Genomic DNA, 72089 nt, shown 5'->3' on the forward strand with positions numbered 1-72089 from the left:
TCATCTTTAAGTTGTTATTTTCATTTATTATTATAGTTGCTTTTAATTAGAGTTGAAATAATGGGAAAGGTGTTTGTTTTATTTTGACAGATAATTCACCCCCCTTTTGTCGGCCGCCAAGGGTCCTAACAAGTGGTATCAGAGCCAGGATGCCTCAGAATGACTAACCGCCGACTGAAGCAACGAGACGATGGTCGGTGCAAGCATTCACCCACCAAAATTCGAGAGAGACTTCGTACAATGGAAACGCGGGATTGAGGTATTCTTTAAAATGGATTTTAAAATTCTGTTAATTATGAAATATGAGTTTGTAGTTCCAAAAGAAGAAGAAGAATAATAGTGGACAAAGAAGGAGCAAGTCGACTTCGTAGCGAATGGTAAAGCAAAGTTTCATCTGCTCAGCGTCCTTCCGCCCTAGGAAGTAAATTGAATCGGCAGCTACGACTCCACCAAAGAGCTCTAGGAGAAGTTCCTAGAATTCCACGAAGGTACTTCGGAAGCAAAGTTAGCAAGGCGAAACATCCTTCGAACCCAGTTGATAAACTTGCGAATGAACAATGGAGAAAAGGTAGTGCAACTCCAAGCATAGATCAAAGAACTCATCGCTTAGCTCAATACTCTCATAGAAATGGTAATGAATCGAGACTCAATCTGGAACATGCTCAACGCCTTACCGAGAACCCCAGAATGGTCATCCTTAGTAGATGCATACTACATCTCTAAGGAATTCGAAATAAGTACTCTAAAGAATTTGTTTTCTACTTTTGACTTCACGAAACTCGATGTGCAGATTCTAAAGAAATTGAAAAGTCGAACAAAAATATTGTCTTGAAAGCCAATGAGGAAGATCCTGACTTCGACGCATCGATCAACAAAGATGAAGTGGCCCTACTAGTAAGAAAATTTAATAAATTTTTTAAATCTAATAAATTTAAATCGTAGACGAGAAAGCATTATCATAACAAAAGGAAGGTCCAATGCTACAACTGCAATGAAGAGGGGCACATCAAGGATGACTGCCCAAAATTGAAAAACAAAGACAAAGAAAAGAACAAGAAGCCAGCTCGGCCCAAGCATAGTCTAAAAGCCACATGGGATGAATCGTCGTCCTCCGAATATGAAATCGAAGCCTACGTCAGACTAGCCCTAATGGTAGACCATCAAAAGAAAAACGAAACCAGCTCAAAAATGAGTATCGACGAAGGGGGGGGGGGTTCATCAGAGGAAAGCTACGATGAAGGGAGAGCATCAAAATACAAGGTAAGTTAGGTACGTGTCTTATCTCTTGAAAAGTCATTTAAATTTATTAAGAGTCTTTCCAATGACTTAGTAAAATTAGAAAAAATAAAATATAGACTTGAAAAGATAATTAGCCAATACTTGCCCCGTAGAGTTGTTTGATAATTTGAAATTAGAAAATGACAAATTGGAAACTGAAATAGAATACTTAAAAAATTGTGCATACTCAAATAATCAAAATATTAGAAGATATAATAATTTAAACTGGTATTTTAAATACCATAAGGGTCAAATTAGAAAGATATCACATAAATATGTACCTAAGAAATTTCTGATTAACCCAGTTGGAAGGAACCTATATTGGGTTCCAAAATTTTACATAAATTAAAATGGGAAGTAGGACTTTTAGAAAGAAAATTAAATCTTTAATTTCTTTAAGAGGTTTTGTCTATAAAATGGTTGTTGCTCCAATAACCAAGAAGGTCTAATGTCTTACCGCAGCATGGAAGTCAATTACATAAATAAATGTTTAATTGACTAATTGTTAAGCATTGAATTATCATACTTTCAATGTTTATCAAATTCTTTTTAAATTAATTAGAATTTTTTTTCAAATTTTTTTGGGGCCAACTTTCATATTATTAAAACATCAGTGTTTGTTTTTAACTTAAAGTTTTTTTGTGAAACTTAAACTATCGTATTTTTTTCTTTAGACTTTTTGTCATTGTTAAGTAGAATTTACCCCATTTTTAATGTTATCAAAAGGAGAAGAAGTAAGATTCAGTCTAGGGGAGGTAGTACAATTTTAAAATTTTAATATTTGTACTTTTCATTCTTGCAAATTTTTTTATTGCTATTTTGTTTATGGTTTACCCTAACTTAATTTGAGTTTGATCACATCAAAATGGGGGAAATTGTTGATACCCCAAAATAGTTTTAATGTGATTAATCAAGTCAGGTTAGGTCCTGTTGGTGTTTGATCCTTATGTCTAAGTGTGCAGGAGCTTAGGAACATAAGAAGTCGAGCAGAAGACGTAGCTAGCGAGATGGATAGCACGGGAAGGGAGTCGATGGGCTCGGTGCATTCGAGCGGGGAGGTGCCACGGAAGAGTACACCGGTGGATGAGAAGAACGTGGGTGACATTCGAGGGACGAGAAGCCAGGGAGGAAACCTGCTCGAGGAGAAGGCCGGAAAATGGGTTAAAGTGAGCCTTATTCTGGTTGACCGAAATCACCCAGGCGATCGGAACAGCAGAAGAGCAAAAGATGGCTAGAAGTGCTCCTGGAGACACCTTCAAAGGGAGTTAAAGGCGCCTCCCGCGCCTCACTGTGGAAGGTGCCTTCCATGGTTGGAAGGCGTCTTCGATGAATAGTACGAAGGCACCTTCCAGCCCTATGGAAGGCACCTTCGACCAGAAAAATATTGTCGTTGTCAAAGAATAAAGCTTTATTCTTTGGCGCCTCGCTGGAGGTGTCTTCCAGCCTGTTGAAGGCGACTTCCACCCATGGATAAAGTTTTCCAGAAGCTATAAAAAGACCCCTGAAGCTAGGAAATAAAGAACAACTTCAGTAACAATTCTGGTTTTAATTTCCTAGCAACTTTCTAAGCTTTCAACGAGTGTAAAAAGTTTCTCCGCCTTCAACAAAGGAGATTTTCTTTTAGTGCTTTCATTGGTCTTGGATTAACAACCACCTAAGTTGTAACCAAGTAAATCTGGTGCCTCGTCTTTAAATTGTTATTTTCATTTATTATTATAGTTGCTTTTAATTAGAGTTGAAAGAACGGGAAAGGTGTTTGTTTTATTTTGACAAGCAATTCACCCCCCTTTTGTCGGCCGCCAAAGATTGTAACAAATACCTCGTGCTGGCTCAAGGCATAAGGCTTATGCCCAAGGCCAATAAAATTAGGGCCCTTAATGTTTTTTATTTTAATATTCTTTATATTCATTTTTTAACATAATATTCACTCTCAATTGTAAATTAACTTTTAAAAATAAAATTTATTTTATTTATTGTTAATTTTTAAAATTATATATCTTATTTTTAAAAACCTAATCGATTCTTCTTTTTAGCATTAATCTCTAAAAATTGTGCACCCTTACAATCGTAAGTGATCTTTGATGTGTGTAGATATTATGATCGTTTATGCATGTTTTAACACACATTCACTTACTTTATTTGTATATATTCTTCGCACGATCATCTCTCCTATTGTTTATTCAGTATTAATTACTCTTTTGTCGTAGATCTGCTCTTTGTTTGATTTTGTGTTGACATGGATAACTTTTGGAGCAAAAACGATGATTGTCGACGCATCGAAGCAAAAGCAGAAAATCACTTGACACCGGCTGTGCAACCCTGCACAACCGTGTGGCCATTCCCGAGAGAGAGCAGCACATGGTCGTACGACCTTGCACGGTCATGCCTCACAACCAGAGTCGAAGGAAGACATGGTCATGCGGATCTCGCACGGCCGTGCCACTCTACCCGAAGAAGGAGAGGAGCTGGCGCACGATCTCGCACGGTCGTGGCACGGGTTGTGCGACGCCCGTGCCCTAGCCTATAAAAGGGCTCTTAAACCTTCCCCTTGAGGGGGGGGGGAGCCGAAAAAGAGAGATACACTTTAGTGTCGTTCCACACCGTCCCGGACCTCTGTTCGACGATCCGAGATCACCGCATGAACTTCAGAAGCAAAGGATTGGATCCGAAGATCACTCGACGTCATTGAATAAGCATCTCTATTCCCTCTCTCTTCTTGTCTGTGGATTGAATGTTTAATTATACTATGTCTTTGAATTTTTCCCCTACGTCTATGGAGTAGAGTCTTTGTTCTAGGATCAAGGAGTAGTTGTGAATATGTTATGATGTAAGATTCATGCTTATGCTTTCACTCATTGAATGATTTCGCTTGTCTTGTTTCAATTTGATATGCATGAAACTTGTTTGTCATGTCGTATTAATTGATTGTGTTAGTATTGCTAATTTCGTAAAGAGAGGATCTTAGATCGTATACCCGAGGGGCCCTAGTGATAGGGCTAATCCGTTCACGGACATCTAGGATACTCCCTCGAAAGGAGAGGTAATTCCTCCACAAGGAAGTAAGAAACCAAACCAAACCCCTATCTCTATTCTTAATGATACCGATCATGTTTGCATTCTTGTGATCTACCGAGGTGCCCTAGTGACAGGGGTTAACCGTAATAGGATTTCATAGAGATCTTCTCTGTTTAGTGCTTAAGGGTAGTAGTTATAACTTCCGACAAGTACATGTTAACTAACAATGAGAAAAGGATAGAACATGATACATTAGTTACCACCACAACGGAACCAAACTCCTAGAGCTCTTCCCAAACCAAGTAAAACTCTCTCTCTCTCTCTCTCTCTCTCGCCAGTTCTCACATCTACTTCCCAAGTTCTTTTTTTCTCAAGAAATAGTTCACTTACAACCATCGGTAGTTTAGCTAATTCTACGTGAACAATCGCTAGTGCTTATAACCAGTCCTCGTAGGATCGATAATCTTTTATTACTGACGACATATCCGTGCACTTGCGGAAGCGTAACAAGTTTTTGGCGTCGTCGTCGGGGACTGCGCCTATAACATTAGTGATAATCATATTGGATTAGACTAAACCTTGTTTTTCTTTATTTCACTTTACTTTCTATATATATATATATATATATATATATTCTGCACTTGGATTATTCAATATCATTTTTTTTGCATGCGAAGAGCTAATCTTTCAGGAAAACTTCTGTCATTCGATCCAGAAATTGATAGAACTTTCCTGAGGAGAAGAAACTTACAAAAACTCCCAGCATAACAAGAAACTTCATAAATGACTAACAAGCTTTTGAAGGACTACGCAGCACCCTATGCATGAGGGCTTCGGTCTAGCATCACCCGACCACCAATTGAAGCTAACAATTTTGAAATCAAATCTGCAGTAATCCACATAGTTCAGCAAAATGAATTTGGACGAGGACCGCACGATGATCCCAATCATCACTTGGAGCTTTTCTATGAGATCTGTAGTACTATGAAAGTGAACGGGGTCCCTCCAGAAACACTAAGATTACTTCTTTTTAGATTTTCCCTAAAAGACAAAGCCAAACAGTGACATAATTCTTTACCAGCCAACAACATTATATCTTGGGAGCAGTGTGAGCAGAAATTTCTGGATAAATTTTATCCGCCAAGTAAAACTGCACATATGAGGAATTTAATTGCAAGCTTCAAACAGGCAGACTCAGAATCGTTATTCGAAGCATGAGATAGATTCAAGAGTATGTTGAGACAGTGCCCCCATCATGGCCTCGAGAAGTGGTTGGTGCTACACACATTCTACAATGGAATCAATTATCACACGAAGGTGTCCCTCAATTCTGCAGCAGGAGGGGCGTTGATGAACAAGAGTCTTGATGAAGTTGAAGACATAATAAAGAATGTGGCCCAAAACCATCATCAGTGGGCAACCGAAAGATCTGGAGGATCCTTTTGAGAATCCAATAAAGGCATCAGGAAAATTTGACATGGATGCAGTCACGCTCATGTCCGCAAGGTTGGATGCTCTGACCAAGAAGCTTGAGACCATGGGGAACAGCACAGCCAATGCAATAGTGTGTGTGCGAAACTTGTGGAAGTTCGGATCATGCTCAAGATACTTGCCCCCTAGGGCCAATACAAGCACAAATACATCAACTTGAACAATGTGATGCGATAGTCGGTTATAACCAAAGGCAAAACAATCCATACTCCAACACATACAACCCTGGGTGGAGGAACCACCCCAATTTTTCTTACTAGGGAAATCAAGATCAAGAACCAGCAAAGCCAAGCTACCAACTTGGGCAACAAAACCACCCATCTGGACCACAGACTTATCAACAATAGCAACCTTCATAACTGTCCAGAATTGAAAAGATGCTTGAAGAAGCTCTCTTGGAGCAAAAAGTGATAAAGAATGAAATCAAATAATTGAATCAAAGAATGGAGAATTCTGAAAAGCATCAAAAGATTCAAGATAGCCAAATCACTCAGATAGCCTAGTCCTTTTCAAGAGCACCGGGAGCATTTCCGGGAAAGCCCGATATAAATCCGGTGGAACATTGCAACCGCATTGAGTTGAGGAGCGGACAGACTTTGGGAGATCCCCAAATGGGTGCTCAGAAAGGAATTGATTCAGAAGAAGAGTTCTCTCCTCTCATGCCTAATTTAGTCCAGAACAAGGATAGGGAGGAGATTACCAAGAAGGTTAAAGGGACTCTTTCACTTCCCCTACAAAGTCAGACAATTCTTTTCCCTCAAAAGCTAATAACATCCTAAAAAGATGAAGAGTTCCACCGATTCCTTAAGAAGATTAAAAAAATCTGCATTAAAGTACCTCTAATAGACGCACTGCCCCAAATGCTGAAGTTCGCCAAATTTTTAAAAGGTATTCTTTCTAACAGAAGATAGAAGGGTGACTTCAAGACTGTAGCATTGACGGAGAAGTGCAGCACTCTTCTCACGGCAGACACTCCCCCGAAGCTCCAGGATCCAGGAAGTTTTTCTATACCATGGAAGATTGGCTCTGAGCTCATACACAAGGCTTTCTGCGACTTAGGAGTGAGTGTCAGCCTATTTCCATACTTGTTATGCAAGAAACTAGGACTCTAGAATATCAAACTTACTATTATGATACTACAATTGGCTGACCATTCATGTAGATACCTAATGGATATAGTGGAGGATGTGCTAGTAAAGATAGGTGGATGCATCATTCCCATATATTTTGTTGCACTGAATATGGAGGAGGATCTCAATATCCCAATCATCCTAGGGAGATCATTCTTTGCCAGCACTGGAGCCCTCATCGATATGAAACGTCACAAGTTATCCCTGAAAGGTTAGAATTCGATTTATCTGATTCTCCTAATTGCATCTCTTCTTTTCAGGGAAATGTCAGCAAGTCGAATATACACAAAGCTGAAGAATGCAGTTTCCATGGGAGGTCGTCGGACATAATGCATGATTCGGCAAAACTTGAGAGGTCGCTCCCAACAAGTAATAAAAAGCATATTTGTCATGCACGAGTGAAACTAAAGGCGTAAACTGGAGCATTAACCCTAGGAGGAGAGTCGTGCTTCCATGGGTTTAGTCCACATTAATTGATACGGGGTCGAGCTAAAGACCTAAAACAAGCACTTTTTGGGAGGCAACCCAAGAGTTTCATTTTAATTCATTATCCACCTGTCGTTCTATTCTTGGATCTTTGTTTTCAGGATGTGCATTAGCCTTCACGAGCTGGCCGTGATCGTTTCATGGGTGTGGCAGCGTCAGAGGGGTCAAAAAGGAGGAGAGCGAGATACTACGCACGTAAGGGAGTCGACCATGTAAATGTACACGGCTGTGCAAAGCTGACAGAGGAGGAAATGACACAGGCCGTGTGAACCCACACGGTCCTGTGGCCTTTACAGAGAAGGAACAATATGTTGGAACCCCAAGGTTGGTTTGGTGTGATCAACAAGTTAAGTTAGGTCCTGCGTTGTATTTAACCTTGTGTCTAAGTGTGCAGGAGCTTAGGAGCACAGGCACTCGAGCGGAAGACGCAGCTAGCGAGAAGGACGGCACGCGGTGCGTCCGAGGGACGAGGCGCTGCGGAAGAGTACACCGGCGGACGAGAAGGAAGCGCTGAGCGGAAGATGCAGCTAGCGAGAGGGATGACTCGGGAAGAGAGTCGACGGGCTCGGTGCAACCGAGGGACGAGGTCTGCGGATGAGTACGTCGGTGGACGAGAAGGGACACGGCAATTCCGAGGGACGAGAAGCCGGAGGGAAGCATGCTCGAGAAGAACGGAAGATGGGTTCGGGTGAGCCCTATTCCGGATGTCAGAGATCACCCAATCAAGCGGAGCCGGAGCAGAAGACCCGGACCGAGACGGGGACTTAACGGAGAAGTGGTCCCGGACAAAAATTCAACCGCAGTTGACTTTTTGCTCCGAGGCGCCCGGACCCTGATTTTGACCAAGATCGCGATTTACGCGATCTGAACGTTGGGGGATAAAACTTTATCCCCCCCAGGGCGCCCGGAGCCCTTCCAGGCGCCCCGACCAAGGCTATAAATATAGCCTTGGTCCAGAAGCTTTTCATCAGTTCAGAAATTGTAACAACACTTGTGTGCTTCCACTGCTTTGATTAGCTTCTTTCTTTCTGTGCCTACATTGCTGTAAACGAGACTTCTCCGCCTGAAGGAGTTCTTAAGTGCAACCATCTTCCTTGGATTAACAACCTTCCCGGTTGTAACCAAGTCAAATCCGGTGCCTCGTTTTTATGCTTTATTTTCTGCTTAATCTATTATTCAAGTGTTAGCTTAATTGTCCGAGAAAGGGTTGTGTTTTATTCAGGGCTATTCAACCCCCCTTCTAGCCGGCCCAACGATCCTACAAGTGGTATCAGAGCCGAGACGCTTCAGGAGGACTAACCGCCGAACGAAGCAACGAGATGGCCGGATCTAACATCCACCCGCCAAAATTCGAGGGGGACTTTGCAAGCTGGAAGAAGCACATGGAGGTATTTTTCGGTACCGATTTTGATTTATTACTAATAATGGAACTCGGTTTTGAAGCTCCCGAGGGCAAAACAAAAAGTCAATGGACAAAGAAAGAGCAGGCCTAGTACGTGGCAAACAAGAAAGCAGAATTCCATCTGCTAACCGTACTTCCTCCACAAGAAGTCAACCGTGTCGGCACCTACAATTCGGCAAAGGAGCTTTGGGAAAAGTTCCTTGAATTACATGAAGGAACATCCGAAGCCAAGCTTGCGAGACGGGACTTACTTCGCAACCAGCTCACCAACCTCCGTCTTGAAGAAGGTGAAACAATTGCACATCTACACTCGAGGATACAGGAGCTCATCACCGGACTTTCGAATCTCGGAGAAGAGGTAAGTAACCGAGATTCGCTCAGGTACGCTTTAAATTCCTTCCCTAGAAATTCAAAATGGGCATCATTAGTAGATGCCTTTTACATTTCGAAGGACTTAGAAAAAATTTCATTAGAAGAATTTTTTTCAACATTTGAAGTGCATGAGTCAAGATGTGCAGGAATAAGAGAGCCAAAGAACAACGTCGCCCTCAAAGCTTCGAGAGACGAACCTGAATCGGAATCTTCTCTCGACGACGAGGAAATGGTAATGATGGTAAGACGATTTAAGAAGTTATACAATTCTAGAAAAACTAACCATCCACAGGGTAGAAAGAAAAGAACGATCCGCTGCTACCATTGCGACGAAGAAGGGCATGTCAAGGACAACTGCCCCAAGCTGAAGAACAAAGACAAGGAAAAGGGTAAGAAGCCTATCCAAAAACGAAAGGCCCTGAAGGCGACGTGGGACGATACATCGTCCGAATCCGAAGTCGAAGCATTCTCCGGACTCGCACTGATGGCGAGTCATCAAGACGACGACTGCGATTCAAGCTCTTCCGAAATGAGCATCGAGAGCATCGATGAAGGGGGAGACACGTCGGAAGAAAGCAGCAGCTCAGGGGGAGAAACGGACAACGAGATCGACAAGGTAAGTCAGGTACGATCTCTTCCTCCCGATAAAATGTTTAAGTTCGTTAAACTTTTAACAAAAGATTGCTGCAAATTAGAAAGTGAAAATAAAACTTTAAAAGTAATTCTAGCTAAGTCTTGTCCCTGAGGATTTGAAAATTCAAGTAGATAACTTGAAAAACTATGCATATTCATCTAAAACCAAGTTTAGAAAATTTAATAATTTAAATTGGTACTTTAAATATCACCCGGGACAAATTAGGAACATTTCAAGAAAACATGTCCCTAAAAGTTTTTTAATTAATCCAGTAGGGTGGAACTTATATTGGGTTCCTAAATCATGTCTAAACTAAATTGTAAAATTAGCGCTTTAAGTGAAAAAATTAAACAAGTAATTTCTTTATGAGGCTTTGTCTAAGGAAGCGGTTGTTGCTCTAATAACCAAGAAGGCCTAGTGCCTCGCCACGACCTGGAAGCCAAAATATTGAAATAAATTAAGTTACTAATGAAGCATTAATACAAGAATCAATTAATGCTTGAAAAAGGTTATTCAAAATATTTTATTTCAAATTAGAAATTTACTTACTTAGAATTTCTTTATTCTCAAAAATCATTTTTTTTGTTAAGAATCTTTTTAAACAAGAAATCTCAGCTTAAATTACTTAGAAAAACTTTCTAAAATTCTTAAAAACTTAGAAATTTATTGAAATATTTTTTAAGTCTTTAACCCTTAGATTATTTTTCTTGGAACCCCATTTTTATTGTGATCAAAGGGGGAGAAGGGAAAGTATAAGTCTAGGGGGAGGTAGAAAAAATTGCAAATTAAAATTTAAAATTTTTGAAATTTAATTTTTTCTATCATGTTGCATATTATTGCAATAAACTGTTTAATTTCATATTTATTGTTGACCCTAGCTTAACTTGGGTTGATCACACCAAAAAGGGGGAGATTGTTGGAACCCCAAGGTTGGTTTGGTGTGATCAACAAGTTAAGTTAGGTCCTGCGTTGTATTTAACTTTGTGTCTAAGTGTGCAGGAGCTTAGGAGCACAGGCACTCGAGCGGAAGACGCAGCTAGCGAGAAGGACGGCACGCGGTGCGTTCGAGGGACGAGGCGCTGCGGAAGAGTACATCGGCGGACGAGAAGGAAGTGCGCGCGATGGTTCCGAGGTACGAAAGCCGGAGCGAAAGATTGCTCGGGGAGCAAGAGACGCAGCTAGCGCGAAGGTCGGCACGGGGTGCGATTGAGGGACGAAGTCTGCGGATGAGTACGCTGGTGGACGAGAAGGGACACGCGGCAATTCCGAGGGACGAGAAGCCGGAGGGAAGCATGCTCGAGAAGACCGGAAGATGGGTTCGGGTGAGCCCTATTCCGGATGTCAGAGATCACCCAATCAAGCGGAGCCGGAGCAGAAGACCCGGACCGAGACGGGGACTTAACGGAGAAGTGGTCCCGGACAAAAAGTCAACCGCAGTTGACTTTTTGCTCCGGGGCGCCCGGAACCAATCCGGGCGCCCGAAGCTGTCCGGGGCGCCCAGAATGCATCCGGGCACCCGGACCTTGATTTTGACCAAGATCGCGATTTATGCGATCTGAACGTTGGGGGATAAAACTTTATCCCCCCCAGGGCGCCCGGAGCCCTTCCAGGCTCCCCGACCAAGGCTATAAATATAGCCTTGGTCCAGAAGCTTTTCATCAGTTCAGAAATTGTAACAACACTTGTGTGCTTCCACTACTTTGATTAGCTTCTTTCTTTCTGTGCCTACACTGCTGTAAACGAGGCTTCTCCGCCTGAAGGAGTTCTTAAGTGCAACCATCTTCCTTGGATTAACAACCTCCCCGGTTGTAACCAAGTCAAATCCGGTGCCTCGTTTTTATGCTTTATTTTCTGCTTAATCTATTATTCAAGTGTTAGCTTAATTGTCCGAGAAAGGGTTGTGTTTTATTCAGGGCTATTCAACCCCCCTTCTAGCCGGCCCAACGATCCTACACAATACATGACCATGCGGATCTGGCACGGTCGTGTAAAGCTACCCGAGGAGAAGAGTGCATGGGCCATGTCGGTTGACATGGCCGTGCAATCTCGATCGAGAGGAGGAAAGAAGGGGTCATGCCAGCAGGCACGACCGTGCGACTGTTGGATCGAGAAAGCGCTAGAGGGGGGGTGAATAGCGCTCGCGGCTATTTCGTTTTTCGAATCGCAAAACTATTAGAGTTAAAACACAGCGGAATAAAAACAAACACACAAACACCGGGGAATTTACTTCGTTCGGAGCCTAAGGCGACTCCTACTCAAAGGCCCGCGATCCTTGATCGCTTTCCATGGGCAACAACTATAAGTTCAAATAGAGTACAAGTATTGCAAATAAGTACAGTAAAAAGAAACACGGTTATACCGACAACAATATAGAAACCACAAGTAACGGAGCTCCGGGTCGTCGGAATGTTGCAGCAGCACTTCGGAATGATCTTGTTAGCGGCACGTTGAAGGAAGGAAGCCTAGAAGTTGATGATTTAAGGTGCTGCTCGAAACCCCCTTATAAAGGGTGTTCAAGGCGCCTTGAAGGCTATTCAAGGCGCCTCCATGCTGCCGAGTCTCCCGCGTGGATCAAGCTTGAACTAGTCGAAGTTCATCTGCTTAAGGCGCCTTATGCCCCATTCAAGGCGCCTTATGTCTCCTTCAAGGCGCCTCCCAAGGTGCTTCGCAGCCAGCTCCAGCTTTGCACCCGAGGCGCCTCCAAGCTCTATGGAGGCGCCTCGGACACTGTTCATCCGAGGGAAGACTTTATTATTTTGTACCTGCATGACATGTTAGTCCCAAACAATATCCTGCAACACAAAGTTAGCACATAAAGTCATAAATAATGTAACAAAATATTATCGATAGTCATCAGACTATCCGGGTCTGACTTCGGATTTCCGTCCGGAAACCTTAGGTCGTCCCGACGCCTACTGTTCCCTCTACGGGGAACGCGTCCTCACCTACTCCACTCAGGAGATTTACTTGTTGCCAATGCGATCCTCCAGATCGACTGGACTTTTGCTCAGCACTCGACGCTTCCGGACTTTCTGCTGGACATCCGCTTCCCGGCTAGTCCAGTCTTTCACCTGGTTCACGACACCAGGACTTTCCACCTAGGGTTACCACCCCCTGGGACTTTTGCCTGAAGCCATCGACCTGTCAAGACTTTCCGCATAGGGTTACCACCCCCTATGGCCTAGGGTTACCACCCCCTAGGGTTTTCCCTTTGCCTAACCGCAGCTAGGACTTTCCTGAAATACTCAAGCAGACTTGTTAGATCACACAACACCTTAACTTTGAATCATTTGCCATTATCAAAACACGAGTTCGATCGTCGGATGCTTCCCGCATCAACAATCTCCCCCTTTTTGATTATGGCAACTCAAATTCAAAGTTAAGTAAACAGATAAAAAAAATGAATAGATGAACGTATTTAAAGCAAGCTTAGCAAATTTGCTAAAGTACACTCTATGAATTTAAAGTATAGCGCCAAGTAAAGGCTCCCCCTTAACTGTTACTCCCCCTTTAATATTCATTATTTGAATTTTACAATTATTTGAGTATTTGAATTTGCTACTCTCCCCCTTTGCCATATATCAAAAATAAGCAAAAATAGTCATTTGATTTTAAAGAGGGATAACAAGATTTTGAAAACACTTAACAGTTTATAATTTTCAATTCTTACCTTTAGCTAAGTGAAAGGATGATGTTAGCTCTTTGGAAACTTAGTTAAAATTAGAAAACCACTAGAAGGTGGAACCTTTTGATAGTCGTTAACTAAGTTGAAAAAGCTAGTAACACTATATATAGAGGAGTACTTGTTTAGATTTTGTTAGTGAAATATTTGGAGCCTAAGTGATTTTTAGGAAAACATTTTTGTGGGCTAAGTTTTAAAATTTTGAAAATAAAGATTGGACCTTAGCTAAGCTCTTTGCAAGTGTTGTATTTTGAAAATTATAGCTTAGGTTAAAAAAAACTTAGCATAATTTTAAACAATATTAAATTTTAGGACAAGGAGGGAGTGAAGTAGCTAAAAATTTGGTTTAGGTTATTTAGTTGGTTCTTAAGTCCAAGCATGAGTCAAGTTCAATAGATTTCAAATTATCTAATTGGTGTTGATCAGGTATCAGAGTCCTAAAGTACAAGCATGTTTAATCTTAATATTTCCATTTCCTTTAGTTTGAGAGATACTTTTAGCTAAGATAAAGTTATTTTTGTTTTTAACAAGTAACTAAACAAATTTTTGTGATATCACAACACTTTAAATTCTTAGTTTTTAAAGAGGGAGTTTAGAAAAAAATTTGATCAAGACTCAGTTTAGCTAAGATTTTTACTTTTTTTTTAAAATACTTTTATCAAAGACTTAGATAAACTTATAAAGATAGTAGTTTTGTTAAGTATTTAACCTTAAAAAGACTTAGTTTTTCAAAAAAATTTATTTTGATGAAATTTTTCAGAATGCTTTGGAAAATACTTAGCATTTTCAGCAAAACTTAGCATTTGAAAATAATTGATTTGAGAGACACTTAGTTAAATTCCATTTTTGTCTTTAAAAAGTACTTAGCTAATTTTGAAAATACTTAGCTATATATTCAGCTTAAAAATGATTGCCTTGAGAAAACTTCTTGCCAAAGTTTAGAGTATAATCTAACTAAGCTTAGTTAAAGAAGACTTGATTAAGTACTTAGCTTAAAGAGGTTTTACATAAAGGCTTAGCTTTGAAAACATTCTAGAAGAGTTGTAATTTAAAAGCCAGGTCATAAATAATTTTAATTTTAAAGTTAAGTTAAAAATAACCTAAATTTTTGAAGATAAGTAAAAAATAGTTTTTAATTTTGAGGTCAAGTCAAAATTTTATTTTAAAGAAAAACTAATTTTAAAACTAACTCAAAATCACTCTCCCTTAATTAATGTCTTAATAAATTCTTTGAGTTCAGAAGTCCAAGCATGAGAGGTAAAACAAAATTATTTTCCTATCTTTCCATCTCACTCATTCTAGATTAACAAGCATGTTTAGCATATGAGTGAACGTGAGATGGAGTTGACTTTACAGTTGATATAAAACATAAGTTTTTGAATTTCAAATAATTTTGAAATTAAGTTTTAAAGATTTTTAAAATGATTTTTGAAATTTAGTTTTGAAAAGATTTTAAAATAATTTTTGAAATTAAGTTTTGAAAAGATTTTAAAATGATTTTGAAATTAAGTTTTGAAAAGACTTTTGAAATGATTTTGAAATTAAGTTTTGAAAAGATTTTAAAATAATTTTTGAAATTAAGTTTTGAAAAGATTTTTAAAATGATTTTGAAATTAAGTTTTGAAAAGATTTTAAAATGATTTTTGAAATTAAGTTTTGAAAAGATTTTAAAATGATTTTGAAATTAAGTTTTAAAATAATTTTGAAATTAAGTTTTAAAATTAAGTTTTAAAATAATTTTGAAATTAAGTTTTTTGAAATTAAGAAAATAATTTTGAAATTAAGTTTTAAAATATCATTTTGAAATTAATTTTTAAAATAATTTTAATTTAAGTTAATTAATTTTGAAAATAATTTAAGTTAATTTTGAAAAGATTTTAAAGTTAATTAATTTTGAAAATAATTTTAAGTACTTAGTCATCTCACCCGATCTAAATTTTTAATCAGGGAACCCTATAATTGTTGTGAGATGAATTCTTGTTGAATTTTAGTGTAAGGTTTTAACTTTGTGTTAGATTCAGGTTTAGCTTTGGGTTCAACAAGTAAGTATTCTTTGGATAAACTTCTGGGCTATGGTGAGTCACAAGGAACTCATTAAAGTAACCATGCCTTCGAGGTTTCCCAAATAGTCCTACCCATAGAACTTAATACTAAACCTTGGTCTAACTAGTTAGGATCCATTTAAGGGTAGCTTCGGTCAGTTCCACTTGGCCAAATGCACCAGGTCGAAGCCATATCTTCCTAGACATGCGATGCCCAAGCTTCCCTAACGTACTATCATCCAAAAATTTCACCAGTACTGTGGGTCAAGTTAAACCTAGCCCGTTTTAATCTAACCTTAATTACCCTGCTGGGTAATCTACTCTTGTTTTACCCATTTCTGGTAGATTAAGTTCAGTTACCCTGTCGGGTAGTTCAGTTGGGGGTGCCAGCTATTCTGGATCCTCCATCTATATTTTATTTGAATTTTGAATTTAATTTCGAATTTGATTTTGATTTTTAAATTTTGAATTGATATTTTAATTTCGAATTTTTTAATTTGATTTTGATTTTTGAATTTAAAATTTAATTTTTAATTTTTAATTTGATTTTGATTTTTGAATTTTGAATTTAAAATATAATTTCGAATTTTTAATTTGATTTTGAATTTTGAATTTAATTTCGAATTTTTAATTTGATTTTGAATTTTGAATTTAATTTCAAATTTTTAATTTGATTTTGATTTTTGAATTTAAAATTTAATTTCGAATTTTTTAATTTGATTTTGTTTTTTGAATTTTGAATTTAAAATTTAATTTCGAATTTTTAATTTGATTTTGAATTTAGAATTTAAAATTTAATTTAAAATTTAATTTCAAATTTTTAATTTGATTTTATTAAGATCATTTTTCTTTTTGCTCCCCCTGGATCATAGCCTCAATATGGTCTATCGAGATAGTGTATTTGATCCTTCGGGACCCAGTATTAGCCAAGTCCAACTTGATTGACCAACTTGGACTTGGGGACCCATGCTTGGACTGATTTACCATTTGGTTTGTTTATTAAGGATAAATAAGATTTATATTTCTTTTTAGTTTTATATCCTAGCCCAATTCTATTGTAAACGGCTCTTTGTGCCCCAAGAATTAGGTTAAGGTTCTTGGAGCCCAAAGAAAACCGTTCTAAGGTATTTTTTTAAATCTTTGACCTGATTTTTCAAACTCGAATTTTCTTCCTCAAGTTTTTGAACATGAGTAGAATTTTCAGTCTGAACTTGATCAGGTACGGATTTAGAGTTAGTCACTTCTTTAAGGACAGCTACTTCCTTTAGAAGTGATTTTATCTTAAGGTTTGACTTAGTTAATTTGCGAAGTAAATAATTAACTAAGTTATTAAGTCTAGAAACACTTACAGAGGGATCGGGCCCTTCTGAAACGGATACGGATTCGTGGCTTTGCTCGGACTCGGCCTCCGACTCGCTCTCTCTCTCGGACTCGTCGATCTGGTCCCGGGCTATTAGTGCGAGTAAACTCGTCTAATCGAGTTCTTCGTCGTCGTCTTCTGAGGAAGATTCGTCCCACGTTGCCTTTAGGGTCTTCTTCCTTCTTTGCTTCCTTTTGATTGGGGCAGTTGGCCTTGATGTGCCCCTTCTGGTTGCACCCGTAGCAGATCACTTCAAACTTTACCTTAGGACTTGGTTGGGCTTCCTTGGATTGGACTGCCTTCTTTAGGTCTATTTTGTTAAAGCATTTCTTCTTCTTGTAGAGTCTCTTCACAAGGTTCATGAGCTCGGTTGTTAGATCTTCATCTTCATCATCTGAGTCGGGTTCTTCTTCTGATTCCGGTTCAGTTCTTCGTCGTGATCTCGGTTCACGCGTTCTACTGGTACCTGCAAGCAAAGCTACACCTTTCTCGGGTGTGTTGGTTGCTACTCGGAAAACCTAGAGGTTCCACTGTACAAAAATTTTGTACAAAGGTCTGAACCTTTTCCTAGCTACCATGTGTTCTTTTAAATTAAATTTTGGATCGCCTGCGGAACTTAACACGTTTGATCCAAAACTTAATCTATTCGTTCTTTTAGGTTTTGACTTGGGTCTCCTGCGGAACTTAACACGTTCGACCCAAATCACCTTAAGTTATTAATTCCATTAAATATTAATTTCCATAATTGGTTCCCAGTACTGACGTGGCGAGGCACATGGCCTTCTTGGATATGGGAGCAACCACCACCGACTAGACAAAACCTTTTATGGAAAGCTAATATTTAATTTCCTAAAATAACTTTAGGTTAACCAAAAAGAACAATCAAATCACAAGAAAAAAAAATAAAAGAACACAACATCGAAAAACATATTCGAAATACTAGAATCGCATGCCTCTTGTATTTGGTATTATTTCCAAAAATAACTAGTATGATGCGGAAAGAAAAATTATTAGTTATACCTTTTAGAAAGACCTCTTGATCTTCTACCGTATTCCTCTTCTAACCTCGGACGTTGTGTGGGCAACGATCTTCCGAGATGAGAAACCACCAAAGCACCTTCTTTTCCTTTCTTCAAGCACAAAGCTTCCAAAAGATGAAGATCTTTTCCACCAACCAAGCTCCAAGGGATGTAAGCTTTCTCTCCTTCTTCCTCAAGCTAGATCCGGCCACCAATTAAAACTCCATGAGCATGAAGAGGTTCGGCCACAAAGAGAAGAAGAAGAGAAGAAGAAAGGGCCAGCCACACCACCAAGGAAAAGAGGGAGAAAAATAGAATAGAGTCCTTAGCCTTGAAACCTCCTCTACCCCCTCTTTTATAATCCTTGGTCTTGGCAAATAAGGAAAATTTAATAAAAACTTCCTTAATTCTTTTGCCATTGAAAAGGAAAATTTATTTAATTAAAAACAATTTTTCTTTTCAATTTTGCAATGGCCGGCCACACCAAGAAATCTCCAAGCAAATAAAATTTTAAACACCAATTAAAACTTTCTTATTTGCTTCCGGAAATTTATAAAAATTTCTCAATAATTTTTATCCCTTCATGATTGGTTTATAAAAAGAAAATTTAATAAATTAAAATCTTTCTTTTAAACATGTGGATAAAAATAAAGTTATCTCTATAAATTAAAATATCTTTTAATCTACAAATAAGGAAAGATATCAAATCTTTTCTTAATCTTTTGTAGAAACTTATAAAAGAGAATATTTAATTTTAAACTCTCTTTTAAATCATGAACATGATTAAAAAAGAAAGTTTTCTTAAAATTTAAATTCCTCCTTTAATCAACAAATAAGGAAAGATTTCAAATTTTAAACTCTCTTTTAAACATGTAGATGATTTATAAATAAGGAAAGTTTTTACCAAAAATTAAAACCATCCTTTTAAACTACAAATAAGGAAAGAGATTAATCTCTTCTCTTAATCTTTTGTAGAAAGCTATAAAAGGAAATTTTTAATTTTTAAACTCTCTTTTAAAATCATGATATCCACATAAGAAATAATTTTAATAAAAATCCTTTTTAATATTCTAGTGGCCGGCCACCTAAGCTTGGGACCCAAGCTTTGGCGGCCTACATGACTCATCCACTTGATCTTGGCGGCCTAGCTTGGGTTCCAAGCTAGCTTGGCGGCCCCATTAGATGGGTAAGAAGGTGGGTATCGATGGGTATAAATCTCTATATACTAGAGGCGATAGAGACCGAGAGGAGGAATTGGTTTTGGTCTCGATGAAATTAAGCATCTCGTGTTCGCCCAGACACACAACTTAATTTCATCAATAATAATCATTCCACTAAAGAACTATTATTGAACTACGCACCAATCCCAAATTACATTTGGGCTCCTTCTTATTATGAGTGTGTTAGTCTCCACGTGTTTAAGATAACAAATGTCCACTAATTAAGTAAGTTCTTGGCAACTCACTTAATTAATATCTAGCTCAAGAGTAGTACCACTCAACTTCATCGTCATATCGGACTAAGTCCACTGCGAGGGTTTAACATGACAATCCTTATGAGCTCCTCTTGGGGACATTCTCAACCTAGATTACTAGGACACGGTTTCCTTCTATAATCAACAACACACACTATAAGTGATATCATTTCCCAAATTATCGGGCTTATTGATTCATCGAACTAAATCTCACCCATTGATAAATTAAAGAAATAAATATCAAATATATGTGCTTGTTATTATATTAGGATTAAGAGCACACACTTCCATAATAACTGAGGTCTTTGTCCCTTTATAAAGTCAGTATAAAAGAAACGACCTCTAATGGTCCTACTCAATACACTCTTAGTGTACTAGTGCAATTATATAGTTAAGATAAACTAACACCTAATTACACTACGACCTTCCAATGGTTTGTTCCTTTCCATCATGGTCGTGAGCAACTGTTTATAATTTATAAGGTACTGATAACATGATCTTCTGTGTGTGACACCACACACCATGTTATCTACAATATAAATTAATTGAACAACTACATTTATCACAAATGTAGACATTTGACCAATGTGATTCTTATTTCTAGATAAATGTTTATACCAAAAGCTAGGCTTTTAGTATACACTCTAACAGGGTGGTTGTGCATTAGTCTGCTCGTGAAGTTCGAATTCTGAAAATAGTTCTTCTAATTTAATACAAGATAGACCCTTAGAGACTTTGTAGGCATCTACCATTGATGCCCACAATGTGCTCCCAAGAAAGGAGTTGAGTGCATACCTTATTATGTCCCTATTCTCGACCTTCTGCCCAATTCCGTGGAGGGAGTTGAGGATGTCTTGGATTCTTGCGTGTAGTGAACTCGCCGTCTCGCCTTCCTGCATTTTCAGATTATATAATTTATTAAGTAAAAGATCCCTTTTACTCACCTAAGTGTCGGAAGTGCCCTCGTGGAGTTCGATCAGTTTCTCCCACAGCTCCTTTGCGGAAGAGAACGGACCGACTCTGTTGAGCTCCTCCTTGGTAAGACTGCACTGGAGGGTGCAGGTGGCTTTGGCGTCGGCTTCCACCTTTTTTATAAGGGCTAGATCCCAGTTTTCGCAGGATGTAGGCTTGTCGTCTGCATCAGTTTGTAATCACAGTCCCGTCTTGACTATCATCCAGATGTCGAACTGGATCTTCAGATATGTCTCCATTCGCCCCTTCCAATACCCGAAGTCTTCTCCGAAGAATAGTGGGGGACGAACAGTGCTATATCCTTCTTGTTGGGCCATTTAAATCTTGCAAAAACTAAAAACAAGAAGATCTGTTCCAAGACTGAGTCTTGGATTAGTAGTGCGGGAAGAATAGAAAAAAAACGAGCTCAAGTGGTATTGACCAACTTTGAGCAACACCGATTTTGAAAAGAATTAGAATTTTAGCTACTAAGCTAATTTCTAATTGACTCCGAAAAACCAAAAAATACCACGAAAAAATGTTTTGAATGGTGGTTGCACCAATTCAAAACGACCCCGCTCTGATACCAATTGTTGGATCGAGAAAGCGCTAAAGGGGGGTGAATAGCGCTCGCGGCTATTTCATTTTTCGAATCACAAAACTATCGGAGTTAAAACGCAGCGGAATAAAAACAAACACACAAACACCGGGGATTTTACTTCGTTCGGAGCCTAAGGCGACTCCTACTCGAAGGCCCGCGATCCTTGATCGCTTTCCGTGGGCAACAACTATAAGTTCGAATAGAGTACAAGTATTGCAAATAAGTACAGTAAAAAGAAACACGGTTATACCGACAACAGTATAGAAACCACAAGTTACGGAGCTCCGGGTCGTCGGAATGTTGCAGCAGCACTTCGGAATGATCTTGTTAGCGGCACATTGAAGGAAGGAAGCCTGGAAGTTGATGATTCAAGGTGCTGCTCGAAACCCCCTTATAAAGGGTGTTCAAGGCGCCTTGAAGGCTATTCAAGGCACCTCCATGCTGCCGAGTCTCCCACGCGGATCAAGCTTGAACTGGTCGAAGTTCATCTGCCTAAGGCGCCTTATGCCCCATTCAAGGTGCCTTATGTCTCCTTCAAGGCGCCTCCCAAGGTGCTTCGCAGCCAGCTCTAGCTTTGCACCCGAGGCGCCTCGGACACTGTTCATCCGAGGGAAGACTTTATTATTTTGTACCTGCAAGACATGTTAGTCCCAAACAATATCCTGCAACACAAAGTTAGCACATAAAATCATAAATAAGGTAACAAAATATTATCGATAGTCATCAGACTATCCGGGTCTGACTTCGGATTTCCGTCCGGAAACCTTAGGTCGACCCGACGCCTACTGTTCCCTCTACGGGGAACGCGTCCTCACCTACTCCACTCAGGAGATTTACCTATTACCAGTGCGATCCTCCAGATCGACTGGACTTTTGCTCAGCACTCGACACTTCCGGACTTTCTGCTGGACATCCGCTTCCCGGCTAGTCCAGTCTTTCACCTGGTTCGCGACACCAGGACTTTCCACCTAGGGTTACCACCCCCTAGGACTTTTGCCTAAAGACATCGACCTGTCAAGACTTTTCGCATAGGGTTACCACCCCCTATGACCTAGGGTTACCACCCCCTAGGGTTTTCCTTTTGCCTAACCGCAGCTAGGACTTTCCTGAAATACTCAAGCATACTTGTTAGATCACACAACACCTTAACTTTGAATCCTTTGTCATTATCAAAACACGAGTTCGATCGTCGGATGCTTCCCGCATCAACAGCGACGACCCCAACAACCAGGCCGTGTCTTTAAACACGACCGTGCTTTACCTGTGTGCGCCGCCAACCACCCTAAATAACCCTACTTCCCATCTCTTTCTCTCAAAAAAAAAAAACCTTTTCTTCCCCACTACACCTCATCAACCTTCATTACCTACATCTAAGACTCATCTTTACTGAGATCTAGATCTATGTTTTCTTCAAGCCCCAAATGCAAAAAGAGAGGAATAATTCCCCTATCCTTCTTATCTCTCCTCCTCTATCTTCAAGATCCACATCCACCCACAAGAAAGCCCTCAAATTCGCCTTGCATATCATGTCTCAAATCCTGAAGAGACTCCGAAGAGGAAGCAGTGGAGCTGGCGAAGGAGATGCACCGGGAGGAGACAAAGGCAAGGGAAAGACTTCTTCATCCAAAGACAAAGGCAAAAGGGTGGCATGCGACGAAGGTAACGACAATGAATTTAATATTATTTTTAGAAATCAAGAACATAAAGTTATATATGATATTCTTGTTGCTTGGAAAATTGTGTGTACTAGATATATGGATCCAACCACCATGGATATGTTAGGAATTAGGAATGACGTAGATTGGATGATTAGCTCCTTTGATTGGCATGACATGATGTACACACGTCTGCCGACTTACCCCTACGTAGTCCTGAAATTTTTAAATTCAATTGATGTTAAATTTTCTTCTAAGGATGACTACATTGGGGTCATAACTTTTAGGTTGATGAACAAAAAAATTCAGTGGATGTTTAGTGATTTTAATATTTATTTTGGTTTACCTACTGGAGGTACCCGTGGATTTGATGGTATTATAGACTGAAATGGATTTTGGGCTTCAATCATGGGATCAAAGAATCCTTATGAACCCTCTAGAGCAAAGGCATCACACATGCAAAATCCTACTTTTAGATACCTTCACCGTGTGATGAGCAAAACAATCTTTGGTCGAGGTGAGAGTAATGGGGTGGTTAGGAAGGTGGAGCTTTATTCTCTTTGGGCGATGCTAAATAAAGTCAACTTTGATTCTAGGTTTCATTTCTTACAAAACTTGTTGAGAGTAGGTAAAGCATCTTCGGGGATGATAGTGTTTGGCGGTTTAATCACCCAAATAGTAATAAATCTGGGTTGTGAGCTTGATGGGCTGGAGATCGTCCATAGTAATGATAAGATCGACATCAACCCTTGTCTTGCAATGAAGATGATCTGTTGGGATGAAAATAAGTTTGCTTTCCCTAGGAACGATAGTTTCCCATTACCCCTTCCTTGTCCTGAGCGCACTTCAGTTCGCAACTCCGTGAACTGGGTGATCATTGATTCAGAACCCGAGTTTGTTCCTTCCCTTGTAGGAGATACCGAGCACCACCAAGAGCCCTCGTCATCAAGACTCCCGCAACCCTCCGGATATCCAGAACCTACTAGGCACTCTTTTGCCTATAGTACGGGACCTTCAAGATTTGATTTTTCTGATTTTCGTGCCTCCTTAGACTCACTTCATGAGAAGCATGCAACCCAACAACAATTATTGGAGAGTTGCTTCAAGTTGTTTGACGACCAGTATAGGGAGGTACAAGATCATTTTCAGTTTACTAGAGACTTTCATAGCCAGGTGACAGGATTTGTTCAGGATTATGAGGTTGACTCGGAAAGAATGAGGAATTTCATGGATGATATGGATATTACTAGACAACATGTAGACACTCTTTACCAATATCACTAGCACATTGGTCATCTCCCTGGTATGCCTAGATTTCCCTCTGACACACGACGGGGACCCCCTTATTCCCCTCCCCCACCACCGTTTTAATTTCATTAGGACATTGAAAAATCTAAGTCTGAGGGGTGTTGTGTTTACACAACCTGAGTCGAGTCGAGTCTTTTTTCTTGTCCTTCTGCATATTTATTTATTTTGCTTTATCTACTTGCATTTCATTTTATTTTTCAATTTCATATTGCACTTTCTTTTCCCACTTGTAGTTTTTCATCATGTTTATTTTGAATAGTTTTGAGGCATATTTAAGAGCATCGAACCTTCTACTTCTTCTGCTGACTTGTCCAATAGCAAAATGACTAGCACGTGTATTTTCTTAGTTCATGTGTCGTAGAGATAGTGTTAGTATGTTTGGTGTACCTCCTTTCTCTATCTTTAGTAGCATGAAATAAGCTAAGTTACGGAGTTTAGTATAAGTTTTGGTCTAACCTTAAGGATCTTACTTTCACTTCACTTAAGCTTGAATAGTAGAAATATTTTGAAATAGTTATGATTCATCCCATTTATTTAGTACTTGTGTTCCCATGGGGATTCCTTAGTTACATTTTGGTTACTGGATGACCTCGGATCATGGAAGCTCATTCGGAAAAATCTAAATCCCAACATTTGCATCTTGCATTTGTGATTAGTGCTACACTTCTATAGCACCAAAAAAAAAGGATAAAAAGCAGTTGTCGTGAGTGGAAACTAATAATTTACCCTTTTGAGACAGAGTTAGGTTACTAGGGAAATAAATATTATGTTTCTCTTGATTCCGAGTAGTATCCTTTAAGACCTTGTGTAATTTAAGAGAAATGAACCAAGTGTATGGCAGGTAAGTGCCTATCACTGGGAACATTAGGAATTCAATTGTATGATGACTTGACTAGGATAGAAAATTAAAACTTGAAGAGCTTGAGTCACTTATTACACCGAGCACAAAGAACTTATGCTTAGGCCATACTTAGGTTACTCCACAAACATGTTTATCAATGAAACTAGTTGATAGAGTTAGGCAAATGCACTACGAATTATGATACACTATAGGAACTCATGAACATAGATTGCAGTGTTTTGCTTGAGGACAAATAAAAGTTCAAGTCTGGGGGTGTGATGTGCGTAGATATTATGATCGTTTATGCATGTTTTAACGCACATTCACTTACTTTATTAGTATATATTCTTTACACGGTCATCTCTCCTATTGTTTATTCAGTATTAATTACTCTTTTGTCGGAGATCTGCTCTTTACTTGGTTTTGTATTGATAGGGATAACTTTTAGAGCGAAAACGGTGATTGTCGATGCATCGGAGCAAAAGCAGAAAACCACTTGACACCGGCTGTGCAACCCTGCACAACCGTGTGGCCATTCCCGAGAGAGAGCAGCACACGGTCGTGCGACCTTGCACGGTCGTGCCTCACGACCAGAGTCGAAGGAAGACATGGTCGTGCGGATCTCGCACGACCGTGACACTCTACCCGAAGAAGGAGGGGAGCTGGTCGTGCGGATCTCGCACAGTCGTGGCACGGGTCATGCGACGCCCATGCCCTAGCCTATAAAAGGGCTCTTAAACCTTCCCCTTGAGAGGGGGGAAGGGGGGAAGAAAGATACACCTTGGTGTCGTTCCACGCCGTCCCGGACCTCTGTTCGATGATCCGAGATCACCTCCATCTGTTGGGATTTTCGAGTCGCAAAAATCACTTTTTGCATTGCGAAAACCTCGAAATCCCATGTCACCGGATCCGTGCGAAGAAAATAATTTCAAAAACTTAACGTGTATGAGTTTCTAAACCTAGATCTACTCTAGATCTACAAGGTAGAGAGATTACCCTTGATGTGAAGCCCTTCGCTTATCCCGCTCGTCCAAGTTTGCCGGATCTCGAGAGTGTTCAAGTGGACACTCCTCTATATGTATCCACACGAACGATTAGGTGGAGAAAAACCAAACAAAAGGTGTGCTAGCACCATTGAAGGTTCGGACAAGGTGGAGGAGAGGGAGAAGAAGATGAGAAGAGGAAGAAGAAGGAGGTTACCAAAACCAAATGAAACTCACACAAGAGTGTTAAAGTGGCCGGTCACTTCAAGGAAGGCTTTTAAACCTTCATGGGATATCAAGAGTCACAACTCTTGATCTCCCTCATGAGGTGGCACACACATGTGCTAGCCTTGATGATATGGCACATCATAATTAGCCCACTCAATGCCAACTCACAAATGAGGTGGCAATGGTCAAGTCAAACTTGACCTTTCATCTTCCTCTCAAGTCAAGTCAAACTTGACCACTTCTCTCCCATGGTTGATCAAATCTAACCATTGGTTCAAGTCAATTTTAATTTAATGAATCTCTATTCATTGAATTAAATTGACTCAATGAGTCTAAGTCCAAATTAGACTCTTTTAACACATGAACCAAATTGAGTCCAACTCAATTAGTTTACTTTGGATTACTCTTAATCTAATTTGGTTCATCACATGAACCTAATCCTCTTGGTTCATCATATGAACCTAATCTCCATCTAATTGCCCTTTGTGTGTGACCCTATAGGTTCTTGTAACGTTGGCAATGCTCCTAAACTCATTTAGAAGCATAAGTAATGAGCGGTATTTAGCAACACATCATTACTACCCAAGTTACAAATATGTTGAGATCCAACATCACCTTGTGACTACTAATTGTGACTCTTCACAATATGTGACAATGTCCTTCTATCCTAGACATCTAGATTGATCAATGTGAGACATAGACCGTGTCATCCTCTAATCAATCTAAATCTTGAACTCCAAGTAGACTCACTATAATCAAATGAGCTCAATATCTCATATTGACTCACTTGGGCATGGTCATGCACTTAGTGGTCTCATTCTATCAAGAATAACGATGTCACTCCCATTATATAGGAGGGATAGATCACATCTACATCACTCACATCCCTCCGCATAATTTGTTACATACCCAGTAATCGCCTTTATAGTCCACCCAGTTACGGGTGACGTTTGACGAAGCCAAAGTATGTAAATCCTTATATAGGGAACCATGGTGACTTCAGGTCCAAGGACTAATAGTCATACTAATAGCCACATGAGAAAGTATATGACACTCATATAACGATCCATGATACTTTCTCATAGCAGATCATTCAGTATACATTCTCCAATGCATACCCATGTGTCAACTGTTGGAGCAATCCCGATGGTCCGTGGGACAATGTGTTTTGGTGTTTGGGCAAAGGGTTTAAGTTACATTCACCCTTGTATTTGATATGTGTATTTGAGTTGTGCAGGTTTGCAGGATACACATGTGACTCAAGTTGATGGCTTCGGGTCCGGTGAAGGATGGAGCATCTGAGGGACCGTGGACAAGGCAACGAGGACAAGGGTCAAGGGAAGCGACTTCGAGGCATACGCGAAGGATGGCATTGGGGACGAGCCGCGGGCTTGAATGCATCCGAGGGACGAGATCCAATGGAAGTAGGCTTGAAGGCAAGAGGTCAAAGCTGCAAATAAAGCATCAAATGAGTCATAAGGGTGAGGGTACGAGTGCATGAGAGATTGTACTCGGAGTAAAATCCTAGTTTTAGGGTTTTACTGTAGCAGTACTGTAGCAGTCGACTGCATGTTTTAGCAGTCGACTGATGCAGTCGACTGGGGCAGTCGACTAGCAGCGAACAGAATGTCTCTGTTCGCTCGGTTAGTGTGGAATCGAGCCGTTGGGATGCAACGGTCGAATTTCCACAGAGGGCAGTCGACTGCATATTTTAGCAGTCGATTGGTAGGCGGGGTTTTCCAACCGTGGCCTATATAACCAAGCCTTGGAAGCTCGGTTGAGGGTGACGAAATAGAGGTGGTTAACCCCTATTAGTAGTCTACCAGTGCCCTAGCTTCTCAAGAGCCCTTGGTAAGAGTTGTGGTGAGGTTTCTCCACCCACAAGGAGCTAAGTAAGCTAGCCGTAGATCTTCCGGGGAGTAATCCACCGACGGATAGGGATCGTCCACCTTACGGACAGCCGTAGAGTAGGAGCCTTATCTCCGAACCACGTAAATGATCTGTAGCTTGGTTTGCATTCTTTCCTTTAGTATTTAGCTTTCTACTTGCTTTGTTTGCATTTCCGCTTGCGCACTAACGTTGTAGAAAGAAGCGAGTATTTGGGGGTGCCGTCTATCCAACCCCCCTTCAAGCCGGTCGACCGATCCCCAACATCAACTTGATATCTCTATATCCATGACTTGTGAGATTAAGTCATCGAGTTGACCTACATGCTAGTCTCGTCGTATTAACATTGTCCCTGAATGTTAATACTTGACTAGGAATGATTAAGAGTAGTGTTCTCTATATCATCTCACTATCGATTCAACCAATCGATTGATATAGATAGGAACCTTCTACTCAAGGACGCTATTATACTTAGTTATTTGGCACCAATACAAGTAAGTATAATAACCAAAACAAATGTCTTTATATACATAGGAATATGATACAATCGAATCCATACAACAATGATCATATGATTGGCTCTAGGACTCTAACTAACACGATCACCGCATCAACTCCAGAAGTAAAGTATTGGATCCGAAGATCACTTGACGTCATTGAATAAGCATCTCTATTCCCTCTCTCTTCTTGTATGTGGATTGAATGTTTAATTATACTATATCTTTGGGTTTTTCCCCTGCGTCTATGGAGTAGATTCTTTATTCTAGGATCAGGGAGTAGTTGTGGATAGGTTATGATGTAAGATTCATGCTTATGCTTTCACTCATTGAATGATTTTGCTTGTCTTATTTCAATTTGATATGCATGAAACTTGTTTGTCATGTCATATTAATTGATTGTGTTGGGATTGCTAATTTCGTAAAGAGAGGATCTTAGATCGTATACCCGAGGGGCCCTAGTGACAGGGGTAATCCATTCACGGACATCTAGGATACTCCCTCGAAAGGAGAGGTAATTCCTCCACATGGAAGTAAGAAACCAAACCAAACCCCTATCTCTATCCTTAATAATACCGATCAGGTTTGCATTCTTGTGATCTACCGAGGCGCCCTAGTGACAGGGGTTAACCGTAACAGGATTTCACAGGGATCTTCTCTGTTTAGTGCTTAAGGGTAGTAGCTATAACTTTCGACGAGTACATGTTGATTGACAATGAGGAAAGGATAGAACATGATACATTAGTTACCACCACAATGAAACTGAACTCCTAGAGCTCTTCCCAAACCAAGTAAAACTCTCTCTCTCTCGCTAGTTCTCACATCTACTTCCCAAGTTCTTTTCTTCTCAAGAAATAGTTCACTTACAACCATCGGTAGTTTAACTAATTCTACGTGAACAATCGCTAGTGCTTATAACCAGTCCTCGTGAGATCGATAATCTTTTATTACTAGCAACGTATCCGTGCACTTGCGGAAGCGTAATAATCTCTCGTACCCTTTTTCTTTCATCAGTGTTCTTGTGCTATTTTCCTCCCTTATTCATGCTAAACAAAATAATGATTATTCTATAAGGTCATTTCCTTATAGGAGTTTCAGAGAAAGACATAAGAAATCGATAAATATAGAGAAGTCATCTCTAAGTTAAATGAATAGAATGGATTAAAAATAAAAAAAATCTCCTCAACATTAATCAAACAATTATTTAAATAAACTTCAAACTCTAATAATGCAAAAAAAAATATGAAATTAACTCTAAAATAATAATGAAAGTTATTCATGGCTATTGGTATTAGGTGCACAACATGTAACTCAAGATTTTGATATATGACTAAGGTCAAAGTTAGATTAGTTATGATCTAACTAGTTGTGTCAAGTTTGCAGGTACAATGCTTGATAGGTGTTAAAAGTCCTAGTTGTGAACCAAGTAGTGATCAAGTCCTAGTGGATTTAGGCATCTAAGTTCAGGTTGGGAATCAAGCATGAGCAAGTCTTGGTTGAAAACCAAGCAGACAAATTCGTAGCTAGAGACTAGGTGAATCAAGTCCAAGTGATTAAGGTTTAGCAGACAAAATTCCTAACTAGAGGCTAGGTGAATCAAGTCCAAGTGATTAAGGCTTGACAGACAAAGTCCTAACTAGATACTAGGTGAAGCAAGTATAAGTGATTAAAGCTTGACAAACAAATTCCCAGCTGGGTGCTAGATGACTCAAGTCCAACTGTGTGGAATTAGCTGAAGGCTAATTTCTTGGCAAAAGTCCAAGTGTGTGGAATCAGTTAGAGACTGATTTCTTAGCACAAATCTAAGTGTGTAGAATTAGCTGGAGGTTGATTACTTAGCAAAACCGAACTAGATGGGTTAATCTAGTTAAGTAACTACAAGTAACTTTATATTCTATATTATATTCATTAAGTGTAACCACTGCAGGAAAGCATGCTCCACAGTTTCAGACAATCGGATGGTGTCCAAGGGTGATTGACTGATGTTAACCCTCAACAAAGATATTTCAGAGGATTCAAACAATCGTATGGGGTACAAGAGATCGGAGTATACAAGTGACTAGAGTGGTTTTCAAGAAATTGGGAAGATAAAATTATCGGCAACTCGATCAAGTTAGGTCAAGATGAGATTTGACCCCTTTATAAGCGATCGAGAACGGTCCAGTTGATCAAGAAGCTAAAGTTAACGTTAGCTATCAGATAAAAATTATGTAGGACCGGGTAAGCCGGCTGGAGAGGGTTGAGTTGCCTGAAACACTAAAACAAACACCTTCTCTAACTTTCAACTCAGGTTAGCAACAATAGCAAATAAAATTAAACAATTAGAAACTAAGAAAGAGACACCAGAATTTACTTGGTTACAACTTAGATGATTGATAATCCAAAACAAATGAAAGCTCTTAAAAAGTTTCCTTTGGTGAAGGCGGAGAAGCATCTTACACTCGTTAGTAGCTCAGACTATTGCTAGGAAATGAATACAAAAGTTATTGCTTTTTCCCTAGGTCCATGGGTCTTTTTATAGCGCCTAGAAAATCTTATCCATGGGCTGAAGTCGCCTCCCATAGGGCTGGGAGGCGCCTCCAGCGAGGCCAAAGATAAAACTTTATCCTTTTCCGCAATGGCCAGAATTGTCTGATCGAAGGCGCCTTCCATGGCTAGTTGAAGGCGCCTTCAACCATTGAAGGCACCTTCTGCCTGAAGGTCGTGGAGGTACCTTCAACTCCTGTTGAAGGCGCCTCTAGCAGTTCCATAGCTCCACTTTAGCTCTTCTGCTGCTTTTATCGTCTGGGTGATTTCAGTCAACCGAAATAGGGCTCACCCGAACCTAATTTTCGGCATTCTCCTCGAGCAGGCTTCCGCTCTGACTTCTCGTCCCTCGAACGTCATACACGTCCTTCTCGTCCACCGTTGTACTCTTCCGCAGCATCTTGTCCCTCGGACGCACCGAGCCCATCGACTCTCTCTCATGTCTTCCTTCTCGCTAGCTGCATCTTCCGCTCTACTTTCTGTGCTCTTAAGCTCTTGCACACTTAGACACAGAGATCAAAACATAACAGGACATAACCTAAACTTGGTTGATTACACCAAAAATAACCTTGGGGTTTCAATAAATTATAGTTACGTTAGCACCTACACAAGCGACCGAGAGACTCCCAATCGACCAAGAGAATCGTATATAAGGAGCTTCAAGGCAGAGCTTCAACACATCACATCTGCAAACAATTTACTCTTATTCTTGTACTCTAAGTACTCTTTCACCCTATGTGCTGCGACACACTGCAACTTATACTTCATTTCTGATCAAGAACACCTAGAATAATATTTTCATTTATTTTAGTATTGTCTTAATCTATTTTATTATGCATAACTTTTTAGATTCTTTTTCTATCAAGTTTCTCCACCTAGGAAAAATTAGAAATAAGAATTACTTTTTTAAATTACTACGTATCTATACTTCTTGGTTTAGATGGTTAAACTGTTAGATATTATTATTGTCTTTGTCTTACTTAATCGAATTAGTCTAATTTAATTTATTATTTCTATTATACTAAATCTTATTGATTCAGTTATTATCTGCTCATTTATTTTAAAACTTATTAACGCTATTTACCCCCCCCCCCCCCTGTGCGCACGCTATCTAGCGTTCATTTATATCCTATTGGAACCTCCTATATCAGTTGCCCTGGGTTGAAAAGAATTCATCTTTGAGTTTAAATTCATGTCATCAGAATCCACAAAATAAGGCTTAAGTGCTTCACATTAAAGGTGTTGGAGTGTATACTGAAAGCCTAAGCTTTTGTAAACATTTGTTTTGAATAAAGAATCACATTTGGTCAAATTATCTACATTTGTTTGTAGTTGTTCAATTAATTTATATTGTAGATAACATAGTATGTGGTGTCACATGCAGAAGATGATGTTATCAGTACCTTATAAATTATAAACAGTAGCTCACGACCAAAATGGAAAGGAACAAACCATTAGAAGGTCGTAGTGTAATTAGGTATTAGTTTATCTTGACTATATAATTACACTAGTACACTCAGAGTGTATTGAGTAGGACCATTTGAGGTCGTTTCTTTTATACTGACTTTATAAAGGAACAAATACCTCGGTTATTATGGAAGTGTGTGCTCTTAATCCTAATATAATAACAAGCACATATATTTGATATTTATTTCTTTAATTTATCAATGGGTGAGATTTAGTTCGATGAATCAATAAACCCGATAAGTTGGGAAATGGTATCACTTATAGTGTGTGTTGTTGATTATAGAAGGAAACTGTGTCCTAGAGATACTAGGTTGATAATGTCCCCAAGAGGAGCTCATAAGGATTGTCATGTTAAACCCTGCAGGTGGATTTAGTCCGACATGACGATAAGGTTGAGTGGTACTACTCTTGGACTAAGATATTAATTAAATGAGCTGTCAGTAACTCACTTAATTAGTGGACATTCGATATCTTAAACACAGGGAGACTAACACACTCATAATAAGAAGGAGCCCAAAAATATAATTTGGGATTGGTGCGGTAGTTCAATAATAGTTCTCTAGTGGATGAATTATTATTGATAAAATTAAGTTGTGTGTTCGGGGCGAACACGGGATGCTTAATTTTATCGGGAGACCAAAACCAATTCCTCCTCTCGGTCCCTATCGTAGCCTCTTATTTATAGAGTACTATACCCACCTATACCCACCTAAAGGGGGCCTGCCAAGCTAGCTTGGGAACCAAGCTAGGGCCGGCCTAAGCATGGTTTAGGGTGGCCGGCCCTAGCTTGAACCCAAGCTAGAGGGGGCCGGCCACATTAAATTAAAAAAGAATTTTAATTTTAATTTTTATTATGTGAAAGATATAATTTATTACAGAGAATTAAAATTAAAATATCTCTCTTTAAAAGATCTACAAAAGATTAAAAGAAAGAGATTAGATCTCTTTCCTTATTTGTAGATTGGAAAGATATTTTATTTTTCTCTTTGAAAAATTATTCACATGTAGAAAATTAAAATTATAGAAATTTCTTTTTATCAACCATGAAGGGATTATAAAGGGAAATTTTTAAAAAAAAAATTCCAAAGACAAATAAGGAAGTTTTAATTGTTGATTGAAACTCTCCTAATTTTTCTATTTGAGGTGGCCGGCCATGATTAGTTGATTAAGAAATTTTATTAAATTTTTCTTAATTAATTATTGTCAAAGAAAGTTAAGGAAATTTTATTATAAATAAATTTCCTTATTTGCTAAAGCCAAGGAATATAAAAGAAGGGGTAGGGGTGCCTTCATGAGAGACAACCTCTATTATTCTCCCTCTCCTATTCCTTGGTGTGGCCGGCCAACATCCTCTCCCTCTCTTCCTCTTTGTGGTGGCCGAAACATCCCTCTTGCTTGGAGTTCTTGTGGTGGTCGGATACTACTTGGAGAAGAAGAAGAAGAAGGAGAGAAAGCTTGTATCCCTTGGAGCTTGGTTGGTGTTTTTCTTCTTCCTTGATGAAGCTCTCTTGTTTTGGCCGAACCTAGCTAGGAGAAGAAGAAGGTGTGATCCTGTCCGAATCAGAAGTCAAAGGACGCTGGGGACGTGGCGCTCCCTGCTGGATCCTCGAGTGCTCCGGCGAACCTGCAACAAAACCGAGCCGGGAGGGGTGTCCCGGCGACGGCCCTCCGACGCTCAAGTCAGGCGAGGAATAACAAAGAGGTGGCTTCCGAGATTCCAAAACCAGCGTACCTCCGGTGAAGAAATGGAGGCCTTATATAGACCTCTCGAAGGAGCCTGGGCGCGCCAATCAAACCAATCACCTGCTTTCGACCATGCCCAGGTATGGGTTTGTCAGAAGGACATCCATAAGGCCATACCGCTACTGTATCAACCTCTCCATGATGTGACGGCGAGATCCTCCATCGTGCAATCTTGTGTACAGCATAATCATCAGACATGCCTTTGCTGACATCCCCTATCCCGAGCCGAACGAATAGGCCGCTCGGCTAATCTTTGTATCCTCGCCCTTATCTTTGGCGGCGGACCACCGCTTCGGCCCTTGATCGAGGCGGACACCGCTCGGCCATTCGGTCTTCCGCCTTGGCGTTGGAAACCAAGCTCATGGTGGGTTATCTCGCTCGCTCGGACTGCTCAAGCGCTTTCGTGGCCATTACCGCAAGTCGACCCTCCATCATCCTCGGGTTGGGACCCTTGAGTGGGTCCCCATTCTTCTGCGGATCACTTGCCTTCCCTTGAGTCTAGTCGAAGGAGGCGGTGAGTCCGACTGACTACGAGCGGGCGGTCGTCGCCTTACCATCGCTTATAATATCCCTTGCGCCGTTCGGCCCGTATGCCAAATTCAGCCGCTCAGCTCTTCGTTTTGGATGTCTTGTCGCTCAACGTGGATGTTTGCTTGTCTAAATCTTCTCAAAAATCACGCAAATCCTTTTCATTAAGTCGAAGCATGCGCGGTATGTGCGCATTAATTGCGCCTGGTGACAGAGCGCCACGTGGCTCTTCTTGCGTGGCAGTGATGATCCGTACGATGGGACGCCGATTACTTTGAAATGGACGGTTATATGATGACCTCGTCTCTCGTGACCTGCATCCGACGGACGAGGCCGACCAGCCTCGTTCGCATAAAGCCTTCGTCTTCGCCTTTATACTGCATTCTCTGTTTCATTGCGCGTCCTCCGTCGAAGGTGCCCGCGGCTGCATCATTCCGACTGTCCTAGTTCTTGCCTCTTGGTGGTTTTCGGCTTTCTGGTGATCCTCTCCGTTCATCTTCCCTCAGTAAGCTTCTCCCTTCCTTTCATTCGTCCTTTCCCTTTCGCGTGGAACTCTTTTCGTTCCCTTGCTTGCGAACTCTTATCTGTCCTCCGTTTCCGAGTTTCTTTCGGCTTCCTTCTTTCTTTTTCTTGGTACTTTAGTCATGGCGAGCACTTCCGTACCCGCTGTTGATGTTCATGGTCCTTGGTATATGACCATGGAGAGTCGGTTTGATGAAGAGGGCGCTCGGCGTCTTATTCGGACGTACGGGATCCCGGACGACCATGAAATAGTTGTAGCCGACCCGACCGACCGGCCCTATAACCCGCCGATCGGTACCATTTGTTTTTTTCTGGACCAATTCCAGGGCGGCCTTAGATTTCCCACCCATCCTTTTGTTTTGGAAGTTTGTAATTATTTTCGCATCCCGCTCGGCCAACTTGTGCCGAATTCCTTTAGGCTGCTGAGCGGGGTGGTCGTCCTCTTTAGGCTGCACAGTATCCCACTCGACCCCCAAATATTCCACTACTTCTTCTACCCCAAACAATCCGAGTTGGGTACTTTTATTTTCCAAAGTAGAATAGGCTTCAAATTTTTTGAGAATATGCCGACCTCCAACAAGCACTGGAAGGAGTTCTTCTTCTATATACTACTTCCCGAGCGGCCAGCATTCAGAACCAAATGGCAGACCGCTGTGCCGACCCAGCCGGAGCTCGGCAAATTCAGAAGCAATCCAGCCTACCTTCATGCGGCAAACTGGTTGTCCGGTCAGCGGTACAAAATCGACCAGTTGCTTCTCAAGGGGGTGTTGTTCATTTTCGGATTATCTCCCGTTCGGGCCAATCTCCCCTACCGCATGGGTAAAGACTCTTTACTCCCTTCACCTTTTTTATCTAACTGATTTTAATTTTTTCCACTGCAGCTGAAGTCATGTGGCGCTCCAAGGCTACCGATCATCTGAAATTGAAGGCCGTGGAAATTGAGGCGGCTACCAAAAAAGAACTCGCCGAGCGGGGTCTCATCCCCAGCCGCCCGGCGGATGCAGGAGAGGGGGGGCGCAGTCCGCTCCTGAAACAAAGGTTGCCCCGTCCGCTTCAACGGAGGTTGAGGTGGATCCTGTTTCCTCTGCTCCAACCGAGCTGGGAGTCCCCCAGGCCGGGGATTCACCACTGGAAGTTCGGCGGAAACGTCGAAGAGGCTCCAGCCTTCCGCCAACCCAAGAGGGTGAACCACAGGCGTCGATCGAGATCGCTTCTCCAGATCGAACGCCGTCGCAGATCAGGACCCCCGTGGCCTCGCCCACCGCACAGCCCTCTGGCTTTCCTCCACGGACTCATCGTCGCTTACGATGGTTTGGCGAAACTTCAACCATAGGGGAGTCCTCGGGCCAGGAGACTGCGGCTGAAGAAGTGCCGGCCGTCCACCCGACCATCAAGACTACCCTTCGATTCCCATCGGAGGAATATTTATTGTCTGCCGATCGGCCATCGAGCCCCGTTCACGAAATAACCTTGACGGGTCCGCTCGCCATTCGGGTGGCCCTCATGACGCCCAAGCAGCTCGGCGATAATCATATGCAGCAAGCCACTCAGGTAGGTTCGTTTTTCTTCCTGTGTCATGCTACTGTTCAGTTCCTGATTTTGTTATTTCTCTTACAGCATTGGGCGGAGCAAATCGCCACTAGCCATCGGCTGGCCGAGCTGGAGGACCTCATGGAAAAACTCCAAGTCTCGGGGGGTCCATCGGCCGAGCGGGAGAGACAAGCCCGTGAGGCCGAACAGAAGAAGGCTGCCGACCTGGCTACAGAGGTGGCTCGACTTGAAGGCTTGGTGAAGAAGCGCGACGAAGACGTGAAGCGTGCCAGTAGCCGGAAGAAGCGGGCAATCGCTGACATGGACAAGATGAAAGTCGAAGTCCGAGCCCTAGATCAGCAATCTAAGGAGCTGGCAGCCCAACTAATTGCCGAACGGGATGGGCGTTCCGCTGAACGCACTAAAGCGGAGGTGGACCAGAAAGTTCTCCAAGACTCGCTAATTGCCTCCCGGGCGGCGCTCAGAAAATATAAGGAGGGAGAGCCAAGTCGCCTAGCAGCAGCGCGCCAGGAATACCTCCGCTCGGAGAGGTTCGGCGCAAAATTTGGTGGCAACGTCTCCTCAACTTTCGCCGAGGCGGTCAAGGTCACCATGGCGTACCTGAAGAAGGGAAGGCACCTTCCTGCTGACCTGAGCATTCCCTCTTCCGATCTGGCGGCTATGATTGACGATATCCCGGACGCCTTTTTTAATTTTGAGGACCCGAAGTGAGGCGAGTTCTTCCAAGTACTTTCTGTATTTCATCCGCTCTGCGGATGTAAAATTTTTGTACGCGCCGTTCAGCATACTTTCCTTTAATGTAATTATGTCTTTGCTTGCGTCTTCCTGATCATTATCCATCATATTCTTTTGTTTGCTTAACGTTTATGCTTAGAGTTAGTCATGCTCCAAGTGTTCTCCGTCACACGGCCGATCAGCTTAACTCATTAAACAAAGTCCGAGCGAGCCTAAATGTTTTAATACTTTGTGATTTCCGTGGTTTCTTATTCTCTGATACTCGTTCGCCCGCCCGGGGTATTTATAGTCGCCGGACCGACTCTCGATTTTTAACGACGGAGCTCGTCGGTCTTCTGCTCGGGGATTTATAGACGCCGGCTCGTATCTCGATCTTTAACGTCAGAGCTCGACGGTCTTCCGCTCGGATATTTATAGCCGGTCGGCGCGGCTCTTGATCTTTAACGACGGAGCTCGTCGGCGCGGATATTTATAGCCGGTCGGCGCGGCTCTCGATCTTTAACGACGGAGCTCGTCGGCGCGGATATTTATAGCCGGTCGGCGCGGCTCTCGATCTTTAACGACGGAGCTCGTCGGCGCGGATATTTATAGCCGGTCGGCGCGGCTCTCGATCTTTAACGACGGAACTCGTCGGTCTTCCGCTCGGACGTTTATAGACGCCGGACCGTCTCCCGGTTTCCCGGCCGGAGGGTTTATAGACGCCGGACCGTCTCCCGGTTTCCCGGCCGAAGGGTTTATAGACGCCGGACCGTCTCCTTTAACTAAGCTTGCATATATAAACCTCCCGGCTGAGCGGCTCGGGGCCTTCGGATGACCAGACGTTCGGCTATGAACACAGAATGCCTTGGGAATAATTTGTTTCCTGCGACAAAAGGAGTACAGCTATTTTGAATTTACACAAAGTAGAGCAACAGCGCACCTCTCACCCAGCTCTATATGGCTGAAGGTGATTTGCACTCCAGGGCCGGTCCAGCATCCGTTTGAAGTGTTGGCCAAAAATACCCGGCTAGCAAAATCTTCCTGGTTAATGACCGTCCTCCTGGATGTCCACCGCACGAACCTTGGTGCACTTCTCGAAGGATGTACTCGGCATCTTCCCAGCTGATGCATTTTAGGAGCGGACGGGAGAAGGCCTTCTTGTAGAGTTGATCTCCTACGAGGGTGAATCGACTAGCCCTTCTTTTCAGTAAATAAGCTTCTTCCCGGTCGGATGGGGTAGCTCTCGAGCGCAAAAACTCCACAATAGTTGTCCTCCAGTCGCTCGGGTAGGTGATGCCCTCCATCCGATCGACATGTGCTACTAAAGATACTTGCTCGATCGGCTTCTGAGAGCCGACCGGGGATAACGCGCTTGCCAGCTTGGCCAATTCATCCGCGACTTGATTCTCCGCCCGGGGGATCTTCTGAATAATCACCTCCCTAAAGTTGAGCTTAAGTTTTTCAATAGCCTCCACGTAGAGCTTGAGCCTTGTACTATTTATCTAGAAAATCCCTGAGATTTGCTGAGCAGCCAACTGGGAATCTGACCTGTAATCCAGCAATAAGGGCTTCATATTCTGCTTCATTGTTGGTCGCTCGGTAATCTAGCCGGACGGAGAGCTGCATCCGCTCTCCTTGTGGGGACAGCAAAACTATGCCAATTCCTCTCCCGTGTCTAGTGGATGATCCATCCACGAACACTTTCCACACAGCTTCGGGTTCCGGGTCCTGCACCTCTGTCACGAAATCGGCTAGGGCTTGTGCTTTGATAGCCGAACGGGATTGATATTGGATATCAAATTCGCTTAACTCGGTTGTCCATTTGATGAGCCGTCCGGAAGCTTCTGGATTTAAAAGCACTCGTCCCAACGGGCTATTGGTCTTGACGATAATCGTGTGCGCCAGAAAATAAGGACGAAGCCTCCGAGCGGCAAGGATCAAAGCAAAGGCCAACTTCTCGAGTCCGGTGTAGCGGGTTTCAACATCTTTCAAGATATGACTAAGGAAATATACAGGTTGCTCCTGACCTCCCGACCGGACTAACGCCGATCCCACAGCATGCTCGGTTGAGGATAAATAAATGTGCAACGGTTCGCCGACAGTTGGCACAGGTAGGGAATTTAAGTACGTCTTCAGTTCTTCAAAGGACCGATCGCAGTCTTCATTCCATTGGAACTTTGTAGCTTTGTGAAGGATTTTGAAGAACGGAAGGCTCCGGTCGGCAGTCTTGGAGATGAAGCGTGATAGCGCTGTAATCCGACCGGTCAGCCTCTGTACTTCCCTCATGTTTCTGGGCGGTGGCATGTCCTGAAGAGCCTTCACCTTGCTAGGATTAGCTTCAATACCCCGTTCGGTCACAATATAGCCCAAGAAACGTCCTCCTTTGGCGCCGAATAGACACTTATGAGGATTTAGCTTGACCCCATATTTTCTGAGTGTACGGAAGGTTTCTTCCATATCTTTGCATAAAGTGGCTGCTCGGAAGGATTTGATGAGGATGTCATCCACATAGACCTCCAGGTTGTGTCCGATTTGCTCGCGGAAGACCCTATTCATCAATCTTTGATATGTTGCTCCGGCATTCTTCAGCCCGAACGGCATCACTGTATAGCAATACGTCCCGTCCGGTGTAACAAAGCTAACTTTTTCCTGATCCTCCGGGGCGAGCGGCACTTGATGATAGCCTTGGTAGGCGTCCAGCATACATATAAGCTCGCATCTGACTGTAGAATCTACGAGCTGGTCGATTCGGGGCAGAGGGTAGAAATCCTTCGGGCAAGCTTTGTTCAGATCTCTGAAGTCGATGCACACCCTCCATTTGTTGCCCGGCTTGGAGACGAGCACCATATTGGCTAACCAGCTTGGGAATTGAACCTCCCGTATATGTCCGGCCTCTAAGAGCCTTTCTACTTCCGCTCGAATGATAATATTCTGCTCGGCGCTGAAATCTCTTCTCCTTTGTTTTACTGGCCGAGCGTCCGGCCAGACGTGAAGCTTATATTGGGCTATGCTGGGGGAGACACCAGGCAGCTCATGCGTCGACCAGGCGAAGACGTCATGATTCATCCGGAGGCATTTGACCACTTCTTCTTTCTGTTCGTCCTCCAGGTCGGCGGCAATAAAGGTTGTAGCCTCCGATCGGCTTGGATGGATCTGAACCTCCTCCTTTTCATCATAAATTAAAGCAGGAGGTTTCTCGGTTATGGCGTGTACCTCGATCCGTGGAGCCTTCCGCGCGACGCTTGATTCGGCTCGGACCATTTCCACATAGCATTTCCGAGCGGCTAACTGATCTCCTCGTACTTCACCGATTTTGTCCTCGACCGGGAATTTGATCTTCTGATAGAACGTGGACACAACAGCTCGGAATTCGCTTAACGCCGGTCGCCCCAGTATCACGTTGTAGGATGAAGGGGAGTCGGTTCTTCCCCTAAAGAGATAGTCAATCTTACCTGTCCGACCGGAAGAACCTCATTGCCCGTAAACCCGTAGAGGGGGGTTGTCATGGGCAGCAGCTCGGCTTGATCGATTTGTAGTTGATCAAAGGCTTTTCTGAAGATGATGTTGACCGAGCTGCCAGTGTCAATGAAGATACGGTGGATGGTGTAGTTGGCTATCACCGCTTTGATGATAAGGGCATCATCATGCGGCACTTCAACTCCCTCAAGATCCTTGGGTCCGAAACTGATCTCGGGTCTCATGGATTCTGAGCTGCCGGGCGCTGGCCTTCCTCGCCCTGTGTGAATCTCCTCCGGTTGGCCCACCCGCAATAATATTGATTTCTCCCCGGGAGGTGTTGTTTCTGTTCTCCTCTTCCCGAGCGGACTGCCTAGGTCGCTCATTGGACCTTCGAGAGCGATTTTCATGCCTTGGAGGGAAACGCTGCTCGGGAGATCGTCTATATGCTCGCCGCCCGGAATCTTAATGACGCTGCCGGCGATCGAGTGAAGGCGATCGACGGGGGCCACCCCGTCTTACGGGATGGGTAATTGAAGGCAGGCCCCGACAGTCGCGGGTGTTGTGGGAGTCAGTGTTATGGAAAGAGCAAAACATTGGGGTCCATACCCTCTTTTTCTTCATTTTTGGCCGCTCGGCCGCTACCTCTTGGACCACCGGGGACTTCGCATGATGTGCCCGGGATGCCTCAACTCTCGGTCCTCTTGGTGGCTGATGGGCAGCGGGCTGCTTCCGTTCGGCTTGGGCCGGACGTTCGGTCTGAGTTCCCTTCCGTCGGGCAGCCTCCGCCTCTTCCACATTTATATACTCATTCGCCCGGTGTAGCATGTGGTCGTAGTCTCTGGGCGGTTTACGAATGAGCGCGCGGAAGAAGTCCCCTTCCACGAGGCCTTGCGTGAATGCGTTCACCATTGTCTCCGATGTGGCTGTGGGAATGTCCATCGCTACCTGATTAAATCGCTGTATATACGCCCGGAGGGATTCTCTTGGTTCCTGTTTGATGGTAAACAGGCTGACGCTTGTCCTTTGATAATGTCGACTGCTCGCAAAGTGATGAAGAAACGCCGTTCGGAACTCCTGGAAACTAGTGATAGATCCGTCCGGCAGTCTCCGAAACCACCTATGTGCGGATTCCGACAGAGTGGTGAGAAATACCCGGCACTTTACGCCATCGGAGTACTGATGCAAGGTGGCGATGCTGTCGAACTTCCCCAAATGATCGTCGGGGTCGGTCGTCCCATTGTAAGCTCCGATCGGCTGTGGTGTATAGTATTTTGGTAATGGATCCCGATGTATGGCTTCAGAGAATTGTCGGTGAACCTGCTCGGGTGGTACGTCCGCTCGGGGAGCTTTGCCCTTCCTATGATCTCGAATGGGAGGCTCATCGGATGAAGATCCTTGCTCCCCGTGGGCGGGCGCGATTTCTGGGGGAGTACGGAAGAGAGCCCGAGGGAACCCTCCTGTTGAAACATACTCCGGGCGGTCTGCCTGCGCCTGCTGAAGCCGAGGTTGTTTGCTGTTGCGCTCGCTCAGCTTGTGCTTTCTCCTTTTGCTGCGCCACTATCTTGGCTGCCCTCGCCTCGACTATAACGTCCAACTCTTCTTGTGAGAGTGCCACGGTATGTAGTTTTCCAACCTCGTCCATTGCTTCTGCTCGGATGCAGGTGCGTTCCCACAGACGGCGTCAAATTGATCCTGTCCGAATCAGAAGTCAAAGGACGCTGGGGACGTGGCGCTCCCTGCTGGATCCTCAAGTGCTCCGGCGAACCTGCAACAAAACCGAGCCAGGAGGGGTGTCCCGGCGACGGCCCTCCGACGCTCAAGTCAGGCGAGGAATAACAAAGAGGTGGCTTCCGAGATTCCAAAACCAGCGTACCTCCAGTGAAGAAATGGAGGCCTTATATAGACCTCTCGAAGGAGCCTGGGCGCGCCAATCAAAGCAATCACCTGCTTTCGACCACCAGGTATGAGTTTGTCAGAAGGACATCCATAAGGCCATACCGCTACTGTATCAACCTCTCCATGATGTGACAGCGAGATCCTCCATCATGCAATCTTGTGTACGGCATAATCATCAGACATGCCTTTGCTGACATCCCCTATCCCGAGCCGAACGAATAGGTCGCTCGGCTAATCTTTGTATCCTCGCCCTTATGCTGGCCGAGCGGACCACCCGCTCGGCCATTCAGTCTTCCCGCCTTGGCGTCGGAAACCCAAGCTCATGGCTGGGTTATCTCTGGCTCCGCTCGGACCTGCTCAACTACTCGGCGCGACCATTACCCGCTTAGTCAGCCCTCCATCTGTCCTCAGGCTGGGACCCTTCAGGAAGTGGGTCCCCCATTCTTACCGCCGGATCAAGGTGTTTGGTGGTTTCTCATCTTGGAAGATCGTTGCCCACACAACGTCCGAGGTTAGAAGAGGAATACGGTAGAAGATCAAGAGGGTTTTCTAAAAGGTATAACTAGTAATTCTTTTTTCCGTATCATACTAGTTATTTTTGGAAATAATACCAAATACAAGAGGCTTACGATTCTAGTATTTCGAATATGTTTTTCGATGTTGTGTTCTTTTGTTTTATTTTTCCTTGTGATTTGATTGTTCCTTTCGGTTAACCTAAAGTTATTTTAGGAAATTAAATATTAGCTTTCTATAAAAGGTTTTGTCTAGTCGGTGGTGGTTGCTCTCATATCCAAGAAGGTCATGTGTCTCGTCACGTCAGTACTGGGAACCAATTATGGAAATTAATATTTAATGGAATTAATAACTTAAGGTGACTTGGGTCGAACGTGTTAAGTTCCGCAGGAGATCCAAGTCAAAACCTAAAAGAACAAATAGATTAAGTTTTGGATCAAACGTGTTAAGTTCCGCAGGCGATCCAAAATTTAATTTAAAAGAACACATGGTAGCTAGGAAAAGGTTCAGACCTTTGTACAAAATTTTTGTACAGTGGAACCTATAGGTTTTCCGAGTAGCAACCAACAAAAGGCTATTGTGGTTGCTGCTGCACTTTTGATGGTAAATCAACTATAGTGGTAGCTCAGGAGGAAGATCCTCTGACACTTAACAAAATCTAATAACAATTGTTGGGCATTCGCCTCAACACTAGCAAAGACTCTTCACACACGAAGATACACCTAGTGTTGAGAATCAAATAACGTCTAGGTCTTTTGAGTAGGACAAGCCCCAAGCTTGCAACAATTCCACAAGAATGACCGGATGAGTTGCAGCCTCAATGATACCCTCTTTGATCTTCGCCACTGTCATTTCTTTGGTAGCAGCATAATAATCTCTCACCACTTGAAACTTGTTTTTGGTCATGTTGAGGGTTTCCGAGTAGGTCGAGAAAGCCCATAACAGGGATAATCCAGCTGATGCATGGCGGAGAGCATAGACGAGGTGACGATTTTAGTGATCTCATTGGTGGAGTCAATCTCAATCATGGTTTGGATGATTGAGGAGAGAGTTCGCTTCGTCGTATCGCAAGCTATTCTGAGCCACCGAAGAGCTCTAGGGTTGCCGTTAATGTCCCTATTGTGTTTCCTCTTGACTTCCTATACAAAGTGGTTCACCATCGTATTGCCAAAGCCCTCACTGTTGAGATGTGTGTCGCTTGCGGTCGCCTTCATCTCGAAGATGCCCTCTTCAATGGTGAGAAGAGAAACATTGAAGGTCCTGCCTTTGAGATCAACATGTTTTTCTCGTAAGAGTTGCTTCCCTTCTTGTCAAGGTCGAAGGCTATGGCTGCTACCGTGGGCTCGTTGATGATTCAGTGTCCTTGGTGATATGTCGTTGCGAGTCATTGAAGTAGGCAAGGACCTTGACCACGACGCTCTTCACAGTAAAAAAATATGATAATTATAATATTTTGTATAGAGAAATTGTAATTTGTGAAGTTTTAAGATTATGAGTTAAGAAGCCTCATTTTTATTTATTTTTATAAATGTTAAATATTTGTTTTGCCACCGATATTTAGATGTAATAATTATGATTACCATATTTGTGTTGAGGTTAGATTTGTGAGCTTACCATAATTGTGACATTTAATAGCAAAATAGAAATTAAAACTTCCATTGCCGGGATTTGAACCCGCGTTGCCTGGGTGAAAGCCAGATATCCTAACTGGACTAGACGACAATGGAACTGTTGTGAGGTTTCGTCACAAGTTTTATTTAAATGAATTGCATAACTGTTTATTGATATTTATTAAAATCAATGCCTTTTCAACAAAAATAATCCAAAACAATTATTTCTTTGAGTAACATAATGTGAGTTGTGTTATATATTTTTGAAGGGTATAAAAGGATGATTCTCAATTCGTTCATTTTTTTAAAAGTATATATTTTATTCCTCGAAAATTTTCGCTTTTTTTTTAAAAAAAAATTGGTTCTAAACTAGTCTAATGCTCAAATAAATTCTAAGCTTTAAAATTATACTATGTTTATCGATTTAAGTTTGAGTTCTAAAAGTTCATATAATGATTTTACTCACAAGTGCCACACAAGTTTAAACTCGCCCAATTTAATTTTATTTATAAAATTAAAAAACTCCTCAACATTAGCCAAACAATTAAATAAACTCCAAACTCTAATAATAAAAAAAATGAAATTAACTCTAAAATACTAACGAAAGTTATTCATGGCTATTGGTATTGAGTGTACAACATGTAACTCAAAATTTTGATATATGACTACGGTCAAAGTTAAATTAGTTGTGATTTAATTAGTTATGTCAAGTTTGCAGGTACAATGCTTGACAAGTGTTAAAAGTCCTAGTTGTGAACTAAGTAGTGATCAAGTCCTAGTGGATCTAGACATCTAAGTTTAGGTTGAGAATCAAGCATGAGCAAATCTTGGTTGGAAACCAAGCAAACAAATTCGTAGCTAGAGACTAGGTGAATCAAGTCCAAGTGATTAAGGCTTAGCAGATAAAATTCCTAACTAGAGGCTAGGTGAATCAAGTCCAAGTGATTAAGGCTTGACAGAAAAATTCATAACTAGAGACTAGGTGAAGCAAGTCTAAGTGATTAAGACTTAACAAACAAATTCCCAGCTGGGTGCTAGATGACTCAAGTCCAACTGTGTGGAATTAGTTGAAGGTTAATTGTTTGGCAAAAGTCCAAGTGTGTGGAATCAGTTAAAGACTGATTTCTTAGCACAAATCCAAGTATGTAGAATTGGATGGAGGTTAATTGCTTAGCAAAACCGAACTAGACGGGTTAGTCTACTTAAGTAACTACAAGTAACTTTACATTCTATATTATATTTATTAAGTGTAACCACTGTAGGAAAGCATGCTCCACAGTTTCAGACAACCGGATGGTGTCCAAGGGTGATTGACTGATGTTAACTCTCAACAAAGATATTTCAGAGGATTCAGACAATCGTATAGGGTACAAGAGACCGGAGTATACAGGTGACTAGAGTGGTTTTCAGGCAATTGGGAAGATAAAGTTATCGACAACCCGATCAAGTTGGGTCAAGATGAGATTTGACCCCTCTATAGGTGACCAAGAACGGTCTAGTCGACCGAGAAGCTAAAGTTAATGTTAGCTATAAGCTTGCCGCCGACCCTAGGTAAGGAAGAGAAAACCAAAAACAAAAATCAAACCGGATGGGTGGATGCGAGGCTTTATATAGAGGATATAATAAAGACCTAGAGGAGGAATTGGTTTAGGCCTCCTGATGGGCTTGGGCTTCCTGTGTTCAGCTCGAACACCCAACCCAAGTCCATCAATAATAACTCATACCACTAAAGGGTTATTATTGAACTACCGCACCAATCCCATATTACAATATGAGCTCCTACTTATCATGAGTGTGTTAATCTCCCCGTGTTTAAGATATTGTATACCCGTTAATTAATTAAGTTACTGACAACCCAATTAATTAACATCTGATTCCAAGAGTAGTACCACTCAACTTTATTATCATGCCGGACTAAGTCCACCTGAAGGGTTTACATGATAATCCTTATGAGCTCCTCAAGGGGGCATCATCAACCTAAATAATTAGGACACAGATTCCTTCTATAATCAACAACACACCATATAAACAGTATCGTTTCCCAACTCATCGTGCCTATTGATTTAACGAATAAATCTCATCCATTGATAAGTTAAAGAAATAAATACTAAGTATACGTGCATGTTATTTTATAGGGATTAAGAGGACGCACATCTATAATAGCAAAGGTTCTATTTTTTTATGTAGCCAGTACAAATCGAACAACCTCAAACGGTCCTTCTCAATACACATATAGTGTACTAGTATAATTTTATAGTTAAGATAGACTAATACCAAATTACACTACAACCGTTCTAATAGTTTGTCTCAATCCATCTTGGTTGTGATCTACTATTTATAATTTATAAAGAACTGATAACATGATCTTCTGTGTGACACCACACACCATGTTATCTACAATATAAATTAAATGGACAACTACATATATATAAATATAAAATGTAAACATTTGACCAAAGTGATTCTCATTTCAAAATATTTCAAAATAGATGTTTATACAAAAGCTAGGCTTATAGTATACATCCCAACACCTATATCAGTCGCCCTGGGTTGAAAAGAATTCATCTTTGAGTTTAAATTCATGTCATCAGAATCCACAAAATAAGACTTAAGTACTTCACATTAAAGGCTATTGCGGATGTTGTTGCACTTTTGATGGTAAATCAACTATAGTGGTAGCTCAAGAGGAAGATCCTCTGACACTTAAAAAAATCTGCTAACAGTCGTTGGACATTCGCCTCAATGCTAGCAAAGACTTTTCACACACGAAGATACACCTAGTGTTGAGAATCAAATAACATCTAGGTCTTTTGAGTAGGACAAGCCCCAAGCTTGCAACAATTCCACAAGACATGACTGGATGAGTTGCAGCCTCAATGATTATTGGTTGCTACTCGGAATATCGTACCGGTTCCCCTATACAAAAAATTTGTACAAGTCCTGAACCTTTCCTAACAACCTATTGTGTTATTTAGAAATTAAATTTGGAATTACAAACAGAATTTAACATTATTGATTCCAAATTAAATTTATCTGTTCTTAGAAGTTTAGACATGGATCGCAAACGATGCTTAACATTATTAATCCAAATCCACCTATGTTGCAAATTTGATTAAATATTTATTCCAGAGATCGACTTCCAAGTTAAACATGGCGAGACACTAGGTCTTCTTGGTTATAGGAGCATCCACCACTTCCTAGACAAAGCCTTTCAACGAAATTCAATATTTAATCTCCTTATAGTAACCCTAGGTTTAACCAATAAGAACAATCGAATCACAAGATCGAAAAAACAAAAGAAACATAAATTCGAATCATAAATCTGAAACCTAGAAACGTTAGCCTCTTGTGTTAAGAAACACAACCTCCAAGGTTTAACCAATAAGAACAATCCGAAACCACTTTTGGCCATCAACCAAACTCCAAGGGATGCTAAGAAACAAAGTCTCCTATCTCTCCTTCTTTCTCTAACAAGATCCAGCCACCACCAAACTCCTTGAGATGAAGATGCCGCCGGCCACACAAGGAAGAAGAATAGGAGAAAAGGAGGAAGAAAGGGTCGGCCACCACCAAGGAAGAGAAAGAGAGGAATACTAGATGATATGTTGTTGTGAGGTGAGGCACCTCTACCCTCTCTTTTATATTGCTTGGTCTTGGCAAATAAGGTAAGTTTTAATAAAAACTTCCTTATTTTCCTTGCCATTGAAAGGAAAATTTAATTGATAAAAAAATTCCTTTTCTTCTATTAATGGTCAGCCACCTCAAATCCTCCAAACAAGGAAAGTTTTAAACGCAAAATTAAAACTTCCTAATTTGTTTTCGGAAATTTTTAAAATAAAAATTTCTCTTTTAAAAAATTCCCTTCATGGTTGATTATAAAAGAAAACTTTTATAAATTAAAATCTCTCTATTAAAACATATGGATGATTACAATAAGAAAATTTTTCTCCAAAATTAAAATCTTTCTTTCAATCTACAAATAAGGAAAGATATCAAACCTTTCTCTTAATCTTTTGTAGAAACTATAAAAGGAAAGATTTAATTTTAAAACTCTCTTTTAAATCATGGCTTCCACATAAGGAAATATTTTAAAAAATAAAATCCTTTTAATTTTATTGTGGTCGACCACCAACTTGGGCTCCAAGTTAGGGTCGGCCACCTACTTGATCCATCCAAGGTTTATCTTGGCCGGCCCTTGCTTGGGCTCCAACCTTGGCTTAGTCGGTCGCCTTTGGATGGGTAAGAATGTGGGTTTAGGTGGGTATAAAACTTTATAAATAAGATGTTACGACAGGGACTGAGAGGAGGAATTGGTTTTGGTCTCCTGATGAGCTTGAGCTTCCCGTGTTCGCCCCGAACACCCAACTCGAGTTTATCAATAATAACTCATACCACTAAAGAGTTATTATTGAACTACCGCACCAATCCCATATTACTATACGGGCTCCTTCTTATCATGAGTGTGTTAATCTCTCTGTGTTTAAGATATCGAATGTCCACTAATTAAATGAGTTACTGACAACTCACTTAATTAATATCTAACTCCAAGAGTAGTACCACTCAACCTTATTGTCATGTCGGACTAAGTCCACCTACAGGGTTTACATGACAATCCTTATGAGCTCCTCTTGAGAACATTATCAACCTAGATTACTAGGACACAGTTTCATTCTATAATCAACAACACACCATATAAATAATATCATTTCCTAACTTATCGGGCCTATTGATTTATCGAACTAAATCACACCCTTTGATAAATTAAAGAAATGAATATTGAGTATATGTGCTTGTTATTATATCATGATTAAGAGCACACACTTCCATAATAACAAAGGTCTTGTTCTTTTATGCAGTCAGTATAAAAAGAACTTACCTTAAATGGTCTTGCTCAATACACTCAGAGTGTACTAGTGTAATTTTATAGTCAAGATAAACTAATATCAAATTACACTACGACTATTCCAATGGTTTGTTCCTATCCATCTTAGTCGTGAGCTACTGTTTATAATTTATAAGGAACTGATAACATGATCTTCTGTGTGTGACACCACACGCCATGTTATCTACAATATAAATTAATTGAACAACTACACTTAGCATATAAATATAGACATTTGACCAATGTGATTCTTTATTTCAAAATAAATATTTATACAAAAAGCTAGGCTTTTTGTATACATTCCAATAATGATACCCTCTTTGATCTTCGCCACTGCCATTTCTTTGGTAGCAGCATAATGATCTCTTGCCACTTGAAACTTTATTTTTGGTCATGTTGAGGGTTTCCGAGTAGGTCGAGAAAGCCCATGACAGGGACGATTTTAGTGATTGCATGGCGGAGAGCATGGACGAGGTGACGATTTTAGTGATCTCATTGGTGGAGTCGATCTCAATCATGGTTTGGGTGATTGAGGAGAGAGTTCGCTTCATCCTCTCGCAAGCTCTTCTGAGCCACCGAAGAGCTCTAGGGTTGCCATTAATGTCCCTCTTGTGTTTCCTCTTGACTTCCTATACAAAGTGGTTCACCATCCTATTGCCAAAGTCCTCACTGCTGAGATACGTATCGCTAACGGTCGCCTTCACCTCGAAGATGCCCTCTTCAATAATGGTGAGAAGAGAAACATTGAAGGTCCTGCCTCCGAGATCAAAGATCAACATGTTCTTCTCGCAAGAGTTGCTCCCCTTCTTGTCAAGGTCGAAGGCTATGGCTGCTACCGTGGGCTTGTTGATGATTCAGTGTCCTTGGTGGTATGTCGTTGCGAGTCGTTGAAGTAGGCAGGGACCGTGACCACGGCGTTCTTCACAGTAAACAATATGATAATTATAATATTTTGTATAGAGAAATTGTAATTTGTGAAGTTTTAAGATTATCATGAGTTAAGAAGCCTCAATTTTATTTATTTTTATATATGTTAAATATCTGTTTTGCCACCGATATTTAGATGTAATAAATGTGACTACCATATTTGTCTTGAGGTTAGATTTGTGAGTAAATGACTTATGCAATTACAGAAAATTGAAATGATAAGTGTTCCGGTTTGAAATAGGGATGAGTCAACTCCATAGAACTTTCTTTTGTTGACTTGGGCCGCATGTCATTGGATTTGTCTTCTTCAATCGGTCAACTCTTAGCGGATCAGGCACGTATTGCCGAATGAAAAGGAGATGAACAAAATTTGGTGAACCAATTCCTTCTTTGCCTCGTTGGACATTTTGCTTCCTTGCTAAAACAGACCAACTAGAGGTTAGTAGGGAGATCAAGGCGCACCTTGGCACGACCAGCGACCCAACGCTCAAGTTGGATTTGGAAAAGAAGCTGAGAACAAGAATGGAGAATAGTAGTAGTTTAGAAATCAATTGTGCATTCCGACCCTATTGTAAGTGATTACCTTATATATCAAAGAAGACGAAGAAATATTTCCTTTGTACCAAAGACATCTCTTTCTTTATGCAACTTTTTATTTCATACAGTTGTGTAATTCTAACATTTATAACTGTTGTAACTAATCACTGATGCCTCCTTTCCGCATTCATAATCGACACCTCCTTTTCTATATATGTAATTGTCATTACAATGTGAACTCTTAATGTCTGCTCTATAATAGACGTATGTTCTCATGCCTTCTAATTTTTCCATTGTTCCTATATTCAAAATAACATAGATATAGTATTTAGGAGCGTCACCCACTTGGACTCGTGCATGCTACAATACTCGAGATCGTCACCCACTCAAGAATGTTATGGTACTCAGGATCATCACCCACTCAGACTCGAGAATACTACGATGCTCGGGATTGTCACACACTTGAACTTAGGAACTCGAAAGTGTTGAGCACTCGAGCTCAGCCACTCAAGAATATTACGGTGCTCGAGATTATCATTCACTAGAACTTGGAAGCACCACCCACTTGAACTTGAGCACTCAGGAGCGTCACCCACTCTGACTCGAGCATTCGAAAATGCTATGGTGCTCAAGATCATCACCCACTCAGACTTTAGAACTCAAGAGTACCACCCATTCGAGCTTAATACCACCAAGATGATTGGAAATCATATTGATGGAGTAAATTTGGTCTACAAAGAGTCCATACCGAATCAAGGAGATATTACCTAGAGCTTATGTTATAAAGTCAAGAATCATACCATGTAAGAGACCATCAGTAAGATTATATTTAAATTCATTATTTGTTGTTTTATATATTTTAGTTTTAGTTACATTTGTTTAGATTTTTTTTTTAAAAAAACATTTTAAAAGTGGTGGTCATAATGTGAAACAGTGGTTGATAGAAAATATTTATTTTTTAAGAAAAATATTTTTTGTTTACTTAAACAGTTTGAGTAAAAACTGGTATTATGGAATGGAAAAAAAATAATATCGATTTATTTCACCTTAAGCAAAATTTATTTAAATGCAAACAGAAAAGAGAAAAAAAAATTAATAGCAAAAGAGAAAATAAAAACTTCCATTGCCGGGATTTGAAGCCGTACTTAAACAGTTTGAGTAAAAACTGGTATTATGGAATGGAAAATAAATAATATCGATTTATTTCACCTTAAAACAAAATTTATTTAAATGCAAACAGAAAAGATAAAAAAAAAATTAATAGCAAAAGAGATAATAAAAACTTCCATTGCCGGGATTTGAACCCGGGTCGCCTGGGTGAAAGCCAGATATCCTAACCGGACTAGACGACAATGGAACTGTTGTGATGTTTCGTCACAAATTTTATTTAAATGAACTTTATAACTGTTTGTTGATTTTAATTAAAATCAATGCCTTTTCAAAAAAAAAAAAATTCCAAAACAATTATTTCTTTGGGTATCAAAATGTGAGGTGTTATATATTTTTGAAGGTTATAAAAGGATGATTCTCAATTCGTTCATTTTTTAAAAGTATATATTTTATTCCTTGGAAATTTTTGCTTTTTTTTAAAAAAATATTGATTCTAAACTAGTCTAATTCTCAAATAAATTCTAACCTTTAAAATTATACTATGTTTATCGATTTAAGTTTGAGTTCTAAAAGTTCATATAATAATTTTACTCACAAGTGTCACACAAGTCTAAACTCACCCAATTTAATTTTATTTATAAAATTAAAAAAGTCTAATCAACATTAACCAAACAATTATTTAAATAAACTCCAAACTCTAATAATGCAAAAAAAAAATGAAATTAACTTTAAAATAATAACAAAAGTTATTCATGGCTATTGGTATTGGGTGCATAACATGTAACTCAAGATTTTGATAAGTGAATCAAGTCCAAGTAACTAAGGCTTAACAGAAAAAATTCATAACTAGACAATAGGTGAATCGAATCCAAGTGATTAAGACTTGAGATAAATTCCTAACTAGAGACTAAGTGAAGCAAGTCTAAGTGATTAAGACTTGACAAACAAATTCTCAACTGGATGCTAGATGACTCAAGTCCTCTCTGGGTGCTAGATGACTCAAGTCCCATCCTGATCATATAAAAAATTCCTAATTCAAATCCGAACCAAACTTGAAAACTATAAATCCGAATCTAGATCAACCCTTACCAAGTAGATATTATTCTTTCATTTTTTAATAACAAACTTATATAAAAAAAAATCAAAATACATAATAATAATATTTTTATTTTTAAAAAATATTAATAAAATAAATAACTTTAAAAATAAAAAAGACAAATCACCTACTTTCTCTTCAAATTGCCTCCAAACAACTCAATCCGGATCAATCCGGGTCAACCCGACCCAAAAAAAATTCTCAGGCCAAATTTTGGGTCCAACCCGATTTGACTAAACCATAAAACATGACCCTAATTTGATATTTTTCAGATCGCCTCATATCGGATTAGTAAGTCGGGTTCACTTTTGACACTTCTAGTATGACCAAAGCTCAACCTCAAGCCTAGTCACCGTATTTGTGTGACAGGTCCAACACGAACTATCAAGAGAACACTCTCGTTTTTCATAAGTGATTTCATTTCATTTCACAACACTAAATCTAGGTGCGATAATCAGACATCAACTTTGAAAATTGTGGCTTGATCGATCGAGAAATACATTAAATAAGCCAAACTATACAGAACTATATATAATATGATTCTTTGAGGTTTCAGTTAGTTGACCTGCTCACTACTTTTTGGGTGCCTTTTCTCCTCTTCTACTTGCTCGAGCAGTGCCACTAATTCAGCTTCAGTGAGTCCCTCTAGGCGTTTCTGGAAGATATAAAACCCATCACTAATATGAAAATGAAAATTCAGCAAATGCCAACAAGATATCATTTTTTTTACAGAGATTGATTCAAGACTGTAGTCATAATAAATCATAGCCAGATTAAGAAGAAAACCAATGGTGAAGAAACCAAGTTATATGATCAACCTCGTTGAAAAACCTCTAAGAAAGGAGGTTTGTGGGGTTCAGTCGCGATACAACAACCACAACTGAATCTGAGGCCACATTATGTAATTAGGAAGCCAAACCGTAAAAGACATACTGAAGACGAGGGCTGGATTCTCTCATTAGTGTTGTTTGATGTTCTTGGGTATAAGAAGTGAGTTCTAGACTTCTATCCCTCCATTACATGTTTTGCCTCTCTCCTTTGATAATCTTATAAGAGTTGAGCATGAGAGGGAAGAGAGGAGCTAGTCTTTAGATGGATGCAAAATCCTAAACAATCCTATAAGGAATTTGAATGTGATCATAAATACTATTTCCACTGTTGATCTACCATATATCAGTGTGCCTTTGTGTACTTTCTTATGGCTTATCATTTTGTGAGGGTTTCAGGATTACTTTTGGTTCTACATACATTAAGTTTTCAATGGCTTGCTTTTACAAGAAATGAAGATTTTTGCCGCAATGCCTCTAGTAGGCACACCCATCAACACTATACAATCCCAGGCAAGTGGTATCAATCCCAATAAATAGTGTGAGCAGTCGCAATCCCAATATACTCATCACCGAGATCACCCCATGAAATAGGCGTTGCAAACATTCCATAGAATTCAACACCAGCATGTTCCATTTTCCTAGCTTAGAGGCAACTGCCAATCTTATATGTGTTTATTTGCAGATGAGAAATTTGCTTTGAGAATGTTTGAGTCTTATAGGTGTAGAATTCAATTAGTTGTCAGCTCAAGTTCATGAAAGCAGTTTTCCAAATTTTAAATATGAAAACTTACCTCCATGACTTTATTCTCATAATCTCTTAGCTGCTGAGCGTATGTCATATCTTTGTTCGCAACTCTAAACATGTATGTAGAAATCCATCCGACTGTCAGGCCCAAGACAATGACTAACTGAACCACATTGCCTGCTTGCAAAGGATCAACTCCAACTAACTGAAACAAAATGAAGTCATGGAAATCCAATATACATGTTCTGAAACAATAAGTCAAACGAACAATAATTTAAATATTTAAAACTCAGCTACATTCATTTGTTTGGTCAAATCGTCTCTGAGAAGGGGATTTACCAACTACAACAAAATAGTTGCAGAATACAAGTATTCAGGACACAAATAAAATTACCTCTAGTCCAGTTTTCAACCCCACGCCTAATAAGGTGACTCCAACACCAATCAACAAAACATCCTTTCTTGTGTATCCAAAAGGAACCTGTGATATTAGAAATGTTATGCCTCTACATTATGACATTGACTTCTTATGTTGAATAGAAAATATAAATTTAGAAGCTTGCAATATATTTTTTTTTTTGAGAAAGTATAATAGAGCTAATATGATTGCAAATAAATGTTGATGTTCTGGCAGATTCTAATTTATTACAATGCAGCTTTCAGTCAGGGAGTAGTTGTTTAATACTGTAAGATTAGCACAACCAAGAAGTAAGAAGAAGAATATAGCAACAGTTACAAAAGGAATCCTTGTTTTCTGCCAAAATTTAAATGGGATAGTGATCCTCCTATGAGGCAAGAACATGTGAAACAACAAAATAATTAAGTTCAAAATAAAATTCCATCTTTTCTTCTTTTACTGTGGCAAGAAAACATTCATGTATTATTCTTCTTATTTTCTAGATGATCAAGTTAACCCAACAGATCTGAGTTTATGAAATACCAAAAAAAAGTAATAGAAGTACAAAATATTCAAATGAGCAAATTGGCCAAATATACAAAATCAATTATCTTGATCATGAGATCCTAGTGCTTTACTCATTGCTTTATGCCTCATGACTCATGATCATGTGCAGATCAACCCATTAATTCATACACCATCAGGCATTTTACCATTCTTGATCAGTATTTTTACTGGAAGGACGTCTCTGTTTTTTAAATACTACCATTTTCCTAACAAACTGTGAATCATATGCATTCTAGTGCAAACCTTTACTCTATGCTTACAGTTAATTGACTCAAATCAATTGCATGCATGTCAATGCTATTATACCAAACCTAATTAATTCTGCACAAGCTTCAGCTTTCTGCATCTAATGCATGTATCACTTCGCATATGAAACTTTCTAGTGTCCTTACTCAAGGTGAAAGACCTTTATCAAGTATATCATCAGACAACATTTTTGTATCATTCACAAGCATTGTCCTCCACCATCGTCACTAGAAACTTTTTCCTTTCCACACACTTCTCTTCGTTAGAGAACAAATAACTGTTTCGGATTTAATGCCCATTTCCTTCATTTGATCGAAGGGCTTCAAAATATCACTATATTCCCAACTTTGAAGTAACACGGGATCATACTCTCATACGATCAGTTACTGACATTGCAAGTGTGTAAGCTATGGAAGCATAGGAACTATAGATGCAAGAGACGAAGACAGACATAATTATCCTACACCTTTGTAAGTCGTTGTCGCTATTGACAGGAATTACTGTGTTATGATCTCAAGTGTGATGGAGACAAGGGCTTCCAGAATCCAGAATCTTGTGCCCGGTCAGCGAAGGAAGACCACAATGCAAGCTTAGTGAGAAGCATGAGGTAGACCACAATTGCAATAGCACCTCCTTACTTGTAAGGAAGTAATAGGTTGATCAAAATAAGGCTGAATAGATGAATCGGATTTGTGAATTGAAATAGCCAATTTTAAAAGAAGATACATTTAGTCCGAGACCCTATTTTAGATCGCATAAGAAACTACTGACAGACTTATCATGCACTTTTTTGTTTAACCAAAGATCTCTTCTAGATGTTTGTAAAAAGTGACATTTTCTTTGAACAAGTAAACTATTAAGACCAAGTACGATTTGTTTGCATCAAAACTAGAATATCTGTCTTCGATGGTGTAGAGCATACCTTCTCTTTGTCCAAGGATTCTGTTTCATCTATATTGCCTCCTGAGGATGATGAACCACTGTTTCTGGTAACCTTGATCATCATTCTTCTCGTATCTAATCTGAAAGGTGCTCTTCTTAAACAAATGACTTTCTTGGACTTAAATGTGTGATGAAAGCTAACTGCAGCTGTAGGAATACAGTTATGATTAGGCAGTTAACTATCAAATTAAACAGAAGTGTGCCACACTGAGAATAAATTATTATGTTAAGTTCATAGATCAGAAAAAAAAGTTGTTAATATTCTTGTTGGCAAGGATCATCTTGGGAATAAACATACTTGTATTGCCTAGCTATTTCTAACTGAGGATTATTAGACTTCTAGGAAAACAACATATGTCCAGGAACTCAAACCAAAAGGGATTAATTACAATGTCTAAACACTACCAAGATTTATAAATAACTATCTAAAAATAACCAAGGGGTATCAACTCTTCATTTTTTAAGACCAAAATTCACTCTCTCTAAAAAATTGAGAAATTGCTTTTAAAAAACTATGCAAGAGTTCAGTCAAGTGCTTTGGCCATTAAACTTAATGATATAAGAAATTGTGAGTTGTTCTGCATTAGTGTTCAAGAAGCTAATCACAGTCCTTCCTGAAAAACAGGTGATTAGAACAAGATGAGTGAATGAATGATCAAATTTCAGAGTAAGGAACTTCTCCACAAAATCAGCACCCACGATTATGGTCTGCTTTCTCCCTTCAACATGGTTTTTTTTTTTAAGCTCGTATAGTGTTTCATCTATAACAAACAATAGGATATGCAACTGCAAACAAGCAATTGAGAAGAATAATTAGACAGCTACATGAAGTTGCAAACCATGCATGTAATTCGAACTTGACGACTTAACAAATGATCAAATTCAATATAAGGATTTCTCCTCAAAATAAGCACCAACGATCATGGTCTGCACTCCACCTTCAACTTGGCTTTTGTTTTGCATTAGTAAAATTTTTCATCATTAGCAAACAACAGGATATCATGATATCTGCTGAAAACAAGCAATTAAGAGGAAATTTTAAATAGCCGTGTAAACTAAGGAACTCGTCAAAAGGGTTGCAATTTTTTACAAACGAGGCTTCTGTTCTTCTCACCATGCCTACCAATTGCCACACCAAAATCGCCACCAAATTTCTTAAAAATGCATCATCCACATGTGAAAAGAATGCCTATGAATATTTCCATTACCTAGTGTCATGAAAGGAAGCACTTTTAAAACTAGCGGTTTCTATCCGGACCAAAATCAGTACAAAAAGAAACGGCCACAAGCACAAGATTATATACGATTCAATCAATCTTTCCATCACAACTGCAGCAAGCTTACTAGAAGCGAGTTGAAAATACGGAAGATAACAACTCTAAGCCATAAAAATATAATGAAAGAAAAGCGACGAACTTGGAACCCAGCGGCTTCTAGCAATTGAAAGGCGTCCATCGGCAGCAGAATGCAGGAGCGCCGCCGAGGTCGGATTCCCGACCGAGCAGCTCAGATTCACAGCAGCAGACATTTGGGAATCGGAGTTCCTCGAATGATCGATCTCTCCTACTCTATCGCGGTGGATTACCTTGAAGAAGCAGAAGAGAAGCAGAAGAAGAATCCGGGAAGAATTATGCGACTCTTATCGTCTCCTGGTTAATTCGGATCTCACAAAATATCTCTTTCCCTGCGAGTGAGGAATGAGATAGATAATACTCGAACCGGGTCCATCTTCTAATTTCTAAATCGAACCCAAATCAACTTTGTTATGGACCCGGCCGGTGTATGAGTCATGTTGCTCGATACTCTTTCTATGCCTCTGAACCGTTGAATCCTAACTAACTCAACTGTATCGAATAATCAAAATTATGAGTTCCATGTGCATTATTTTAAGTTTCACACACACAATGTGCATAATAATAATACTAGTCAAACCTACCTTAAACCTTAGTTGAATCTGATCACTTAGGAACATCATTTCCTAATAAGTGTCTAAAAAGAAGGTGTTACGTAAATAGGGGTAACACCTTTTAACCTCTAATGTGAAAGAAGAGGAAAAGAAAAGAGATCACGCGGAGCAATGAGACAAAGATGTTCAAGAAAGAGCAAACACGAGGAGGAAGAAGAATAGTTACCATGATTCAACGGTGTGCCTACTCTACAAAAATAACTGAAGCTTTATTAGAAATCTTTCTATACAAGAGAATCACATTCAATGATTCTCATTATATAATATGTTTACAATGATTCTTATAAATAGTGCATAAACCCCAAACCCGATAAAATTGTAACAAATTTCTATTATGAAAAACTGTAACAAAATTATGTTATAAAAAACCATATCAAAATTCTGTTATAAAAAATCATAATAAAATTCTATTACAAAAAATCTTAACAGATTTTTTCTTCTATGATGTTCATCGCATTGACCTTCATCCAAATATGAGTCATCCATCAACAATCTCCATCTTGGTGAATATTCAATCATTCAAAAAATACGAGTATCTGAATAAAACTCCACCTGGATCTTTGGATCTGAACTTCCTTCCTCTATCATCTAGAGATATGAATTAAGCTCAAGAAATGTTTGAATTTCTCTGTAGTCACTCAGTATGTCTACAGTATTGTCCGTAGTGTGAACTTTCTCAAGTTAAATTTCCCTATAAGTAATCAACTCTCTAATCTTGTGAAACCTCATATCAATGTGCTTGATTCTCGTATGATACACATAATTCTTTGCCGAATAGATAACACTCTAACTATTGCATAATAACTTGACTTCACCTTATTGAACACTCAGTTCTCTAACCAATCCTATAAGTCATAAAGTTGCCTTCGTTGTTTTCAGCTGCTGACATGTACTCTGACTCCGTAGTAGATAATGCAACAATAGATTGTATCCAACAGATAGGTCCTCCTGTCATCCTATAGTAGATCTTCTGCCATCTAAATCTCTTGCATAGTCTGCATTTACATATCTAGCAATTGAAGAATCTTTTGGCTGTTTACTGAATATGATGTCATAATTAGTTATATTTCTCAAGTATCTGAAAATCCACTTTACTGCATCCTAATGTGGTTGACTAGAGTTTGAGAAACTTGCTCACCATACTCACTGTTTGTGCCAAATATGGTCTTGTGCAAACCATGACATACATCAGACAACCAACTACACTGGCATAATGAACCTTTGACTTCTCTTAGATCTCGTCATCCGCTTTTGGACACTGTGTACTGGATAACATGAAGTGATGCACCAGGGGTGTGCTCACCGACTTTGTATTCTTAATGTTGAACCTATCCATCACCTTTTCCTCATAGCCACATTGAGACAACCATAATCTGCCTCAACTCTATCCCCGTGAATCTCCATCCCAAGAATATTCTTGGCCTCTCCTAAATCTTTTATGAATTTATTGACCTTTTTCATCTTCTTTGCAACAATGAGTATGTCATCTACATATAATATAAGAAAACCAGTAATTCATCTTCAAGACTCTTCATATATATGCAAGAATCATACTCACATCTCCTATATCCATTTTGAATCATATATGAATCAAAATATTTGTACTATTGTCTAGGAGATTGTTTCAATCCATAAAATGATTTCTTCAACTTGTAAACTAGCCGCTCTTGTCTGGGTTGATTAAATCCCTCATATTATAACATAAAAATATGCTCCTCCGAATTTTCATGAAGAAATGTATTCTGCACATCCATTCGCTTTAGCTATAAATTGTAATATGTCACCAAAGCTAACACTACTGTAATTGAAATATGCCTTACTACTGGAAAAAAAAATTCATAGTTAATCCTCTTTCTCTGTGAATACTCCTTTGTTACCAACCGAGCCTTGAACTTCACTTCTTCTCCCTCTGGCATTGCTTCTTTCTTCTTGAATATCCACTTACACCTCATAGCTTTCGTTCCTCCAGGAAGTTCCACTAGATCACACATTTGGTTCTTATACAACGACTTTATCTCCTCCACCATAGCACTCGTCCACTTGTCCTTCTCAGAGTTGTGTACTGCCTCCTGAAAAGATGTAAGATTTCCACTACTAGTAATAAGCGTATAAGATACCGAGTCTTTGAATCTGTATCTGGTGGATGGCTTTACAACTCATCTCATTCTGCCACCAGCTATAGTGTGATCCTCTGTGTGGTCTGAGCTAGAATCATCAGAGTCATGAGTCTCTAGCTCCACCTGCACAATATATTTCATCATATTTCTCTGTAGTGTTTCCTTTCCTTCTTCCTGAGTACGTTATAGCATAACATTCTCGTCAAACATCACATCTCTACTAATCACCATCTTGTTTGCCTTAGGATCCTAAAGCTTGAAGCCTTTAACTCCTTTTTGATGCCCTATAAAAATGCACTGCTTTGACTTTGTATCCAGCTTTGATCTTTCCTTACTAGATATGTGCATATAGGCTGGACATCCAAAAACTCTAAGATGAGAGTAATCTACTTGATTCCCTGTCTATACTTCCTCTGATACTTTGCCTTATAATGCTACTTGATCCTGTCCGAGCGATGAGTCGACGGACGCTGGGGACGTGGCGCTCTCCTCTATCTCCAAACAGCTGCACCAATCTCCGGCGAACCTGTAAGGAAGTCGGGCCGGGAGGGGGTTCCCGGCGACGACCCTTCGACGCTCAAGTCAGGCAAGAGGAAACTATAAAGTGTCTTCGAATCTCAGAGAATGCGTACCTCCGGCGAAATGTGAGGACCCTTATATAGAGCTGTGAAGAGGCTTATGCACGCATACCGAGGTGAATACGTGTCCTCCTACCATACCTCAGTATGGGCTTGTCGGAGGAGCTTGCCTGACACCATACTGCTACAGTCCGAGCACCTCTCTGATGGGACGGTAGAACCTTCTGTCGTAAGGTTCAGCGTATGACTTGGTCGTTGGACATGCCTGTTGTCAAAAGATGTTTCCCGATGTTTCCCTTGTCCTTTTGTCTCTTCTGTTCCCGCGCCGAGCGTCCGGCCGCTCGGCAATCCCATCATGTCCGACCGGACGTAGGTACGGATCCGCTCGGGAGATTCCAGGTCGTGTGCTCGGATGAAACTATTCACATCATTACTGCTTTATGCCTCGGCCGAGCGGGCTACCCGCTCGGCCCGGCGACCCTGTTCACCATGAGCGTCGGAGACCCAACTCCCCGTCGGGTTGTCTTTGCTTCCGCTTATACCCCGTTCGGCCGGTCGGTCCCCCCTTTTCCGGTCGCCCGTTTGACCTTTGACCACCACGTGACGTTGACTTCCCTCAAAGGGGGTCCCCCGTCCTTACTGCCGGATCACTTGCCTCCCCTTCAAGTCTAGTCGAAGGAGGCGATTAGTCCGACTGACTGGATTGTAAGTTGCACCGAGCGGCGTCTCCGTGAAACTATCTTCCACTCGACCCCCACGTGGGTAGCTACGGCGTTCAGTCAACGGCAACATTCCTCGGATCTCTTCGAATTTGCGCCAATCTTCGACATTAAGGCGAAGCACGCGCTCTGTGCCTCGATAAGGCGCTTATTAAATGCTCTCCCGTGGTGGAATGCCACGTGGCATTGTTGCCGTCACCGTACAGCGGTGGCGCCGCGGGTGATGAGACCGAGGCGGTTTGAAATGGACGGCGCGATGCGTGTTCCGGTTCTCGCAACCTGAATCCGACGGTGGAGGCCGCTCGAGCTCAACCCTATAAAGCCTTCGCCTTCGCAGCATTTCTGCTCTCGCGTGCCCAAAAGCTTCCTTCGGCGTTTCAGTGCTCCGGCAGCTTCGGTTCTCTTTTTCCGGCGATCCCGCGTTCTTCGTCGATCCTCCTTCTCTATAAGGCTCTTTTTCTGTTCTATCTTTGGTTCTTGCGTTTTCTTTGCCTTTCTTTTCCCGAGTTTTGGTCCTCGGGACTCTGTTTCGTTTGCCATCTTCTTTCTTCTATCCTCTGCCTTTCTTCGCCTTTTTTGGTTTCGTCCGCTCGGACAATGGCCAGTTCCTCTCACCCTCAAGACCAAACCCTCGGCCCATGGTATACCACCATGGAGTCGCGCTTCGATCGTCGCGATGCCGATATTCTGATGGACTCTTTTGAAATTCCTTCTGATTTTGAGATTATCTTACCCTCTCCCTCCGCTCGGCCACACAAACCGCCGCGCGGAGCTTTTTGTGTTTTCCGCTATCAGTTCACAGCCGGTCTGCGATTTCCAATTCATCCCTTCATCGCTGAAGTTTGCAACTTTTTCGGTATTCCACTCAGAAGCCTAGTCCTCAACACTTTCCGCCTTTTATGCGGCGTTGTCGTCTTGTTCAAAATCCACAATATCCCCCTCCGACCGGAGGTTTTCTATTATTTTTATTACCCTAAACAGTCCGAGCTGGGCACATACATGTTCCAGGCTCGGCCCGGTTTAGTTTTCTTTAATAAACTGCCATCTTCCAATAAGCATTGGAAAGAATTCTACTTCTACCTTCGTATGCCCGAGCGGGCCCCCTTCCGAACCCAGTGGCAGGTTGGACCACCAATCTCACCAGAGCTCAAAAGGTTCAAGACCAGACCGGACTATCTTCACGCCGCCAACATGCTAGCCGGTCTGAAGTCTGACATCACTAAGTTTCTGCCTGAAGGGGTGATGTACATATTCGGCCTGAGCCCGATCAGGACCCCTCTCCCGAGCGGTTTCGGTAAGAATCTTACTTGTACATTTGCCTTGATTGCTAACTGATTTTCTCCTTTTTCCTTTGCAGTGAACATCGTCATGGAGTCGATGATGGCTGAAATTTTGAAGAGGAAGGCGGCGGCGCTCGAGGCCGCAGTTGCCAAAGAAATGGAGACGCTTGGCATTGAGCCGGTCGGCTCGCATGAGGGGGAGAGCGATACGAATGCGGGGGAGTCAGCCGCTCAGGCTTCTCTCCCGGAGCCAGCGGCTTGCGCAACTGCTAGTCGAGAGCCTTCCGTCCGGGAGCAAGGCTGGGCTCAGGAGGAAGAGCGCCCGCTCAGGCAAAAGAGACGCCGAGTGGAGACACCCCTCCGATCGGCCACGTCCGCAGTCCAGCCATCCGAGCGGACCACCGCGGATTCTCGAGGCAAAGCCCCGGCGGTGGAGGCGATCTCTTCCGATCGGACCCCCTCCCAATTGGACGCGTCCGCGGACCCCCTCGAGGTCGTTCCTGTCAGTGTTCTTCCGCCCGCTTCCCGCCGAGTTCAATGCTCGGCCATTTTGTCGCAATTTTCTGCACCGGCCTTCGATCCATCTCCAGCTTCGGCCCAGACGACTCCCGGTCGGCACCGTACCATCCGGGTCTCCTTGCATCTCCCCACCGAAGAGCTGATGCCGAAGTCCGATCGGCCAACCGCGCCCGAGCACATGATTATAATGAAGGGGCCCCTAGACGAGATGTGGGCCGACGCTCGGGCGCGCGTCGCCATGATTCCACTCAGCAATCTGGCCAACAGCCACATGCAACAGGCCACGGGGGTAAGTTTGTTTTCTTCAAGTCTTTTATACGCTTCTTCCGATCGGCTGTTAACGATCTTATTTATTGACAGAGATGGGTGGAGGAGATCGCCGTCTCCAACCATTTGGCGATGGTGGACGAGGAGCTAAAAAGGTTAAGGAGCTCGGGCGGCGCACCCTCTCAGGGTCCATCATACGCCGAGCTGCAGAGGGAGATCAAAAAGACCCAAGATCTGTTGGAGGCCGAACGGAAGAAGACGGTCGACCAGGCTTATACTCTAGGCGAACTTGATCGTCATGTCAAATCATTAGACCGAAAGATAAGTCTGGCAACCGAGCGGAAGAAAACAGCTATCTCCGATCTAGAGAAGAAGAATATCGAGGCTCGAGGCCTGGAGCAGCGAGTCAAAGAGTTGATGGAGCAGCTGGACGGCGAGAAGGCAAGCCGCTCGGCCGAGGCAATTAAGCATAAGGACGTACTGAAAACTCTGCAGGAGTCCCTCGCGGCCTCCCAAGCGGCCTTTAAAGAATATCAAGAGGCTGAGCCTCGCCGAGTCGCAGCCCTGAGGCTGAATTACATCCGTTCGAAAGAGTTCTCGGAGAAAGTCTACGAACGGATGTACACCACCTTCGACCTGGCTATGACTGCCACCACCACTTATTTGAAATCCAAGGGTCATCTTCCCGACTCCGTCCTTATCCCGGCCCAAGACCAAGCGGCGCTCCTTGGCACCATCCCACAGGATATTTATGATTTCCTTGAGTAGAAATTTCTATGTAACTCGGCCGCTCGGCCAAAACTTATCATTTTTTGTAATTCGGCCGCTCGGCCTTAATTTCTATAATGATGTGCTTTTCTTTTGCTTGCATTTTCTTTTGTTAGTCAATATGCGCGCTGTCCGCCCGGCTCTTATCACACCTCCCTTATGTTCGAAAGAGATTTCTTACGAAGTATTTTGCATAGCTAGTCCGCTCGACTGTATATATCCTGTTTTGCAAATGGAGTTTTCGCCAAATGTTCACGAAGTATTTTTGGTTACTTGGACGATCGGCAAAATGACTCGCAAGTCGACCTCTTTATTGCCTTAGCTCGACCTGAGGGTTTATCATCGCCGGCGCGACTCTCGATTTTTAACGTCGGAGCTCGACGGTCTTCCGTCCGGGGGGTTTATAGTCGCCGACGTGACTCTCGATTTTTAACGTCGGAGCTCGACGGTCTTCCGGCCGGGGAGTTTATAGTCACCGGCGCGACTCTCGATTTTTAACGTCGGAGCTCGACGGTCTTCTCTCGATTTTTAACGTCGGAGCTCGACGGTCTTCCGGCCGGAGGGTTTATAGTCGCCGGCGTGACTCTCGATTTTTAACGTAGGAGCTCGACGGTCTTCCGGCCGGAGGGTTTATGCCGACGACTCTCGATTTTTAACGTCGGAGTTCGACGGTCTTCCGACCGGAGGGTTTATAGTCGCCGGCGCGACTCTTGATTTTTAACGTCGGAACTCGACGGTCTTCAGGCCGGAGGGTTTATAGTCGCCGGCGCGACTCTCGATTTTTAACGTCGGAGCTCGACGGTCTTCCATAGTCGCCTGCGCGACTCTTGATTTTTAATGTCGGAGCTCGACGATCTTCCGGCCGGAGGGTTTATAGTCGCCGGCGCGACTCTTGATTTTTAACGTCGGAGCTTGACGGTCTTCCAATTCGGCTGACGATGCCCTATACTTGTGCTAATTTTTCGATTTTTTACTCCTGCATGTCAAATATACAGCCGAACGAAAAATATACAACATATATTACATTGGCGCACCTTTCACCTCGCCCGGTAAGGCTGGAGGTGGTTCGCGCTCCATGGTCGATCCAGTTGTCGTCCGTCTTCATCCTCCAGATAATAGGCACCCGAGCGGAGCTTTTCGATGACTTTGAAGGGGCCCGCCCAAGGAGCCTCCAGCTTGCCAACGTCCCCGACCGGCTTTACTTTCTTCCACACTAGGTCGTCGACCTGGAATGCTCTGGGGATCACGCGCCGGTTGTAATTTTGTTTCATTCTCTGCCGGTACGCCATCAGCCCGCGCGGACGCTTTGGCTCGCTCTTCGTCGAACAAGTCCAACTCCATGTTCCTCCGCTCAGGGTTATCATCATCATAGTTCTGGATCCGCACGGACTCGACGCCGACTTCAATCAGGATAACTGCTTCGCCTCCGTACACTAAATGGAATGGCGTGACGCCCGTTCCCTCCTTTTTCTGGCTTGCCTCCAGATCGGCCGCAATGAATGTGGTGGCCTCCGATTGGGTCAGGTGGATCTGTACCTCCTCTTTTTCTTCATAAACTAAAGAAGGTGGTTTTTCAGTTATAACGTTTACCTCAATCCGTGGCGTCTTCCGAGAGGAATTAGCTTCGGCTCGGACCATCTCGACGTAGCATCGCCGAGCCGCCAGTTGGTCTCGTCGCACTTCTCCCACTTTATCTTCAATCGGGAACTTTATTTTCTGGTAGAAGGTGGAAACGGTCGCTCGGAACTCACTGAGCGCTGGTCACCCCAAGATCACGTTGTATGCTGAGGGAGAGTCGACCACGACGAAGTTTGTAGTCCGCGCCCTTCTGAGCGGCTCTTCTCCCAACGAGATAGCCAGCCGGACCTGTCCGACCGGCAAAACTTCATTGCCCGTAAACCCATAGAGGGGGGTTGTCATGGGCAGCAACTCGGCTCGATCAATTTTCAGTTGGTCGAAAGCTTTTTTGAATATGATGTTGACCGAGTTGCCTGTATCAATGAAAATACGGTGAATAGTATAATTAGCTATTACCGCTTTGATGATGAGGGCGTCGTCATGTGACACTTCGACTCCCTCAAGGTCCCTGGGCCCAAAGTTGATTTCGGACCCGCTCGCCCATTCTTGACTGCAGCCGACCGCATGGATCTGGAGCTGCCTGACACTTGCCTTCCTTGCTCTGTTGGAATCACCTCCGGTCGGGCCGCCAGCGATGATGTTGATTTCGCCGCGCGACGTGTTGCTTCTATTTTCTTCCTCCCGGGCGAACGACCTAGGCCGCTCCTTAGATACCCAGGGATTGTCCTCGTGCCTCTGAGGATGATACCGCACGGGAGACTTGTTGGTTGCTACTCGGAAAACCTAGAGGTTCCACTGTACAAAAAATTTGTACAAAGGTCTGAACCTTTTCCTAGCTACCATGTGTTCTTTTAAATTAAATTTTGGATCGCCTGCGGAACTTAACACGTTTGATCCAAAACTTAATCTATTTGTTCTTTTAGGTTTTGACTTGGATCTCCTGCGGAACTTAACACGTTTGATCCAAATCACCTAAGTTATTAATTCCATTAAATATTAATTTCCAAAATTGGTTCCCAGTACTGACGTGGCGAGGCATATGGCCTTCTTGGATATGGGAGCAACCACCACCGACTAGACAAAACCTTTTAAGGAAAGCTAATATTTAATTTCCTAAAATAACTTTAGGTCAACCGAAAAGAACAATCAAATCACAAAGAAAAGAAAAACAAAAGAACACTATATCGAAAACAAATTCGAAACACTAGAATCGTATGCCTCTTGTATTTAGTATTATTTCCAAAAATAACTAGTATGATGCGGAAAGAAAAATTTCTAGTTATACCTTTTAGAAAGACCTCTTGATCTTCTACCGTATTCCTCTTCTAACCTTGGACGTTGTGTGGGCAACGATCTTCCGAGATGAGAACCACCTAGGCACCTTCTTCCTTCTTCCTTCAAGTTTCGGCCAAGCACAAGAACTTCCAAAGGATGAAGAATTTTCCACCAACCAAGCTCCAAGGGATGCATGCTTTCTCTCCTTCTTCTCCTTCCTTGATCCGGCCACATCCTCCAAGCTCCAAGAGATGATATATTTCGGCCACAACAAGAGGAGAGAAGAGAAAGGGAAGGGCCGGCCACCACACCAAGGAAAAGAGGGAGAAAAAAAATAGAATAGAGTCCTTAGCCTTGAAGCCTCCTCTACCCCCTCTTTTATAATCCTTGGTCTTGGCAAATAAGGAAAATTTAATAAAAACTTCCTTAATTTTTTTTTTCCATTGAAAAGGAAAATTTATTTAATTAAAAATAATTTTTCTTTTCAATTTGTAATGGCCGGCCACCACATAAATTCTACAAGCAAATAAAATTTTAAACAACAATTAAAACTTCCTTATTTGCTTCTGAAAATTTATAAATATTTCTCCAATAATTTTTATCCCTTCATGATTGGTTTATAAAAAGGAAATTTAATAAATTAAAATCTTTCTTTTAAACATGTGTATAAAAAGAAAGTTATCTCTATAAATTAAAATCTCTTTTAATCTACAAATAAGGAAAGATATCAAATCTTTTCTTAATCTTTTGTAGAAACTTATAAAAGAGAATATTTAATTTTAAACTCTCTTTTAAATCATGAACATGATTAAAAAGGAAAGTTTTCTTAAAATTTAAAATCCTCCTTTAATCAACAAATAAGGAAAGATTTCAAATTTTAAACTCTCTTTTAAACATGTAAATGATTTACAAATAAAGAAAGTTTTTACCAAAAATTAAAATCATCCTTTTAAACTACAAATAAGAAAAGAGAGTAATCTCTTCTCTTAATCTTTTGTAGAAAGCTATAAAAGGAACTTTTTAATTTTAAAACTCTCTTTTAAAATCATGATATCCACATAAGAAATAATTTTAATAAAAATCCTTTTTAATATTCTAGTGGTCGACCACCTAAGCTTGGGACCCAAGCTTTGGCCGGCCACCTACATGGCTCAGTCTTGGCCGGCCCTAGCTTGGGTTCCAAGCTAGCTTGGCCGGCCCCATTGGATGGGTAAGAAGGTGGGTATGCGGTGGGTATAAATCTCTATATACTAGAGGCTACGATAGGGACCGAGAGGAGGAATTGATTTTGGTCTCCCGATGAAATTAAGCATACCGTGTTCGCCCCGAACACACAACTTAATTTCATCAATAATAATTCATTCCACTAAAGAACTATTATTGAACTACCGCACCAATCCCAAATTACATTTTGGGCTCCTTCTTATTATGAGTGTGTTAGTCTCCTATACCATTAACTAATTGTCATGTCAACTAACTCACTTAATTAATATACTATCCTTATGAGCTCCACTTCATCATCATGTCGGACTAAGTCCACCTGCAGGGTTTAACATGACAATCCTTATAAGCTCCTCTTGGGGACATTCTCAACGTAGATCACTAGGACACAATTTCCTTCTATAATCAACAACACACACTATAAGTGATATCATTTCCCAACTTATCGGGCTTATTGATTTATCGAACTAAATCTCACCCATTGATAAATTAAAGAAATAAATATCAAATATATGTGCTTGTTATTATATTAGGATTAAGAGCACACACTTCCATAATAACTGAGGTCTTTGTTCTTTCATAAAGTCAGTATAAAAAGAACGACCTCAAATGGTCCTACTCAATACACTCTAAGTGTACTAGTGTAATTATATAGTTAAGATAAACTAATACCTAATTACACTACGACCTTCCAATGGTTTGTTCCTTTCCATCTTGGTCGTGAGCTACTGTTTATAATTTATAAGGTACTGATAACATGATCTTCTGTGTGTGACACCACACACCATGTTATCTACAATATAAATTAATTGAACAACTATATTTATCACAAATGTAGACATTTGACCAATGTGATTCTTATTTCTAGATAAATGTTTTATACCAAAAGCTAGGCTTTTAGTATACATTCTAACAATCTCCCACTTATACTAAAAGACTAAGCTGTCATATCTGCTGCCATACATCTGATTCCCATGCCTTTTAAAAAGCTCTTGCCTTAAGGACCTTAGGTTATCATCTGATGCAATCTAGGCGGCAACAACTTCTCCTCGTTATACAATTTCTCGTATTGGGTAGTACTTGCGCTCTATTGTGTTTACTTGCCTTATAGACTCATGGTTTCTTCGAGTTTGCTACTGCACCATTATTATTACAATAAATTGTAATAATCTTTGGACAAACTAGAAATCATATCTAAGTCTATCTTGAGGTTATTAAGTCATTCAGCTTTTATGGCTACCTCAGAGGCTTGCCATATACTCAGCTTCTATGGTGGAGTCCAGAAAAACACCTATGCTTATCACTCTTCCATAGTTATGACTTTTCCTCCTAAAGTAAACACAAAACCCCGAGGTCGACTTATTATTGTCCCTATCCGATTGGAAGTCAAAATCCGTGCAACCTACAGGAACCAAATTAACTGCCTTGTAAGCTAGCATATAATCTCTAGTGCCTCTAAGGTACTTTTAATATATGTTTTACTGCAGTCCAATGTCCTTGTCTAGGGTTACTTTGATATCTGCTAACTATGCCCTTGGCAAAACAGATTTCTGATCTCGTGCATAGCATACATTAGGTTGTCTAACTGCCGAAGCATAAAGAACTGCCTACATGTCCTCAATCTCCTTTGATGTCATCGGAGACATCTCTTTAGATAAAGACACTCCATGCTTAAAAGGTAAGAAACCTTTCTAGGAGTTTTGCATGCTTAAAACGAGCAAGGATTATTTCAATATATGAAGCTTAGGATAAGTAAAATATTCTTTTCTTACGATCCCTTATTACTTTGATCCCAAGAATATATACATTCTCCCAAGTCCTTCATATCGAATTGTTTGGACAACCATACCCTTACTTCTGACAACATTTTGATATTGTTTCCAACTACCAAAAATGTTATCTACGTATAGTACAAGAAACACCACCACATTTCCATCACACCTTTTGTATACACAAGACTTATCCGTTTACTCAATAAATCCATAGGTCTGGATTACTTTGATAAACTGGATGTTCTAAGACCTTGAAGCTTTGCCTCAGTCCATAGACTGATTGAGCTTGCACACAAGATGCTCTTAGCCCTTTACAATGAACCCTTCTGATTGCTTTATATGAATGCTTTCTTCAAGACTTCCATTAAGGAATACTGTCTTGACATCCATTTGCCAAATAGATAAAAGAATCCGGATAGACTTAAGCATGGCTACCAGTGAAAAAGTTTCCTTTTTCATCTAGCCTTGCTTTTGAAAGTTTATATCTTCCTGTCTATCCCTCTTTTCCTATTATAGACCTTTTTACACCCAAAGGTTTTTACACCATTTGGTGGTTCTATAAGCTTCCAGATTTTATTAGAATACATATATTTTAATTCTGTTATTCATTACTCTTTGCCAAGATGTTGCATCTTTATCTTGGAGTGCTTCGTCATATGTCCGGAGATCAGGTTCATGTCCTCCAGGGATGAGTCCAAAAACTCTCCCAAAATATGAATCCTTTTAGGTTGCCTAACAACCCTCCCACTACGACAAGACACTTTCTGCAATTGTGTATCATTTATGATACGTGTTGCAGTTTCCTTGTGGTATCTCATCTTGTACAGTTGGTACTAGATTAGACATGTCTTTTATTATTTCCTTAAGAACAAATTTTCTTATGGG

The 72089-nt window shown here is 41.2% G+C and overlaps 1 protein-coding gene, 1 non-coding gene and 1 pseudogene across 2 annotated transcripts; all 3 read right to left on the bottom strand.

Moving 5' to 3' along the window:
* Nucleotides 1-5483: 5483 nt before the first annotated feature.
* LOC122007502 lies at nt 5484-5555 on the bottom strand (annotated as a pseudogene).
* A 46939-nt stretch (nt 5556-52494) lies between these two features.
* On the bottom strand, nt 52495-52568 carry TRNAE-UUC. The gene has a single exon. It is a non-coding gene; the product is annotated as a tRNA-Glu (tRNA).
* Nucleotides 52569-53863: 1295 nt separating this feature from the next.
* On the bottom strand, nt 53864-58844 carry LOC122007086. The gene is made up of 5 exons (XM_042562857.1): nt 58561-58844; nt 57125-57291; nt 55387-55473; nt 55039-55197; nt 53864-54072 (listed from the first exon to the last, which is right to left on the bottom strand). Exons 1-5 carry the CDS (start codon nt 58670-58672, stop codon nt 53974-53976), a joined length of 624 nt encoding a protein of 207 aa, XP_042418791.1. The 5' UTR covers nt 58673-58844; the 3' UTR covers nt 53864-53973.
* Between the last annotated feature and the right edge of the window lie 13245 nt (nt 58845-72089).

This window comes from Zingiber officinale, chromosome 7B (genome assembly GCF_018446385.1).
Source record: "Zingiber officinale cultivar Zhangliang chromosome 7B, Zo_v1.1, whole genome shotgun sequence".
NCBI classification, from domain to species: domain Eukaryota; kingdom Viridiplantae; phylum Streptophyta; class Magnoliopsida; order Zingiberales; family Zingiberaceae; genus Zingiber; species Zingiber officinale.

Coding starts and splice junctions, on each gene's coding strand:
- LOC122007086 (XM_042562857.1), bottom strand. CDS start 58,672: ATGTCTGCTGCTGTGAATCTGAGCTGCTCGGTCGGGAATCCGACCTCG. Junction 55,198..55,386: donor GGTTGAAAACTGGACTAGAG/GTAATTTTATTT, acceptor ATTTTGTTTCAG/TTAGTTGGAGTTGATCCTTT. Junction 54,073..55,038: donor ATGAGAATAAAGTCATGGAG/GTAAGTTTTCAT, acceptor TATATCTTCCAG/AAACGCCTAGAGGGACTCAC.